We start from the raw sequence: 72089 nt of genomic DNA on the forward strand, positions 1-72089 counted from the left end.
GAGAAAATAGGACACTATGGAATGCATTCAGTGGAAGGACTTCCTTGTTTCTCAGAGTCATTACTGCTAATAAAAATGTCCATTTGTTACTGGAGCCTAAAAGGCTGTCACTTGGCAGATCAGACACTGTGCAGTGTTTGGTGATTTAAATTGTTAATCAGGCAGTAGGGCCATTTTAGACATTTAATGAGAATGCTCAACTTCCTAAAAGTGCTTTCAAGCCTTGATTTAGAGCTTGGTATAAAGTGAAGATGTTTTAATAGAATACTGCAGAATTTGATATGAAAGACCCAATATCAAAGTCAAGGCAATTTGCCACTTGCAGATACTGCAAAGCAAAGATAGTATTCAGCAGGTTCTGACCAGTTCTGGAGAACTGGTAATGGAAATTTTGAGTAGTTCAGAGAACCAGTAAATACTACCTCTGTCTTGCTCCGCCCCATCTATTCTCTGCCTCTTGAGTCCCAGTTGATTGGAGGAAATGGGAATTTTGCAGTAACCTTCCCCTGGAGTGGGGAGGGAATGGAGATTTTACAGTATCCTTCCCCTGCCATGCCCACCAAGCCATGTCATGCTCACCAAGCCACGCCCACAGAACTGGTAGTAAAAAAATGAACCCACCACTGCTGCAAAGCATGTGTTCATTTAATAAGTACAGCATGATAATGTTTTAAAATATTTTAAGTTGTAATCACCCTTATAGAAAGAGTCTAGTTTACAGTTTTGTAGAGGTTTATTAGATTTCAAAAGCATAATATCAAACAGAACTGTACTTCTGGTGTATTTGGGTCCCATTATATTGCAACTCTTTCACAAAGTACACTCATGTACTTTGAGTACTCAGAGTACTCTTGTGTACTCTGAAGATAATATCAGAGTTTGGGTCATGAAAGCAGAGTAGTCCTTACTACATGAAATCTTGTTTTAATGTGGAGTTTTCCTACATGTCTGAAAAGAGAGGGATATTATTTTCTGAGAAAAGAGTCAGTCAATGAGGAAAACTCATGCCAAACTACAGTGCCAAATAACATGAGAAAAACAGTGGGAGTGGGAGTATAATATAATATATACTACAAACATATGAATGTTTACCTGATTGCAGGTATCAAAAGAAGAAGATTGCATTATTCTTCTTTTCAGAAGAACACAAATTTAAATATTCTGTGTCTGAAGATGTAACATTGAAAAGATATATCTAAAAATGTTACTTCAGCAGAATCTCTGTTTCAAAAAGAATATAGCATCCAAGTAAGATATCAGATTGTAAGCATTGCTTGCTTACTGTGTATACTCAATGTCACGTTCTGGCATTCACCAAGGAATACACCCTGAGTAGCAGTTTGTTGTTTGATATGCTTAATCTATCTCCAAGAAGCTGTGATAACCATCACCAAGTGACAAATAATAAATATGCAAAGTCAGTTCTAACATGATCAATCCCTCCACCATATTTATAGCATTTACGCCTCCCACCCGGATCCACCCATGGGCCCCATCCCATTCCTGTCCCCTACTGATGATGCCACCACATAGTTCGAGCACACAAAGGACCAACTACCCAAATGTCTCTATCAGTCCCCACAGACTGGAACCAGGCAGGGAACATCCGAGGAAACAGTCCTTGATCCATGCCTCCACGCCAGCCATCAGGAAATCAGTGGCACTCTAGCTGCAGCCACCTGCCACCTGGAGGATCCTGGGGTGAGATGCTGTTGATGACGTGTCTCCCCTTGAATGTTAAAGATTAGTATAATTTGCTAAGGCAGTGTTTCCCCAAAAGAAACACTTGGCATAAACAATTTGAGAATGTAGTTTTGCTCAGAGAGTCTTTGAATCCCATCACTGAACTAAATAAACTAGAGAAGAAGGGTGGGGTGTGCCTTTTTCTTGGATCCAGCCTTATTTCTATATAGAATCTTCTTTTAATTTCATGCATCAAATTAAATATTCCAAGAAATAATATCAAAACTACCCCATGAGATGCATGTCTTTCAGCGAACATAGCAAGATTAATTTAACAAAACCCTTGAAGAATAGCAATTCTGTTTATTCAGTGTGAAAAGATCATGAACGAACATCAATATTTTGACAGTCTTACTGAAGCTGAACGTCACTACACTTCAGGCTGAGAGAGGAAAAACGAATATATAATAAATAGCCAATGGAATACATGTGATCATATTTTGGCTTTTATTGCTATTAAGTAATTAAAGAAGGGATGGGGTGGCTCAGTGGCTAAGATACTGAGCTTGTCGATCAGAAGATTGGCAGTTCAGTGGTTCAAATCCCTAGCACTGTGTAACCGAGTGAGTTCCCATTATTTGTCCAGCTTTTGCCAACCTAGCAGTTTGAAAGCACGTAAAAAATGCAAGTAGAAAAATAGGGACCACTTTAGTGGGAAGGTAACAGCGCTCCGTGTGCCATCGCCATTTAGTCATGCCAACCACATGACCATGGAGACGTCTTCGGACAACTTTGGCTTAGAAACTGAGATGAGCACCTCCCCTAGAGCTGGAAATGACTAGCACGCATGTGCGGAGGAACATTTATCTTTACCTTTAAGTAACTAAAATGCATCTTAGCAGCAACAACACACTCATGCCTATAAGTCAGCTTCCCTGCTGAAGTCCTGCAGAATAAATTTTCACTCTTGGCTGATGGAACTTTTCTCTCATCCACTTTTTGGTACATGTTTCATTGTCTGGTTGAAATAACAAACAAGCATAGCTGAACTTTGGAAAATACACTTGAAAAGAGATGTCTTTCTATTTGGTTGTCTGACCCCAGGCAGGTTTTCTGCTTTTATAAGTGATTACCTTATTAGGACTTCTGCTTCTCAACAGCCCCATGGAGAAACATTTGTCTAGGGGCACTTACAGTTTGAAACTGCAAAAAATAAATAAATCCTGGCCATCAGCATCTTGCACATCACAAAGAATTATTTGTAAGCAGACAACAAAATGCTGAGGAGTAAGGTTTTGTCCATTCTGTGATATCCAAGATGACTGTGAAAATCAATCAATATTGTTGCTTGTTATATTTAGTTTAGAATTATATTCCTACTTTCCTCTCTGAATTGAAAGCATTCTAGTTTTAGTTTTCTAGTTTTATCCCCACCACAACCCTATGATATTGGTCAGGCTGTAATATTGTGAATGGAATGAAGTTAAGAGAACTTTCCTGGCTGAATGTGAAGTTCGTCATGGATTTGATCTTCCTGAAGTAGTCCAACACCCATAAATTATTCATAAAAGAAACAATACTGTAATCCTATATATACTGTATAAAACTTTTTAAAAAGAGAATGTTAGTTAAGAGTTGCTGCTGAACTTTGGAAAGTTTGATTGACTGCAAAAGTGAGTTAATCATTCCATATGGAATCTGGAGAATATGACAGATTGGGGGGATCCATTTTATGGGCAAAGTTTTCTGGGTGCTTCTAGCCAGCCTGCAGGTGCAGGCATGCCTAACCTTAACTTATCTTCTAGAGACTGAAGGAGGCATAGAATAAGTGAATTCAGTGCTGGAGCAGTACTTACAGTGTTTTACCAAGTTCCAGCAAGATGATTGAGTGGATCTGTTGGTGCTGGCTGAATTCGCACACAACAATCCACAGCATACATCCACACAGATGACTCAATTGCTGACCAACTATGGTTTTTCTCCCATACCTGTTTCTCCTGACCATGTCTGACTCACCTGTGCCAGCAGCTGAGGACTTCCTTCAGGAGCTGCAAGCTTTACATCAGTCTTTAAGAGGATTTACATTACGTCTGGCCCATCAATTCCACCTCCCAATTCCACTTCAGATAGAAACTTAACCAGTGGGGGGACCTGGGGGATTGGTCCTACTGGGGGGGTGGGGAATTGTGTCATGGATGGTCCCGAAGTGGGCTCAGTCAACAAGGAAGAGCCTGATTCAGGAACTTGGGAACAGAGTGTGGCAGAGTATCAAGAAGATGAGGGAAACTCTGAACCAGGAGTGGATTGGCTAGTACAGGTGGAGATGCCAGTAACTTCAAAAGGGCCATAGGAGTGTTTGGATGAACGGCTGGCTGACAATGGAAAGTCAGAAATACAGTGGCAGCCCAGAGGCCAGCCAGAAGGCCAGCCAGAAGAAGAGGGTGGAGAAGGGGCATAGCTACAACTGATGAGCAGGGATGGAACTGCCTTCTCCGCCAGGTCCTAGGACACACAGGGCCAAGAGGAGAGAGGTGCAATGGAAGTCAGTGAAGTTACTCATGAGGAGGCACCTTTTTCTTCCTAATGAGTTGCGCTGGCTGGCAGCTATTCATCCTTGCAAGTGGAGCAGACTGAGAACAACTCATTGTTATGTTGTTGCTTTTAAATCTTTTGTCTGTATTCCCCTCCCTGGTTCGAGTTGTGAGCCGCCCTGAGTCCCCTTTGGGGGAAAAGGGCGGCATATAAATTTAATAAATTGAATTGAATTGAATTGAATTGAATTTTGAATTGTGTGTTTGTTCAACCATATACCATATACCTTGCCTTGAAACTTTGACCTTGATTCTGTTTCTGGACTTTGGATGTTACCTTGTGGACCTTGGAATTCATTTTGGTTTGTAGGATTTGTGCTTTGGATTGTGTATTTGTCTTTCCTGGTTTTGTTTTGTATTTTTCCTGACATGGGAATCTGGACTCATTGGACCTTGCTCTGGTTCCTTAGTGGGAAATCCTGGAAAATATTATTCAGGGCTGGTGAAGCCTCAATAAAGACTTCAAACCCTTGTGGTGTGTGCATATGTTAGTGGGACAGGGAAGACATATTTAAATTTAGTTTGAATTATAGAAAAAAGTATGAAAGAAGAAGATATATTTTAATCTCCATTGTTGCTCTTTGGATATTGTAATTTTGATCTTTTCTGAATTTTGGTCTGGGTCTCCAGAAAAATGAAGCTTTTTATTTCCCACAATTTCCTCAGCTTAATATTTGGGACATTAAATGAAAATAATGACTAGTCCAAATTATCTAGTATTGCTTAGGGGCATATTAATCATTGTCCTAAGAACAGCCAAGATTATTCTCAAAGGCAAGATAGTCAGGATCTAGATTTTGGCCTGTGACATGACAGATTTTTTGTTTATTGTCTGATGTAAAATGTACATTGGGGGGTTGGAAAATGTGGAGTTTTTGCTTAAAGTGCCTGATTTGTGGGACAGAAACATGTAATGCTTCACCTCAAGCTTTGTCTAGCCATGATTCAGTTCTCTTGCTTGTTACATAATGGAGATATATACCTATAGGATATGGCTAAAAAGGTATGAGAATGTTTAGCCAAGGCCCATGAAAGAATAATTCGTTGGATAAACAATTTTCTTCCTATTACTTATTTATAGCAGGTCATTCCATATCCAGTCTTACTGATCCTGTTCACTGCATAACAAATAAGACTGTAACACATTATCACAGGCTTTGCTTCTTTCACTATCATTTCAATTGTATTTGGTAATATGTTACATACAAATATAGGATATATAAATATCCTATTTGTAATATGTAATATGTAAACCTTTTTTACAACTAGGCTTTTAGGCTTTGTTACTAATGTAGTTTCTGGAGTGAGGGTGGATACTAGGGAAGTGGATATTTGTATTAATAAGCAAAGGAAGAATAATCTCTTAATCATCTGAGGCAAAAATTGGATAGGGTAAATTTAATGTTATCCAATATGAACTTTATCAATCCTAAAGGAAAGTATCTTGTTTTTGGGTCATTGATTGCACCACCAAACTGTCACTGAAGTAAACAATTTTTTAACTTAAACAAGTTTGAACACTTTATCTATAATATGCCTATTTATGCTTTCCTGTGCCAAGGAACTGCTTCACAACAATGGTGGTCATTACAATGTTGCTGAAAAATGTCTTAAATCCCTATCTTCCAATCGCATCCTGAAGGTCCAGAGTCATCTGCCCAGTCTTGTCCTTCTGAATAACATCATTATTGTTCAGATTTCTGGTACCAACCTTATGTATTTGCTAAGATATTCCTCAGCCTGAGTTGTTTTCTTATGACTGATTAGAAAAAAGCAGTTTATTTACATACAGATACAAATACATGTGTGCAAAATTCTCTCGGTAACATATCAATTTGTTAATGCAGTTAGCAGTTGAAAAAGTTAGGAAAAAAGTTAGACTGCTGCTTCCATATACTTGCCAAAGAACCTGGTTATTCATTGTATGTCTAAAGAGAAGTGCAGTTAGAACATTGTATCTGGTTTGTTCAGGTTCCTGGTTTAGGCATAAACATTGTATTAAATATCCGTGAGCAAATAATAATTACTATTATTTTTGCAATCTAACATGTTTTACTGGATTCTGTAAGACTACAGAATAATCTTGATGAAGATAGTAATTTTAGGGGGTTCTCTTTTTGATATGAAATATGAGTTGTGAGTTGTGAGACCTATTTGGGACACATCTTGGAAAATTACTAATAATCACATTTTAATAACTTTGCTTTTTTTTTTTTTTTTACCAACAGAGCAATTCAGTTCAATATATTACATTGTAGAAATCATACACAGTGTACACTGCTTAATGTTAAAATAAATGTATATATATTTAAATAGCTGGACAAAAATGAAGCCAAAGTAGACAACATTTGATATTTTTCCTGAATTTGTGGGTATTAATATACTTCTGTACATGCAGAGAGAATCCTTATTTGAGTCAAACATTTTTAAAATATATATATTTATGACAGACAATATATATATATTTATATATATATATATATATAATATACATTAATAAATAATAACTATAACTATTACCCTGTTTAAATAGCAGACTTACAATTATATACTGACACATTTTACTGGATCAAATCAGCACAAAGTGTAGACAGGTAATTGATTATGTTTCTTCCTATGACTTAAAATATTTTAAATGTTAATGATCACTCTGAAATTAAATAACTATAATCCAACTGTTAGACGTATTTGATTAATATATCTCAAGTTTACATTCACTTCAGTCTCTCATAACATTCATAACATAGGAATTACCAGTCTTGTCACTAATGAAACAAAGTAATTTTTAAAGCTTATTTAGAATTACCTGCCTAAGCACAGGAGCTATGTAACAGGAGTTATAACAGGATGTTTCTATCTACTTCTGTTACTATTTCTAAGCAAGCAAAGTCTTGGAACTTCAAGTTTATGCAAAATTATACTACTGCGAGCAGGTACAATGAACTTATTGAGTTTCAAAATGAGCAAATGGCAGCTTAGTTTCATCTCTGATGCTATTTTGATCTGAAGAAGTCTTTTAATGGAATATTTTACCTGCTTGATGCTGCAGTCCTAGATCAAAAATAGCTTTTCACTTTTGCTAGAATTATATTTTAACAGTCACATCAGAATCATGACAAATTTCCATCAATAAATATAGAAATAATGCTAATGAATAAGTTTAAGGGCATGATCCAATGTTATTATGAGTACAAGGCCAACACAGAAGAAGTTCATAAGCTTAGTAGAAACTGTCAGCAACCATGCAGGTTTCTAGTTATTTTGTTTTGCACTGATTGGTCATTCTAGATCAGAGGTGTTGAACTATGATTTTTGGACTTCAACTCCCAGAATTCTGGGAGTGGAAGTCCACAAGTCATAAAAGGGCCATAGTTTCCCACCCTGTTCTAGGTACTGGTGAATGGAGGATGTGTTCTTGCTTCCCAAAAGCCTAATTGTTCCATCATATATTTAAGAGAATGCATCAAATGCTGAAACACATTTGTCTGCTATTTTCCTGTAATAAATTTCAAAAGGGTGCATAAATCCTCTTGCATACATACAAAAGCTTAATAATGGCCTAGCTCAGAGAACAATATACCACATTTATCCAAATTAAAACTGCTCTGGAGAAACATGGATATAATTAGGTGAATGCACGCATGATAGCAAGTTATCAAGGCTTATATTGATACTGACTACAAAAGGTTATTTGAGAAGCCCACATATACACACACAGTGAATCCAGAGTTAGATGTTAAACAAACCTATGATATGAATGCAAGGTCAACGTAGTCTAATCAAGCAGTTAGCTACCTAGCAATTTTCCACAATGGAAAAAAAAACTGAAAATCCAGATGATTCAATGCTGCCAAGGAATATCATTTCAGATGACAAAAGGGATATCAAACGTTTGAATAGTGTTATACATAAAATAAACTCTCTTCACATTTAAAACTAGCATGCTTGGAAGGCATTAACCAGCTGGCTTTTTTAATGACTGTTTTAAAGATAGAAAATGTGAAGAAAGAGAGATGCTTAAACTTTTGTTCTCTTCCCTGGTCACTTTGAGCACCATTTAGGAATTCTGAATATTTTAAAAAGCCCTCAAGGTGTGATTGATATATAACTACTTGAAAACCAGGGTGGTTACATCACAGTTGCTATTTTTTCAAGCTTTATAAAGGGGTAACTGATGAGAGAAAAACCTTAATTTTCATGAAAGAAAAGAATGTTATTAGTAGAATATTTCAATTTACTAATTGTAAGGGGCTGAATCTATAGTTTAAGAGATATAAAATATACATGTTTTTTAAAAACTATTAATTACAGGAGCACGATTTATTGCTGGAGATCATAGAATCTGTAAGTTCCTTTCTTCCTTATTGAATAACTTGCTACCAGATAGGACACACTAGCTGATATCGAATACTTGTTTCTCCATCTATTCTGAAGGCGATGGAACAATCTTTGTTTTTTCCAATCTTGACAATTTTTTTTATGTTGATAAAGAAATCAACATAATTTTTCTTATTAAATGTGACACAAATTAATCATATATTTCAAGGGTTCTTCTATTTAAGAATATTCCATCCAAACTTGGACAGCAGTTGATGATCTCATTTTTTCCAATGACATCACTAAAATAGCAGTACTACATATCGGCTTTGTGTTATTACATTTTATTTAAAATGTGCATATTAAAATGTTAGGATCTTAACACAACATTTGGTTTCTTATTTCTAAAAAACCCAAGAAAGGTTCACTACTAAATTTTTATGCTTGAAGTTAACGTTCAGTGGTGCAGTTTTGGGAATGTTGCTGACTTTCAGCCGCTCAATCTTGCTCCAGGATGTGCAAAATAAAAGCTGTCAGTTAGCAGATGGAGGAGAACTGGGAAAATGGGGATTCTGAATTTGCAAATTACTTCTAGCTGTGCAAATTAGTGATATAAATTTTAAAGAAACCAATGTTTTTTCCTGGATGTTGCATTTTCTCTCCTACTGACATTCAAATACTGTGGTGGAATGAGATATACTATAATTCTACCGAACATGTTTTTGATAATACTGTATAAGAGTTTAATCCAAATTGTTCCTCTTTCAAGACACAAACTAAAAGAGCTACATGGTAGTGGGTGGTTTTTGTTTTTTGTTTTTCTTGTCTCCATCCATTTCTTCTCAAGCTACATTTAATTTCCCATGGCAGCAAACCCGTTGCATTATGGGTGAGGCAAAAGCAGTGTTTCTCTTCATCTGGGCTGTTGTCATTTCTCGTCTGCAGTGGATACCTCTGGACTTGAATCCATATCGCTGAAGGCCTCTTTATTTGTAAAAGTAGAGGTCAGAGTCAAACTGTGTCGAGGGTTCACTGGTGCGAGTTCATTTAAAACTATATTGTCACTTTTCACAAGAGTAGTCTTGTCCATGTTCTCTTTACTATACTTTGCAACAACAGCATCAAGGAAGTCTAGTTTGGGTGGTAAAGTGCCACTTTCAAATAAGTATTTTGCTAGATAGGATACTGCAATGTTTGTAAAGAAAGAAGTAAGCATAGCTAATGTCTTAAAAGGAAATCTCTGAACGTATCCATCCTCATCATGATACCAACCAGGATACAAAATTAAAGGCTTTAAGGATAGATAAGGTTCTCCTCCAGTAATTCGAAGTAGGAGCCCAAATAAGTATCCTACAATGGCACCGTAAGTATTTGTTCCTTTGATAAAAAGAACACATAAAAGTTGGGGAAAGATGATGATGTAAACCAGGTCAGAGCTGAGGTACCAGAGACCATATACGGAATTAGCTAGCAGAGCCATCACTGTTGCTGCAGCTCCAAACATAAAAATGGTAATCCGCATGACCCAAACTATTTCATTGTCTGAAGCCTGTAAAATATAGGAAAAGTTTGATTTTGCTTTCTACTACAGATACTTATATAATACATAGGTATCAACAGAATTATATAAATTCAAAATGATAAAAAATGTTGTTAATTAGAATACTTATGACTCATAAGCAATTTGACATCTATAACATGACCAGCAATGAAAGAATCTTAGACATATAAGATATATCTAACACAAACAATAATTTAATATACTGAATCATGATAATACCCCTCCCTTCACAATTCTGTTCTGTTCTGGCAACCAATTCTGGTTTAAAAGGAATTTTTCCTGAAAGGTAGGAAAATATTATTACAGTATTATGGTTGGTTACAAAGTCATCTGGACTGTGATTAGAATGTATTTGACATTTTTTTATCCATATATCAAGTCCTTCCCAAGGACCTAGGATAGATAGATGTGTATTATTATTGTTGTTATTGTTGTTGATAATAATAATAATAATAATAATAATAATAATAATAATAATAATATAATATATCCTGGAATTACACACACACATAGCAAACTATTCTCTATTTGTCCAACCTGGAACAAGATTATTATATGTAAAATTTTCAGCCTGTAAACTGTTGGAGAAATTATCTGATTGTGAATGTGGCCAGCAGAAAAAAAATCCAGATTACTGGAAACTCCTTTGAATACATGCAGGAGAATTGTTTTCAGTTGCATTCAGGTCAAAAAGGCACTTTTAAAATTTTGTTTTAAATGCTGTTTCTTCATAAATGGTAACATTGCATTTAGCGCAAGTTATACAGCTGTGGAAAAGTTTTCACTTTGCAATTCTTTTTTTGGTCATAATGCCAAAATCCTGTAAATTTTAATTCCAATATTATTCCTTCTATTTAAGGAATTGTTCACATGACTATGTTTCACTTAATTCATAGTTGCCTACTCAGTTACTCATAATTAAGTAAAGTAGGTTTCTATACAAAGGCCACTTATTTGGAGCATATCTGCCTATCTCACAATTTTTAATATGAAATATACAATAAGAGTTCATTGAAAAGATTTGCCTGTATAAACCAGGGGTAGTCAACCTTTTTATACCTACCACCCACTTTTGTGTCTCTGTTAGTAGTAAAATTTTCTAACTGCCCACTGGTTCCACAGTAATGGTGATTTATAAAGTAGGGAAGTAACTTTACTTTATAAAATTTATAAAGTGGAGTTACAGCAAACCCCTACCGCCCACCATGAAAGCTGGAACACCCACTAGTGGGTGGTAGGGACCAGGTTGACTACCACTGGTATAAACCATTAACCATTTTAAGAAATAAGGTTGAATCTCATAAGGTATAGGATTGATTTTTCCCTTTAAAATTTTGAAGATTAAAAGACTTTTGCTTCTAGAACATCCAAAAGTTTGGAATATCAGAAGAAAGTGAGCATAATTCCTTCACCCTTTAATGATTGTCATAGATTGAACACAAAATGGTTCAAGATACTCTTTCCTTCCTATATACATGAAAGTATCAACTGCCAACTACAGCTCTTATAAAATGGTACTGTGTTTATAATATAGTCTTACAGTTTGCCGAAATGAAAGGTGGTATATATTCCGTGCAAACATAGAACTTGCTGATAAAATGGAAGAGTCAGCAGAAGACATTACAGCAGCAGACACAGCCCCAAGGCCAAAGAACGAAATGTACACTGGACAAAGATATTGAAGGACAATTGGTAATATCATGTCGCTTTTATCTTCAGCTTTAGGGTCGTGACCAATATATTCAGTCTGATTCCAATCTGTAACATAAACATACACTAATTACGGTACTTGGGGATAGACCTGTACAGTACCTGAAAAAAGAAATCAATAACTAGAATACTTATGCTCATAAACAATCTGACATCTATAACATGACCAGCAATTAAAGAATCATAAACATATAAGATGCATCTAATGGGAACCTTTATTTAATGTACAGGATCATGATAATGCCCTTCCCTTTACAATTCTGGTATCTGTTCTGGTATCCAATTCTAAAAACAGGTATTTATTTTAAAACAAACAAACAAACAAATAAAAAGCTGGATTTAATTTCTGGATTCTGTGGTCTAGGCCTATATTCACAATCACGTGTTACAAAATATACCTTCACTAGTTTTATATTTATTGTTTAGATGTCAAATTTGGCTAGTATTGTGCCAAATTTGCCATTGTGAAATCTAGTAGACTTTGAAAGGCTTCAGGTTAAGCATTTCATTCATTTTCATAAAGGTCAACTATATCTCATGGGTATAATTAAGATTTAAATAGATCAGTTGCCCAAATGGCCTTTCCAAGCTGAATTCTATTCTTCTATGAAAATGTTTAGGATAGTATATTTGTTTTAATAACATTGGGAACTACACCATAATGATAAAAATAGTACTGATATATTACAAACATTGTAAGGTTGCCACAGCTTTGAGATAACACATCTCTACTCTGGATATTCATTTATTGCTAGATATTCACTTTCAAAATGTGTAAAGACTCATTTCTTGAGCCCCCAGAACCAGTAATTTGTTATTATAATAAATGGTTGATGTACCTGTTGATGCACCAATGGCACCAATAAGCACTGGAGGTATTGCCATTGTAAGACATCCAAACGCTGCCAGAAAAGAGAGCATTTGTGCATACGTAGCTGATGAAGAAGAAAGGACTCGCTGGAAATAGGCTTGCCATGGGATTCCTCCTAACATCTGCAAACAATCATAAATATTGCAGTCATTCATTCCTGGCAAATAGAAACTCACATGAATCCAAGCAAAAACACATTTAGCCAACATGCTCCTTTATCAAACCTAATTTGCCTAACAGCCAATCCTACACCTCAGCAGTAAAACAGTGCTTTAAACCTTGTAGGCATTTTCTTCAAAGTATGGAATATGACTTTTAAGCTGACCCAGAAAGAAGGTTGTCCCTTTAAGCTAGATTTCCCCCCCCAAATCTCATTATTCTTTGGGTTACTTAACAAGAAAGCAGCAGGAGAGAAGATTTTTTCATGATTCTTTCATTCTTGGCTTGTCTCTAATTCAGTGCTTCTAAACTTCAGCAACTTTAAGATGTGTGGACTTCTAGTCCTAGAATTCTGGGAATTGAAGTTGAGACATCTTAAAGTTATCAAGGTTGAGAAACACTCTCTAGTTCCTTTTCTTCTGGACAGAAAATAGTTCCAGGAAGGGATCTTCAGTGATAGGATTGGCAAATCTCAAGAAATAACTGTGTGTAGAAGCTGTTATGTTAAGCTGTTTATGCACATAGAAGCTGGTTTGGCTTTAAATATTCACTGGGTTAAAAACCAATTAGTAATGCATCATTTTTCTGTTAATTTTGCACAAAGAGTTCAGACATGTTACAGAAATTGTATTGGAAATGTTATATATTAAATCCATTTCATACTGCTCCCTCACACATTTCTGTCCTGCTCTGTAACCCAGAAATACTGTATATCTTCCTACTTCAAGATTTTAAGTGTTTTTTTTCTAAATACGTTTATCCAATCTTTCAAATATGCATCTATCCAATCACTCTTCTATTGCAGATCTACTGAATAGAATAGAATAGAATAGAATAGAATAGAATTCTTTATTGGCCAAGTGTGATTGGACACACAAGGAATTTGTCTTTGGTGCATATGCTCTCAGTGTACATAAAAAGACAAGATACATTAGTCAAGAATCATAAGGTACAGCACTTAATGATAGTCATGGGTACAAATAAGCAATCAGTAAACAATCAATATCAATATAAATTGTAAGGATACAAGCAACAAAGTTACAGTCCTGCAGTCATAAGGGGGAGGAGGTGGATGATAGAAACAATGGAAGACTAATAGTAATAGTAATGTAGCCTTAGTGAATGGTTTGACAGTGGTGAGGGAATCCTACCATATGAATCCTATCATACTCACTATTAGAAGAGTACCTAAGATACTTGCAACAGTCTTTCTGCGTTTTCACACAAAGACTGTTGCAAGAAAGTCATAAAACTGTAATTACTTATCTTCAGCATACAACGACCAAAAAGATCACACATATTGGGCCTCCTCCAGGTGCCGTCGGCCGGTCAATGTTGGTTGACGGGTCCCCGGGGAAGGGCCTTCTCTGTTGCTGCTCTGGCCCTATGGAACGATCTCCCCGTAGAGATCCGGACCTTCACCACTCTTCTGGCCTTCCGTAAAGCCACGAAGACCTGGCTGTTCCGGCAGGCCTGGGGCTGTTGATTAGTATCCAGTCCCACTCCAACTGTATGCATGTTGTTGATTTTTAACTTTGTATTTTATCTTATTTATTTTTAATAATATGTTTGCTTTTTGCCTGTAAGCCACCCATAGTCCCAATGGGAGTGGGCGGCATACAAATGCCAATAAATTGGAAATTGGAATTAGAGTTAAATTTAAAAAGTTATTTGTGCAGTTGTTCAAAGTTATTTTGCTAGGACACATAATTGTACAGTTCAATCATTTTGGATTATAACCAACACAAGTCCTTGTTGGTTGGAGCTGATAGGAGCTGATCTCCAAAACATCTGGAGGGATATAGGCTGTCTCTCCCAGCATTAGACAATTTGTAGTTTAAGAGTTTGGAAAAGAAACCTTAAGTGGTTTGTGGTCTTTCACTAAAATCTCACCAGTAAGAAGAAATTGTCAATCCATCTGTATGCGTCATGGGATTTAATGCTTCCAAGCCAGGGTTTTTGATATACTTCATGCACAGCTGTGTACCCAATGTCTGTTACTGCAGGATGGTTCAGGGCAAATGGGATGCTGATCCACTGAAAAAAAATGAAGCAGACAGTAAAAGAATGGCATAAACATGTCTGTTTTATCTTTTTCATTCTTCATTTTTAGTTGCAAAACATTTTTGCAGGCAAGAAAATACCAAAATGGTTTTATTTACATTTCTTCTCATCTTTCTACCAAACCTAACAGAAAAAAATTGGTAACAATACTGTAAAATGGAAATATGATCATTCAAAGATTAAAATATGCCAATTAAAAATGCATGGAAAGAAACACATCCAGAGAAAATAAACACTTTGTACCTGCTGGCTGCAACTTTCTCTTTCACACAGATTAGATTACGTATCAGAGTCATATTTTATTATTTTTTTTAAAAAAAACCAAGGTCTTTGATATTGAAAGACAGCAAGCATGGAACTAAAGTGATTTTCTTTGGCAGGAAGTTTCAAAATTGGTAGTATCCCTTCTCTGATTCTACTATGTGTGTCTCTGACAGTGAGAAAATACGACCTAAAACCTAAACAAATCTTTTCTGTTTAACTGGCTTTCCTTTAATCCCTTGGGAAAAATGGTAGGCAACTGAAATTATTTTCCTGAAAACATATTGCTCACATTATCTTCTTGTGAAAGAAAGGAGAATTCTATTTTGAATTCACATTCTACTTCTAGAATGAATTGGATCAGAGAATGAAAATTGCTGTTTTAGGAACAAAAGATATGAAACTATAGACTCTTACTTAAAAAGGGAACACACAATACTAGGATTACAGAACAAATTCAATGGCCCTACCTATTTTTTGGGACTGGGAATTCCTGGCTGTGTTTATTAGGTAATAAGCATCAGTGAATGCAGCTCAACCTACTTAAGCAGAGGACTGAGAGCTCCAGTTTTATAATGGTATTCAGTTCTCTCTATGTGTGTGTATACAGGCATGTTGGAACTGTAGAATGAAAAGGAAGCAGTATGTGAAGAGAATAGAGGCATCTGTCCACATTTGCTCTCTTGCACACACACTCCTGATACAAAGTCTCCATTGCATTGCATTGCATTGCACTGCACTTATTGATGTGACTGGGCAAGTCTTTTTAAGAACACAATAAGTAAATGTTTGCAACGACACATCTTTATCAAGTCTTTGGTGCTCTTTGAGCTTGGTTGTTTGCTTGCAGACGTTTTATCACTCAACTAGGTAACATCATCAGTGCTAGTGGGCTTTGTTCCCTGTTATTAGATACAGCTTGCACTATCATTGTTGGTGGTGTGTGGTTTTTTTCCCCTTGGCAGTTTCTTGATTAGAGTTGTTTGGTTTTTTTTTCTTAATTGTTTGCCTAGCGTTAATCCCAGTTTATTGGGTATAGACTGCTATAGAGGATCCTTCTTAGCTTTTTTAATTGTCTTTTTTGAATGGAGTGTAAATGTGATTTATCTCTTGTTCTATTGATTTATCTCTGTGTGTCTATTGATGACTGATTTGTTTGAATGACAAATGGATTCCTTAGTGTTTTTGAATTTAGATTGGTCTAGGATGTTCCCAGTTTCCCAGTTGAAACTATGGTTGAATCTATCCATGTGTTGTGAAATTAAGGAATTTTCATTGTGTCTTCTGCTTGCTAATTGGTGTTCTTGAATGTGCTCAGCCAGTCTTCTGCCGGTCTGTCCTATATATTGGCTGTTACAGTCCTTACACTTTATGTTGTAGATGAATCCTTTTTAAAAAAATATCTGGACTACTGGAACTTTAGGTTTAAGATGTTTTGGTTTTTTTTAGTTAGTTTGTGTACCACCATAAAGCCACCTGGTTGTAATACTTTGTTCTTTCTGAGATGTTTTTGATGTATGGTTTTTAATGTACCCTTTTCATTTAATATAAATCACAATTATGGTTGGTGCTGATTTATTCTAAAACAGTAGTTAAGACAAGAATAATATAGACTCTTAATATTACCTTTCTTCCACCCATTAATCAGCATGTTCTTGTAATCTGTATTGACATGAAGCATCTATTTCCTGTGCTTGATGTAAAATACAATTACCTTGGTATTACATATGGAAAAGTAAATAAAAAACTCACCAGTCCTAAGAAAATGCAAAACAGTTGGACCACATCAGTGTAAGCAACCGAATAAAGTCCTCCCACTAAGGTATATAGGGTTGCAATGGAGGCAGAAATAATAATTGAAATGGTGTTGTTGATGTCAATTATCACACTTATGGTGGCACCTGTAATAAGGCAGATAAATAAATTAAATGTCTGCAAACAATTTGTGTACTTTTCAAATAGTTTCAGTGTGACTGAGAAGTTCATTTTTGTACCTGTTTTTCTGTTTCAAAAACAAGATTATAGTTTTATGAAGAAAGAAAAGGATTGGCAATATTTGCAGAAGACTCATGTAGTCTGATGTGTATACTATCTTCTCAAGGATATAACGAAGCTCATAACTTTCTAAATTAAATGCCAGTGAAAAGATCTCTAAATGGAGACAGGGAGGGTGGGAGAGGGAGGGAGGGAGAGGGAGAGGGGGAGAATAAGAAAGGAAAAATGCAGTGACTCCAGAGAAAAGAAACAGGGAAAAAATCGGGAGTGTTGAATGAAATTCTGTAGCAACAAACTGGAGGAATATAATTGTTATGCTGGTAGAATCTGTTTACAGTGAAATATATTACTCTAGCCATTGTTTCTAAACCAAAAGTTAAATATGAGAATTGTAGGGATTGCTCAGTACATTTGAAGTGAACATGTGGTATCCAGGATATACTCTTGATAATGTTACTTAACCATTCAAATGATCCTGTTAATATTCAAAGTTTCATGGACAAAGCATAGTACTTTAATGTGCTTGAATGTGTTGCTGTCCTTGGTCCTGACTCAATGTGGGTGTAAGTGGCAATCATTCCTCAGCATCTAAAGCAGTTCTTAATTATAAGTTGTCTTTTTGTGAGCATAATAGGCTTTTAAAATATTTGCTTCCACAATGTGAAACATAACAGAAAGCTTTCACGTACAGTAACTTGTATTAAAAGAGAACTTGCATTTTAAATTTCCTGAAAATTGTTTAAGCCACACAGTTTCCATCACCTCAGCATGCAGTTTATTCTTGGTTTCTTGAGCTCTTGCAACAGAATTATAGTTAAAAACCTCCCTGTTGCTTTCCAGATAATCAAAACACAGTTGGAAGTAAGGCTGATTATTTTATTTATTTTAAAGCATTTCACTGGCAACCCACTCTATGTACATTCCAGTAATTATTGGTTGTTGGATGAGAAAAGTTGCAAAAGAAAGTTCAAAGATTTATCAGAAGGATTCCCTGCACAATTACTTGATTTATTTATTATGTAGTTTTGTATATTGCCCCAATTCAAGCTATACAACAGGAAAATAAAGACCAATTATTATATTTAATTGAGTTGATAAAGTGAGTTTGGGAAGAGGGCACAGGAATCTGTGGTAGCAATCACAGTAATGGTGGGAATAGTAGATATTCTACTATTGGTATTGGAAATTGTTAAGTCGTTATTAGGAAAAAGATATTAGAACTATAAGGGCTATTTTGTCTTCTGATAGCCATATCAGTTTTAGAAAGTTTCCAGCCCTCCAAAGAACTTGGTCTTCCTTCAATGAAATATGAAGGAAAATAAAAATAAAATAAACAAAATAAAACAAATCATCCACCATAGATGAGGGGCTTAAGAAGGCAGGTGAGCTTTTGAGGGTTTAGTTTCTTCCTGCAGCATCCCACTAGAGGTCAAGTGGGAAGGGACATGAAGCAGTTGTCATTATAAAAATTTACCTTCCTTACCCAGATGTTTCAGAGCAGTGATAAATATTAAGTGTATGTACCTCAAACTTTTGACAATTTGGATGCCACCTTGCAAACAGCTAACCTTGATGATATTTAATCACTTCTCTCGCATTATTAGAACATATTTGCTTCAGTTTGTGATATTTTGTATTGTCAGTTGTAACTGGAAGGATATAACATAGGCCTTAGTTATGATAAATAGCCCCCTGAGGCTATTTTCTTTCTGAGGCTTGTTTCTTTGTTTAAAGAATGCAATTCTTAAACCTCGTTTGAAAAGCCCATTCCAGATACCTTGGAGATAAGGAATTATAGGCAAAATTTAACTCTTCTTATTTAAGATGACCAAGACAATGGTGGCAGCTTCTTACTTGCAGGCAATCCTGCAGGAAAGATTTTCTTGACACATTTCAGGTTGACCTATGGGGTTGAGATGACCTTAAGTTGGCTTGAAGAATGATTTTTGTTTGGAGACTGACAGAGGGTGCATGACTTTCTTGATACTCCTGGACTTGCTTAGTGGTTTTCAGTACTATTGTACATGGTAACTATGGGACAGATTTCTCATGCTGATCCCGCTAAAAAGGAATAATGGCTACTAAAATAAAGAACAGGTACAGATTGCCTCACATTTTACAGAAAAGGCAAGTCTTATTCCTTTTATGAAACCTGCATTAAAAAAAGCTTGAAGAAGAGGGTAAGAGTTTCACTACCATAGGCTGTTGATATAGTATCTGTTTTTTTAAAAAGTCATCACTAGAATTCTTGTGCTATGACCTTAATCTACTGCCTAATAAATAAGCTAATTGGAGTTCTTAGATTCTTGTGCTATGAATTAACTGATTTTAGTCTGGATTATTAGGAGAGGAATTTGAAGGAATTCTTCTCGATCACTAGAAAGATTTGGAAAGAGAAGGCATGGTTGTACAGGTTTTCCATTTCTATCTTTCAGTTATATTTCAGATAATATCATTTGTAGATATTTGTTCCTTGAAACAAGAACCATTATATCAGTTTGTTCAGGACTCCATTCTGTCTCCAGTGTTTTTCAATGCCTACTTGAAAACATTGGGGAAGATTATCTGATTTTGTTTTGTTAGGCAGTATCAGTATGCTGATGTATTGAAAAACCCAAATGAAATCTCTCTGTGACATTTTAGGAAAGTGAATACTTTCCTTCAATGTCTGCCTGAAGTCAGTAATGAACTGGAAGAGGGATAATACATTGAAATAAAATCCAGACAGGATGGAGGTGCTCATTGTGAGTGTCCAGACTTCCAAAGTTATGGTAAATGTCTATATTCAGAATGGGATTATGTTCTCCTAAAAAGAGCACATCATAGTTTAAAAGCAAGCTTCTGGAGCAAACCTTTCTTGATCTTCACAGATTGAGGAAATAGCCCGGAGTGCCTTTTATCAGCTTTTGTTGATATGCCAACTGAGTCCATTTCTGAAAGATAATGGCCTTAAAAATGTGGTCTTTTTATTATATGGGGCAGCCTTTCAGAAAGAGGTTTATACAGTTCCTTTTAAAATTCTATAGGAAGCAGCTCAGGATTGAGCCTTTGCATATTTTTGGATTGTATTTCCTGTAGAATGGAGGTGTCTTACATCTTTGTTAGCTATTTAAAAATCCTTTACAGCAATTATTTTTCTTGTAAGCTTTTAATAATATAAATACTCAGTACTATCAGTCATTAATGTCTCTTGCTTGCTGAAATAGCATTTTAACTGCCTTTAGCTTCTCAATTTTACATTTATTCATTTATTTTGAATTACAAAATTGGCATTAGTAGTCAGCAGTATACCTGTTAAATAAATAAGTAAATAAATATCAGGGAAAAGAATCTGCCATCTGGGGATTTCAAATTGCTCACTCTAGGTAGGAAATGGCTTTCTTTAGAGCAGTGGTTCTCAACCTTCCCAATGCTGCGACCCTTTAATACAGTTCCTCATGTTGTGGTGACCCCCAACCATAAAATTGGTGTCTCGGTTCCTAAGACCATCGAAAATATGTGTTTTCTGATGGTCTTAGGCGACCCCCGTGAAAGGGTCATTCGACCCCCAAAGGGGTCCCGACCCACAGGTTGAGAACCACTGCTTTAGAGCTTCTTGTTGGGGTTTGCCTTTAAAGCCATACATAGCCATTTTAGATGTCTGATGAAGAACCTAATTGATGGGCATTAAGATCTTTTGATGGGTCTGGAAGTTGAGACATGGCAACTGGACTTAAGTTCAGTTGCTGTCAACTTGTAAAGCGTTTCCATGACTATTATCAAGTTGACACGGGAGGGAGAATTCCATGCATATCTTCGACCAGAGTTGGATCTCATACTCATGACTCAACAGACAACTCTACCTGGATAACTGAAAATCTTCATCAACATCTTTAGATAGGTTTTTCTGAAAATGATCTTGCAATCAGGAGTTTATTTATCTAGCATATGGGTAAAGTCCTTCTCTATATGACTTTTGGGTGGTGGAATGTCTTCCCTTGAAGTCTCCCTTTTCTTTCAGAAGAACAGTTTAAAGACAGGGCAGGCACCTTGCCAGGCTGTAGGTCATACATTTAAATTTATATTGGTTTTAATAAATATTCAAAGGCATATATTATAAGTTGCCAATCTGAGTGAAAAAAATAAAGTGATATAATATCAGGGTAGTAGATGAACCATTGTGCTATGAAAGGGTTTTGTAATACCCAGATTTGTCTTTAAATTGATCGTATTTTGTACTGTATTTATTTTTTTGACTTTTATTGTGTTTTATTTTTACTGGTATAGTTCACCCAGAATCATAAATTGTGAGTGGAATGATTTTATATAATCTAAATGGATAAATAAGTAAAATTATTCAATTTTATGTCTTCAGTGGGGCTCAGACTAGTTATTCCTTGGGTACACATTTAAATGGCTATACAAGTTTGCAGAGATAAAATTTCAGCCTGCACAATCCTGTATGTTGTAAATAGCATATATATGTATGATATATGCACAAGTAGACTATATAAACTTTAGATATTAAAGTATTAGCTACATAGGCCAAATGTTTTAAATGTTTAAAAATACATTTTGAATTGTGCCTTCCCCACTCCAAATCTCTCTAAATCCAATTGTACAGCTAAATCCTTATGATTACTCTCCTCAAATATTACTATAAAAAGAGAACACCTGGCTTTTCTACACAGTATTTTACTATCAGTGTTCTGATTAGTACTACTACCACACCATAGTTATCTTTTAGATTTGGGAAGCCTTGTTCAATTTTTAAGCTTTTTTAAAAAAGAACATTTTTATCAATTTGCATATTTTATCCTTATTCAGACTGATTGTATACAATTGTTTGCAGAATTTCTTACCTAGCGCTGAAAAGATGGCTGCTGCCCAGAACATTTCTCCCATCAAGGCAGGTATGAAGATAAGCCCTCCCATCCGTTTTCCATAAGTTTGCTGAAATGGATCCAACATTGTCACATACCCTTTGGAACGCATGGGCTTTGCAAAAAACAAGCCACCTAAAAGATTCATTAAAAAAATGGATTCAAATTATTTTTCTGGATCAAGTAGCCAGCTGTAAAAATGGAGGAGGTTTGGATTAATAGATGTAATATCAGTCTGCTTATGAGAGACATAACTGATATCTAAAGAATTTTCCATAATATAACAATCTAATAAGTCTTCCCCAGGATTGTTGAAGTGGCTACATAGTAATGGAATTGAGGTTCTTATAGTTGTTACTATTACTGATCGATAATGCAATGACAAGTGGAATATTATAATCAGTACTAGGTCTTTTAGTAAAAGAATAGAAATTATTACTTGGACACAGACTTAAAGTGTGCAACTCCTTTAGTTAGTCTTATGTAGAGCAGTCATCCCAGCTGAGGAAAAAAAAATCTGTAGTGAAAAGTAATTTGTTACAAAACTGGGTTGGCTTTATTAAAGCAAAGGTTGTATTCCCATTTGCTTAATTGCTTTAATTGGTACTCCTGGCCTGAACAAGAAGTTGGACAATGGCCTAAACTATCCCAAGCTTTTGATTCTATGATTCAGAAAAACGAACAGGACTTAATTTCCATCACTTTTCACTTGTTTAGTAAATAGTTTAATTTAAAAGTGACTAAAAGTTTAATCTAAAAGTGATTAATTTTTGATGCCACTCAATATGGAGAGGAAAATAAGAGAAGGATCTTCCTCTAAGTTTCCCATAAATTTTAAAAAATACTGGCCACAACAAAAACACTAAATACCAGGCTTTGATAAGAATTTTGTACTTAATATCTTGTTACAAGATAGTAGTGAACATACGGTAGTTTTGCAGATACCATCTCTATTGTTGGCTCCATTCAACATCCCAAAATTCATTTACAATGAAAGAGAAACACAGGAACAAATATTATATTGACTTCAACTTTATCTTTGTCATTTTAACAAGATATGTTTCTTCTGCTTTGTTTCCATCTTTAGCTTACCTAAAATTAGGCTAAGCGAATACCCAATGGGTGCCTGGGCCCAGGCAAGTCCAAACTCTGGAACATACACTGCTTCAGCTGTTCCATTTATATAACCGCCTCCAACCCAGGTTGCTGTGGAAGAAGTGAACGACATCCATTACACAATGGATGGAGAAAGCAAAACTAAATAATCGATTTGTGTGGCAAAAATAATATAATGAAGAGTATTGCACAAAATCACATCTCATCTAAAGACCTATTTGCACCTATGTAATTTGCAAATTTACATTATACACTAAAAATTAGTATGTTTAGTCTATTTAAATAAGTAATGGGAAAGAGAGAGAAAAATAAAAGTAAAATTTAACTGGCATACATACATACCTCTAAATACTAGCCTAAATGTTCTTGTTTCTTTGCTTTTGCTTAGACTCTTTTTTAATTTCTTAGGCTCTGTATTTCTACAAACGTCTCATCTTCACTCACAGAACAAATGGCAGTGAAGTACTGTTAAGTAGCTGTTTTCTGAGTACCTAGTTAACTGACTCTCAGTAGCATCACTATCATACTGAGCACTTTAGCACAGCTCACAAAGATATGTATCATTAGTCAGGCTGGGAGAATGTTCAGATATTTAGTGAAATACTTCATTAAAATGGCAGTGATTATGTCTCCTACAGGTTGCCCTTCAAAAATATTTTAAGAACTAAGAAATACATCATGGATCTACACTAATTCATAAGTAATGGCCATCATTGGTTCTGTCATTTTCTGAAGAGACATTCAAGATTATCAATAGTATAAAGTTGCTGAATAATAGGGTCTTCTATTTTTGGACTGAAATTGTTGGTTGGACACAAGGAGAATGCAGACTGGTATCATCATGTACAGGGCGGGGCATAACCTTTTCCTAGGGGGTCACAGCAAGATCGACAGCAGTTTACAACTTCCGCGACACCTCATTTTAAAGCCCATAAAAAACTGAATTGAATGAGCTATTAAATGTTAAATTTGCTTTAAGAATGGCTGAAAAATTCGATTCGGAAGAACAAAGGATCATTGACAGAATAAAATGCATTGCCTTTCGAGAGGCTCGCGATGCTGGAGCGACGTTTATCAATCGAAAATGGATTGCAAACAAATTGAAACGTCATCCGGATTGGGTTACTGATAATTGGAACAAAACAGCCCAAGAATGTTTCACAAAATTTGGAGAAGGGCGTCCTCTGCAACTGTCCCAAGAAAGCAAAGCCATCATTGCAACTGGCAGTCGCAAACAACGAAAAGGAAACCGAAAAGTGGCCCAAGAAATCCTTCAAATTCGTGGAAAACGAGTTGATCAAAGGACAATCGGCCGATATCGAGAACGAGAAGGTTTGAAGCCATTCCACGTCATTTGCAAACCATTGAAAACTCAAACACACGTTCAAGATCGGCTTTGGTTGTGCGATTGGTTGTCTGAATGGACCGAGGAAGATTTTCTTCATTTGGCGCCATCTGACGAATTCTTCGTTTATGCCATTCGAAAACCAAATTTCCAGAACGATCGAATTTGGGCTAAAGACGTCGACGACATCGCCAAACATGAACGATATCGACAAATCGTTCGCAATCCGACTTGCATCGGGATTTTCGTCATTTTCACAGCCAAGAAACTGCATTGGGTTTTGAAGGATAAAGGGGAATCCTGGGATGGCAGTTATTTCCGTGAGAAAATTTTATTGGAGAATGTCATTCCATTTCTCAGTGATCCAGACAATGTCTTGGTGGTTGGTGAGGCTGTCTTTCTTCATGACAAAGCTCCTTGCATGCGTGCAAATGCGACTCAGCAATTGTTAAAGGAAAACAATGTCGAATTTTGGGGCAATGACGTCTGGCCGGGAAATTCGCCAGATCTCAATCCGGCAGAGAACATTGGGGCCATAATTAAGGATGAAGTGGAAGCTCTGATGATTCAGGAGCAAGGTCAAAATCGATATTCGGTTGAAACTTTGAGAATGAATTTGGAAACTGTGTTGAAAAATCTGGAAAATCGAACGGAACTGTTTGAAGATTTGTTGTGTTCTTATCCACCTCGTTTGAATGCTGTTCGAAGGGCTAATGGTGGTCATACTGACTATTAAATCGTGTCAATAAACTCAGTTTTTGATGGGCTTTCGAATGGTGTATGAATTATTTGTGTTGTTATTACAAGTGTTGCTGTGACCCCCTAGGAAAAGGTTATGCCCCGCCCTGTAATTCTTAGGGCTCCATTGCGTAGCCTTAGCCTTTTCTTGATGATCCCTGGAAGAACTGACCCCCAGTTGTACCAAAGGGTATTTCACACAGAAACTCAAATTAAAATCTGATTAAATTTCCTTAATCTGGTCCAGGTCATTTTTTCTATGTCCACATTTGCTATCTGATACAAGTGGCATATTTTTCAGAGTAGGCTGCTTTAATGTTTAATAAATGTGCCTCAATAAGCCCAATAATTCTGAAGCTGAATGGTACTACGTTGGGGGATTTTTAACAACTTAATATAGATTTAAAAAGAAGAAAAACCCCTCCCCATTGGGATAAAGGTAAAAGTAAAGATTCCCCTCTCACATATGTGCTAGTCATTCCTAACTCTAGGGGGCAGTGCTCATCTCTGTTTCAAAGCCGAAGAGCCAGCGCTGTCCGAAGATGTCTCTGTGGTCATGTTGTCAGCATGACTAAATGCTGAAGGTGCATAGAATGCTATTACCTTCTCACCAAAGATGGTCCCTGTTTTTCTATTTGCATTTTTACATGATTTTGAACTGCTAGATTGGCAGAAGCTGGGACAAGTAACAGGAGCTCACTCAGTTATGTGGCACTAGGGATTTGAACAGCCAAACTGCCGGCCTTTCTGATTGACAACCTCAGCGTCTTAGCCACTGAGCCACCACGTCATTTTTCCCCATTGGGATAGCAAGCAATAAATCTCTAAAATCTCAATAAAATAATTGAAAATAGTACAAACTGTGCTATTTATTGGAATGACTTCCTAGGGTCATAGTGGAGATTAATCTATTGTCCAAATATAAAACATTACCTAATTCCTATGCCTAAGGATGAATAATACCCCTATACATATAATAGGGGGATATTATAAAGCACTCTGGCCTATGTATAAGTAGCAGAAATGGGGAAAAAATATATAGATATTATTCTGATATTCCTTCTTACCAAAGAAATAGGATATTGTAAAATCAGTGGAATGTAATCAGTGTGCAAATTTTAATACTTTACTTCTAGTCAAAGATGAGAATATAAATACTAACAATAATATTAATTTATATCCCTCCTATTTTTCTGGAGGCTTTCCAGCCAGATTTATAAAACAACAGCACACAACAATTTAACCAACAATTCAGATAACAAATAATTTAACTCACTGTTAACTAATTCAAAGGGAAAGGCTTGGTTAAAGAGAATCCCCCCCCAAGAAATAGAAGTAAAAGCAAAATATATTAGGAAACTATGACTATTGAATGAAAACAAAGTCCTATTGTTTATTCTCCTTGTGTTGATGCCACATAATAGAGTGAAAAGAACATGTAATGGAATGGCTCTGAAAAGCCAATGAAAACTAACAGAATTTTAACTGCATGATGGCAGACAATTGATATAACAACAAACATGGATAGGTTTGGCACATTCAGACGGCATTGCTGGCTTTTGTAGCAAATATTACATTATCCATATTGCAGTCCTATTCTAGCCAAAGTAGCACTTTCCACACACAAACCAAGAATAATACAGCGGGGGGGGGGGGGAGGGTTGAAACCCTATAGATATTGTCCTCAAATTATGAACATTTATTCAACGACCATTCAAAGTTATGGCAGTAGTATACAAATGCTATTTACACCCAGTCTCCTAAGTTGTGGCCATTGCAATGCCCATGAAATCTTGTGATCAAAATACAGGTGTTTGGAAGCCTGCCCACACTTACAACCAAAGGGTTGCTTTAGCTCTCCCCATCTCTCTATTCCTCCCCAATCTCTGGACCTTTGCAGCCCAGCATTGTAGCACTCCTTAGTGACAGTAGTTACACTAGGACTGAAGTAGAGCCCTGGGGCCATCAGCAGTCTTAGCGCTTGAAGTGCTTGAAGCCCTGCAGGGCAGTTAGGGCCAGTAAGCACAGGACAGCAAAGGTGACAGAATGCGAGGTAACTGAAAGGACAGAGTTCTTGGGCAGGGGAAGATAGTTGGATTACTTCTGTGATGAAAGTATTTTCCAGTGACATCACTGATGCCTGGAGGACACCCAGTTGGGGGCTCCTTTTGTGTCCCCGTGAAGTTGTCTGCTGAACTGGTACCCATTAATCTGCTTGTGGTCACTGCTTTCAAATTGCTGTGTCAGCAAGAGGTGGCGCATGTGATGGAAGCTCACCTTGCCCTGTGGCAACAGTGGGTCTTGAATGCAAGCTGCTGATCATCAGCCCAGTATTTTAAAGCTCGTGAACTACCACGCTCCAGATAAGTGGATGAGGACAATTGAAGAAGAGGCAGTCCCTTGCCTTAGCAAGGCTCAAGGCTGGGAAGAACCAATTCAGAAGTGATTTGGATTGGGGAAGGTCCTAGTCTAATGATTGGTCATATTTAGTTACTGATAGCAATGGCCACCACTGGATTTCCATTACTAAGTGATACGGTCACATGTGGGTTTCCGATCACATTGCTTACTGATAGTCCCAATTACCAGTCTAACCTGAGGACTACCAGTAGTGCTATTATACTGGTAATTTAGCACACTGAGGTGGAATTTCATGGGTAGGATAGGAAAGTTTGTAGAAAAATGATATAGAAAAACCCTGCAAAAGAACATAATTGACATCACTGAAGAAAAGAATTCTATACTCCAATCCTATACTCCTTTCGGTATAGATTTATTTTAAAAAGAACATCAAACAGAACATTTTTACATCACTGTTCAGCTGAACTAATAGAACTATTTCTTTTTCTAAATATTATTATTAAAATATTTTTTTCTGGAGTCTATTCTCTTTCAATAAATTACAGATGACTTATTTATTATGTTTTCAAATTCTCCATTACCAACATCTGGGCAAAGAATAAATAGCGAAATCCAAGATATCAACACCATAAAAACAAGTCCTCATTTAAAATAAAAATAAATAACAATGAAATAGCACATCATGTAGCAATAAAAAGTTATTTTAGTCATTCATGTCCTTGTTTTAAATCCATCACCCCAATCTTATACCCCACTCCTTTACAACTCAATACACTACAGGGTATTTATATTAGGGAGAGCCTGTTTTCTATTCAGTGCTATTATAATTGTTTCATTCATACATTAATGTTATATCTCATATAATTATTTCAGTTATATGTACATTAACAAACTGTGCATGTCATATTAGCTCCCCTCCTTTGGACCTTGGTGGATGGAATATTTTCCATAAGCTTATGGTAGAAAAGGTAGCAAAAAGTCTTTTTCCACTCTTTTAAGATTAGTTTTAGTTGTGATTAGCAGAGAGTTTTGATTTTAGTTTCAGTAAATTATTATTAACAGTTCTTTTTTTTAATTGAAAGTTATTTTGAAATAAAATTTTAAAATACAGGCAAAACATGAATAGCATACGTAATAGTAGAGCTAAAAGGGAAAACGAAGAAAAATTAAGGGAAAAATTAAACTTATCAGTTATATTAATTTTATTGCTTAATATAGGTTATAGATTTAATTGTCCCAATTTCAGGACAATTAGAGAACAACTATTTAAAGAAAAGTTGAAGGCACAGAATAAAACCAGATGTGTAATTTTCATATCAATATAATTACATAATATTCGAATGAAATTAAATATTAACATACATGCATAGACACACACACACACACACACACACACACACACACACACACAGCTATAAAAATAGGGAAATGGAAATAGGTTGTCACTTATTTTATTTTCATTTTATTGCTCAATGCTTCTAACTTGGTCCCTGTAATATCTTGTTAACTGTCTTTTGTGAACTGATACATTTATTTTTTTAAAAACCCTCATTTTTAACATTAATTGGTTGAAGAATTTATTTTCCTATTATAAATATTAATGTAGGTACTTTTAGACAGTTGACAGTCTTCTGCGCAAAACAGGCTGCAAAATTCTGATTGTTCTCAGGACTGGTATTCAGTTTATTGACAAAATTAAGTACAATTTTATCATTAAATAGTTATCTTGCATATTGTAATATCTATAAGTCAAAAATCATTGTGGAGTTACAGTATGTGGCAAAAAATACTTTTGGGACTGATAATCTACCAAATAATTTTCCTTAGTCCATATAGCTTCAGAATCCAGTGATGGCAGTTGTGTCTCTGAATGACTAGAAAATAGCAATCCAGTAGATGAAAGCAATTGCTCGTAGTGCATATTTATGTATTTATCATAACAGAACTATAGATTCTTGCAACAAAATTTGATGTTGTAAAAAGCACAGGATTTTACTTAATTTTCCTTATTATAAATTTGTACTCTTGCCTGCAACCAGAATGTCATCAAAATTACAAATACTAATAATATAATATTGAAATTAATCCTTCAATTAAAAACAAAGCCCAAATAATGTGCTTTTGAAAACTGAAGGCAAAGCATTAAAAAGTCAAAGATAAATAAAAAATAATATAAAATTGGGGACTCGGGTGAATTTTCTTCAGAAAACAGTAAGCACTTAAAAGACAAATCCTTTTGTTTGATTGGTGTCATTTCATATCTCATTGAATTTTATACAATTCTTACGTGACAGTTTGTAAGCCTGCCACAGTCTTTTTATATATTTTAGTGCGTTTAGTGGAACTGTGACTCATTGTTTGACATGATGGAGTCCAAATATTTTGAAAAAATAGAGACTTCATGGTCCATCATTTCTGATATTTGTGAAAATAACATCAAGGGGCACTCTTATGGAGACAATCAGGCCAATTCTACTTAGGCAAAATCCATTACATAGAATAATAATTTTGTTGAAACATTTTTAGGATTCTTATCCATTTCTACTTATGGTGGCTTAACTAAAAATATTTAATTTGGGAATCACCCTGTTCAAAATGATCTGGCTAAATCACGATGAAGAAGTTTAAGTACATTTCTCATCTAATTGTGTTGAAATGAATAGAGGTGTCTGGCTGGAACTAAAGTGTATTAATGCATTCTCTTTTAATCTTTCCCTGTTGTGCTCCTTATGCAAATAGATATGACTTTTTTGTTTACATTATTATTTTTTGATTTTACCAAAAGTGATACAAAAACGGGAAATGTAATGCATTCACTAGATAGCTTTGTAATAAATAATAAGAGCATGTACAGAAGAAATGGCTCTATGTTTATACTGTTCATGTTGCATTATTAAGCAAAATTCAGTGAAAATTGTAATTTTCAAAGACAGATATACAAATCACCATTTGCAGTACAAATACTTGGTAGGAACCTGTTGAAGCCTCTCGGAACTATTCAGATCTTCTAGTTTAAGTGAAAACTAATAAGCACTTTCTCTGATTACAAAGTTTCATATTTGGAAAGGGTACATATTTGGAAAGAATACCTTATAAATGACATACTTGAATAATAGGTAAAAAGCGTGAAACATACCAGTCATGGTAAATCCACCAACTAGCAAGCCAATATCTCTTCCACCAACTATAATAGCTTCACTACGATCTCCATCACTCCCACTGTTTTTCGTCTTCCAAGCAGCCCATATTCCAACAAATAGGATGGCCAAGTAGAACACAATGATAGCTATCAACCCTTCCACGTGAAAAACCATTTTGAAGTCACAACAGGTTTCTGGATTGCTATTTCATAATATGGAAACTATAAAAAACAATCAAATATTATGTACTTGCTGAACCTCAATTGTATATACATAGCAAATCACATCTTATAATATCAAAATTCAATCTTATGTACTTGCTGAACCTCAATTGTACATACATAGCAAAACACACCTTATAATATCTGAATTCAATCTACAATTATTTATGGTATTATTTTTTATTTTAAACATAATCTTATCAATGTTCCAGACAATCAGTGTCATATTAATATGTTATTAACTATTAATATATTATTTCCAAGTTTTAATCTCAAGGTTAAAATGATGACTTTGTTCTAATTTAAGCAAAAGAAACTGATTAGAAATCTTTAAAAAGTATGTAAAACCAACTTTACTCTTTTACAATGAGAAACCTTTCTTTACTGTCCTTTTGGTAAATTATTTTTTTTAAACACATTATGCCAATTGAAAAACTATAAAAAGTAAAGAACAAAATGTGAAAAGTAATATTTTCTATTTTTAAACCAGTAATCTTTGTTGACAAAAATGATATTTCTATCCCCACACAACTGTTTCAAGTTTTCTATTATCATGATAAAGTCAGCTTCAGCATAAGAACACTTATAAAATAAATACAATGCAGTACAAGCAAGAACCTGAAGAAATAAACAATGAAAGTGTAGAACTATTGTGAATATATGATGTACTTTTTATTTAATTTTTTGCTATTCACTTAAATTTACAATTAGTTTAAGCCATATTGTTTTTTATCAGAAGAGGAAAAATGTGTTTTTCAATCAAAGCAACAGTGTATATGAGGCTTCTATGTATTATAAATATTTATATTTCCATAATAATGAAAAGAAAACCCAAACAACTACTACAGCACTGGGATTCAGCTGTAGAACAGGAATTTCTCTTCCCAGCCAATCTTTACTGACAATTCTCTTAGAAATTCAGTTTTTGAAGTTGAGGCAAAAAAGGTGGCTGAGAATGCTATTTGAGTTTACACAGACAATTCTTAACTCCCAGAGTAGTTTCAATAACAAGTTAGATTAATTTTATTATCCCTCACCCGCCATGAAAACACAATTATTCTTCCTATGACTATTAAATAAAAGCTCTCACCTCCCCCCAGGCCCTGTTGCCTTTATTTCACTTATCTTCATTTCTGCCCCAATTCACCTCTTTCTTTTTTCCAGCAGGTTTTCCCTTCTTCCTCCTTCCACTGGATCGTCTTTACTCTCTCTCTCTCTCAAGCAGCTCAATCTCAGCACCTTGTGTTCACCCACAGAGGCAGAATGTGAGAAGCAGCGTTCCCTTTCTTTAAAGGGACAGGCACATTTACAAAGCACTTTTGACTCAAAAGACCCCTGAGCAGGTTAGTTTAGGCTCATGTAGGGTCTGGTACAGCACTGAAAGGAAGCTGGATATCTGGCTTTTCTCTGGGGTCTTGAGAACTGTTGCCTTTCTTGCCATTTTACCAGATTCTCAACTTCTCTTTGAGACTGTGACTATCACTATCCAGGGAGGCAGGCATCAGTGAACTAGCCATCCATCCAGGCATCACCACTGGAAAAGAAAAATTGAGAGAAAAATTGCCTTAGGGAGGATAATCTGTAAATCAGAAGTACTTTGGCCTGAATGCCCTATTTTCCTCTAAGTCCACTGTGGTGTAAACTTATTCTTCTTCCTCCTCCTCCTCCTTCCTTTCTCCGGTTATTGTGCTGATTCTCATATTGGGGCCTACGGTTATGACTGGTTTCAAAAAGGAGATTCCATTATAAAGGCATTGGATGACATGACTATGCCCGTCAGAAGAGGGAGAAGTACGTCAGAGGGGGTAAAGGTGACTCAACAGATGCTGATCAATTATGGGGGAAAGATTGGGGGTGGGAGAGAAGCAAAGAAGTGACAGGGAGAATTAAATGTAGAGATAAAACACTGAGCAGCTTCTTGTCAGTTAGTCATGGAGATCAAGATTCTAAGCGAAATGCAGCATTGGTTCCATTTGGAATATTGTGCTTTAACATTCAAAATTAATTAACTGAAATTCATAATGGTTTTGTAGAATTTGCTTATAGAATATTCTAAATTGCCTGGATAACTGAGTCCTCTTGATTTCTCAACAAATTCACGCCAAACTGATTTTCTGCCATTCTCCTTATGTCAAATTCATCTAGCAAGATAACTTATTCGAGACATACAATGTTTACTCACCAAGCTATTTCTTTTCTGTTAGCTCTGATGTATTGATAAACAGATCTATAGAGTAGCAGTTATATATATATAAGTTATATATATATATATAGACCTGTGTGTGTGTGTGTGTGTGTGTGTGTGTGTGTGTGTGTATGGATGGTGGTTTACAAATAGGCATAGGGAGACAGTTGAATGAAATTTGCTCTTGGTCTTCTAAAAAGGAAGTCAGACACATTGCTCTGGATAAATTAGTTCTGAATATCTTATGATAAAAGAGGCAGTGAAAAAGCTTATTTGCTCTAAAACTTTGCTTGAACAAATAATATAATATATTCAAATCTTTCAATCATTATTGCTATTTTTCTCATAATCTTTGTAACTTTCCTCAATATTTTTCCAAATCTTTAATGCTTGAGATGGGCAGAGGTGTGTGATTTTATTTGTATATAGCATATATATATAGCAATTTTATTTAATAAGTAATAACTAAATAATTTTTGTGGCAATTCTATTTATTATAAAGATCCCAATTCTAGTCTGCAATGATAATTATGTTTTATCTAGAGAATTTAAGCATAACTGGTTAAATAATCTTAATCACAAGAATTGCATTAAGCTTTCAGCCACTGCAGCTCCGTGATACACCTTAGAGCTTTTGCACATGTTCATTTAAATAGGCATAGGAGTAGCTTTACAGATCTGAAGTGATAAGGATGTTAAAGGCTATCACAAAAATAGTCACATGATAATTACAGTTGCTATTTATATGGTGGGGCTCCTTTTCTTTTGTATTTTATCCAAAACAGAAACATTTAATGTATTCTAGCTTAGAAATCTTTGATGGCTTCACAAATAAATATTGCAATGCTTGAATAAATGTCATTTGTCCTTATCTTTAACATCCCTATGATTGTAAATGGATTCTTGCAGGTTAAATATTTGGCATATGTGACATAATATAACTCTTTGAAGAAAATGATGCCTGCCTGCCTGCCTGCCTGCCTGCCTGCCTGCCTGCCTGCCTGCCTGCCTACCTACCTACCTACCTACCTACCTACCTACCTACCTACCTACCTATCATAAAAATCCTCATTCTTCATAGCTCAGGTTGCTGTCTTTCTGTACACCATTCAGGAGATGTAGGTCAACATTATTATATCCATACTGCATTTTTTAAAAACAGTGATGCAACATGGCATATGGTGTATGTTATAAAATGGCAGATGGCAAAATTTTTGTCCAGGTGTTTTTAATTGCTTATTTAAATTTCTGTTTAAATGAAGTGCTATAGTGTGATTTCACATGAAGTATAAAGTCATTATCTAAATGATAAAAACAAAGCAGCTCTCATCTGCTCTTTTTGAGTTTATGACCAAAAACATCATCAGTGTGATATATAGATGTTCTGGGACCTCAGCACTGGAGTAATGCAACTGTAGCGGCATTTTTTTTCTCTTCAGATTAATTCGCAATTGCTGATTTGCTTGTGATATATTTGCATATCTGCATTCCCCTGCTCCCAATTCTAAATAGGCAGGGATTTTGTAAGCAGTGACTGAATAATGTCTGTGGTGATGCCACTTATAGTATATATCCTAGGAATTGCAATTCTAGTCTGCAATGACAACTTTCTTTTTATCTTCAGAATGTAATTATAACATTAAAAAAGTACCCAAAGAAGAAAATATTTATAGCAGAATTTAAATTTGATTAGATGAGAAAATACCAGGAAAAGTCTTTTTTAAAGACTTGATTAGATAATCTAAGACCATTGGCTACTTTTATATTTGTTTATTTACTCTACAGGAAATATTTTTTTGTAACTATGTGTGGAAAATTTAAGATACTGCATGCCATACTGGTATAAGTGAGTCAATTTTTAGCTTTCATAATTCAAGTCCCTCCGATGGAAGGATTTAGGAAGGATCATGAAACTGCTGAAAGAAAGTTCCACGCCCATTTGCACTGTTCAGGTGTCTCTGAGGGCACAGATAAACCTCCAAGTGATCTCAGTGACTCTGAGAAAGAAGGCTAATGACCAGATAAGTGCAAGGAATACAAATCCTTCCATCCTCCACCTTTGAGTCAGAACTGAAGAAGCTTCTTGAATAAGAAGTAAAACGTCTTCAAGGAAAAACAAGGTCCAGTTGCCTTTTGAAAAAGCACCTTTGGGAAACCGGGACCTGGATGACTGAGAATCTCTAGAGACAAACCTGTGTGTTCAAAATAGGTTTATATGATGAATGAGTATGTGAATTTGCATTGTAATTCAGCATTCTCTCCCTTGGTAACCGAGACATCCATTACTCATACTCCATATAGAATTTTTGTCCTTATTAATTCAGGCTTTAGGATTTGTACAGAAGTAGCCTTGTGTACCATCTCTTTATAGATAGACGTGCCTAAAAAAAAGTGAAGAATTAATTCTACAGCTGCTAGAACTAATACTATCTATTAAATTCTGTAGCTGCAAATCTGTGGTTTCAAGTTTTGTTTTCAAATATCATAAAACACATTATATTATAAACTTCCTTTCTTCTCCTTGTAAACTTTTCACAAAAAAATGGTTTAAAAATGGTTCAGAAATAATAAGGTATACACCTGAGCTAAATAAACTAGCAATCTTCATAGCTGTTATAGTTAATAAAAAGTTATTAAAGCACCAAATACCTTTTACAACTAGCATAAAACACCTACAAGAATTTGATATGCATTCAGCTAAAACTCATCTATAAAATATATTCACAAAGCTTCTTTAGTCTATTTATCAAGAAAATTTTCATATGGTGATATGTTTTTATTTAAAATGTTATAGAGCTGCAAAAAATTCTGTGCAAGAAAATTCTACAATAAAATTTGGCTTCTATTTTTAGTTCAGAATAAAAAAAAATTGAAAAGATGAAATAAAATAGTCCAAATCATATATGGTATCAAGAAAATAATCACACTCTACATCCTTAGAAGGGATTATGTAATGAAGCTGAATGATTGAGGATTTCAACTAAAAGAAGAAAATACTTTCATTCAACCTTTAATTAAATTCAGGAATTCACTATCAGAGGACAAAGGGATAAATATAATCTTGGATGCTTTTAAAGGAAATTAGATCATTTCACAAAGAACGATCATGTTGTGATAAGTATGAATTACCTCCAGGACAAGAGATACATAAAGTTTTGGGAACATAGTAGGAAAATCCTATTGTTTGCTGCCAACACCTGATCGACTGTTGAGGGAATGAATAGTTGAACTGGTAAGCTTTCATTTTAATCAGCATACCTTTTCTTCTATTTTTTAATTGCTTCAACTAAAGTCTGGCAAGGCAGCTTTAATTTGTGGGATTTTATTTTATTTCTTTATAAGACACCCAACTAAAGCTTATTCTGGGCAATAGAGAACTAGAATAGTCATCTAGCATATCATGTTCTTCTTTATCATCATCTTCATCATATCATTAAAAATAATCCAAAATCTAACATGAGAAGTTGAACAAAATGTTGAGTTTCCCAGAAGTTGCTTCAACTTGGTCTCACTAGTACTCTTCCACTTTTATTTAAAAACAAAATGATAGTACTAATGGTCAGTATTAAAAACTTTGTATATGTTTTCTGATGCTTATTTTAGTTTTCCATAAACTGTTTTTTAAAAAAAATATTTTTATCCGTCATAAAAAAAACCCAATGCATGTGGCCAAGATAACTGTTTGATATGCAATTGATGGCCTTCTTTTGGCAACTGATCCTTTCAGGAAGTGAATGCCATAAACAATGCCTGAAGTGCTGGTGGAGGAAAATGAACAGTGGATTAGACTGAGCACAGGTATACACATCCTCATTTAGGTTTGCACATGGTAAGATGGTAGGTAAAATGTGCTCATTTTACACTTATTGTGTTGGTGAACTATTTTTCATTGACTTTATTTAAATAACCAACCTTCTTCTTCAAGGAGCAACATGAAAATGTTCTATCTGGCATCTGTGACTGATTTGCACAGCATGTCACTGATAAAGTTGCTCAGATTCCTTCAGGCTTCGCACCCCGTGGGAAGACTCCTTAATGATGATTTAGACACCATCTTATAATGTTACACAGGTTCTTTCCATCTGTGGTTGTTAATTGGTGGGAAGGGGAATTTGTGGCAGCCTTGAGGTAAGCTGTGGTGCAGTTCCATTGAAATATAGGATTTTGGACAGGGAGCTTCCAAAACTTTCCTTTTTTAGGGAAAATTGTTGAGACAGTAATAGTGGATTAGTATTGCAGTCAGAAACAGGATTGATCTATTTGCTTGATGACCTTTGATGGTACGTAGATAGGAGTAATTTACACGTCATCTGATTTGGAATTTTGGATTGCCTTACCTCATGGTATCTTACTGGATTGCCTACAACAGGGCTGTCAAACTTCCGGCCCGTGGGCCAGATATGTCACGTGCTGGCCACACCCACACCTGGTTTAGCAAAGGAGAAAAAAGTCCTGATACATCATGTGATGCCGCTGTGATGATGTGAATTTGATGATGTGACCCCCCTGGCCTACAGGGACTGGGAATTGCAGATTATATTTTGCAGTAATTTTGCTCTTTCCCTAGAGGTGTTTCAGTCAGTCATGATGAGACATGGAGAGGATCTTAGAGATTGTCTCTCCTATATGAAACCACTGGTTGTTAATGATAAATGTTTGTTAAATAAGGATCATGGTAATAAATTTTATAATGCATCAGCTTTGGCAAAATGAAAGCATAAGCCTTTTAATAAAATTTGCACTCTGACAAATCAGTCATCAATAGACACATAGACATTAACAACATCTATAGCGTTTGCAAAAGAAACAATCAACCAGTCCAAAAGAGAAAAGACTCCAGCATCTCTCCACCAGTAATCAGCAACCAGATCAGCATAGTTTATCTCTAAGATTAACTTTAGACAGACAAGTAAGTAAACAATATCCCAATCAAGAAACTGCCAAAGAACTACCAGTAAACAGCCTAACCAAAAATATCTAAGACCACCCACACAGAGAAGCAAATCACCAGAATATAAACTGACAGCAAACAGTCCTCCTTAATAGCACTGATGATGTTACCTAGTTAGGGTAATGAAATGTCTGCAGGAAAACAAGCAAGCTCAGAAAGCACCAAGGACCCCTAATAACATTTGTTAGTTAGAAAATGTACTACCGATATAACATGCCTAATTAACATAGCTCCCCTCCTACAATATTTTTGACGTTTTGTTTAGAATACAATGAATTTCTACTAATATTCTTTGATAGCAGGCTAAACACATACTCAAAAATCCCAAACAACTATACTAAACTATTTAGTTTTGAACGTCACATTCTGCTATTTAATTGCTCATTATCTTGCAAGCTCAATATCTTGAAGCACCCTGCTAATGTTCTAGAGCACATCCTCTAACAAGGGCTCCTGCTGAAATTACATCTCCAGCAATCAAATGGAAATGTCTCTGCAGAGTTCTCCTGCTAGCAGCTGCAAATATGAGGACTCAGAGAGCAAGCTCTCTCATATTATTATTAGTTTGGATTAATTCAATTCTGGGGGACATAATTTTTTAACTTGCAAAATTAAGAATTAGATTCTATTGATCCCAGATGTTTTCTTGGCAATGTATTTATCTCAGACATTTGTTTTTTGCTTCTAATGGGATTGGTGGTGAAAGGTTTTGCAGGAATAAACAGTGACCTCCAAACCAGCCATTATTGTAGGTAAAAGAAGAGAGTCGGAAAGCCAGTTTGGCATTGTGATTAAGGCATCATGCTAGAAACTGGGAGACTGTGAGTTCTAATCTTACCTTAGGCCAGTGGTTCCCAAACTTGGCAACTTTAAGACTTGTGGACTTCAACTCCCAGAATTCTCCAGCCAGCAGAGTTGAATTCTGGGAGTTGAAGTCCACAAGTCTTAAAGTTGCCAAGTTTGGGAACCACTGCCTTAGGCACAGAGCCAGTTGGGTGACTTTGAACCATTCTCTCTCTCTCTTAGTCCTAGGAAGAATTAGGCAATGGCAAATCAATTCTGAAATTTTGCAAAGGAAACTGCAAAGACACAAGGAAACAGTCTTCCTATACTATACAACATCTCCCAAAACCATGAAATAAGCACCTGACTATTCCACCTACTACATCAAAAATATGCAAAGCTATGAAAAGGAAAACAGGTACCATACTTCAAAAGCATCTCAGAAACAACCAACACTTTCAATTATATATCATTACTGTAGCACACAAATGAACTAAAGCCCTTCAAAACATGACTTAAGTAAAATGAGTCATCCCCAACAGTGTAACAGCCAATAAGTAGGACAGACAGGCAGAAGCCTAGTAGAACAAATCCATGAACACCAACAAGCAATCAGAAGACACATTAAAATTAATTTTGTAAAACATGGAAAGAGTCAACCATAGTTTCAACCGAGAAACTGTGAGAATCCTAAACTAAGCAAAATCCAAAAATACTATTCTTGGAAGGTTGACATTCAGACAAATTAGCCATCAATAAACACAAATAAATAAACCATACTTACACATTGTTCAAAAGAGACAATAAAAAGCTAAGAAGAAAACAAAAAGACTAGAACATACCTTCTCCAGCAGCCAATACTCAGATAAGCAGGGATTAATTCCAATCAAACAAGAGGAAAACAGTACAAGGAACTACCAAGGAGAAAAACATAGCTCTACCAAAACTGGAAGGGCAAGCTACTATACAAAAACAGGGAACAAAACCCATGCTGAATCACATTGATGTTATCTTGGGTAATGGAACATCTGTAAGAAAATAGCCAAGCTCAATGAGCACCAAGGACTCCATAGTTCAACCCTGAGAAACATACATTTTCTTCAATTGAAAATAAATATTCAGCATTCAAAAGAGATCCTAATTTTCTAAAATAGATTACCAATATGCACTGTTTGTCAATATTTGAATAGGTTATGCCTTTGGTTTTGACAAAGGGGCAAGGAAAAGCTTTGACCAACATAGTTTTCTTTAAAATACATTTTTTCCACATCTTTCCCTCTTTACTATTGCAATTATCAATGATAATAGTGTTAAATTATTGGTATTGTGTGTTATAGATATGTTTACTCTGTGTATCAGTTTGATGTAATATTTTTCTTTCAAAAAGAGGACAGCTAGGGAAGTTATTCTAGTTATTTGCATTGGGTGGATCAAAGCCTCAAATCATCTGCACTGATATCCTCATTCCATTAAGAAAAAAAAAGAGGGAAGGGTTTTCCTGTACCTTGTGGTGGATCTGGCTATTTGAGAGACCGCCTTCTGCCGATTACCTCCCTCTGTCCCATCAGATCGCATAGAGTAGGCCTCCTCCGAATTCCATCCGCCAGTCAGTGCCGACTGGCGACTACGCGGAGGAGAGCCTTCTCAGTTGCAGCTCCGACGCTATGGAACAATCTCCCCGTGGAGATCCGCACCCTCACCACCGTCCAGGCCTTCCGCACAGCCCTCAAGATCTGGCTATCCCGTCAGGCCTGGGGATAAGACTTTACTCTCGCCCCTCCCGAATGTTGAATGAATGTTGGGTTTTTACTGCTAATTATTTTTATTCACATTTTCTTTTTGTGTTTTGTCCTGCACTCCCCCCCCTATTATTGTAAGCCGCCCTGAGTCCCCTCAGGGAAAAGGGCGGCCTATAAATGCTTAATAAAAAACAAAAACCTTTTGCCCTGGCTGGAAGAACTGCCTCATCACCCCCCTGATGGCAATTATAATTACTCTGCTCATTAAGTTGCACTTTATTCCTACTGAAATAAAAAAAACCCTCAAGTCATTGCTAATTTTACATGTTGCTTTCAGAGGGACCTAAGTGCAATTAGCTTAATTGGAACCAGCTTATTCAATGCATTAAAATGTGACTAATACAAATACACAGACAGTAAATTCTAGCCAACTCTTTAATAAAAACGAATGCATCCTTTAGTCAAACATACAGCTAAGGACACATTTTTCAGAAGAATTTGTGCAAGATATTGTTATGCCTAGGAATTGTATGCTACAACATGGGATATAAAGTGGCTTGTTGAGAATAGTTGAAGAGATAGCCACGAGGGACTTATTTAGATGTGGCTATATAGTATTCCTGACTGGAATCGTTCCAACAATTCCCTTGTTCTACTTCTGTTCACTTTAATGACAGTTCTCTGTGCTGACTTGGAATTGTAGTCCTAACAGCTGTAGGGCTATGAGATAGGGAAGGCTACTATAGACTGTCATTGATTGGCCATTGATTACCAACTCCTTGGTAATTTTTATTCTTCATGAGAGTTCAGGAATAAAAGTTCCTGGTTAGCACCAGGATTTTTCCAGGTGTGATTGTTACAAATGTTATATGTCAAGACAAAGTTGCAAGCTTCCATGAATATATACACACTAATATGACAGTAAGAATGGGTTCAGCGAGTTTTTATTAGTGGGATTCTAAGCACTATGTTGGTGCAAATTTTATAAATGTCTGGACCTTTAATCCAGATGATATCTTGATTGCATCCCAAGATATTTGTGCCATCTAAGAGCCGTGGTAGTGCAGTGGTTAGAATGCAGTAATCTCCGTGGTCATGTGGCCGGCATGTCTAAACGCTGAAGGTGCATGGAACGCTGTTACCTTCCCACCCAATACTTGCATTTTTACATGTTTTTGAGCTGTTAGGTTGGCAGAAGCTTGGACAAGTAATAGGAGCTCACTCCATCACACGGCACTAGGGATTCGAACCGCTGAACTGCCGACCTTTCTGATTGACATGCTCAGCGTCTTAGCCACTGAGCCACCACGTCCCACTAGAATGCAGTCTTGCAGGCTAATTCTGCTGACTGCCAACTCCCAGCAGTTTGGCAGTTTGATTCTCACCAGCCCAAGATTGACTCAGCCTGCCATCCTTCTAGGTCAGTAAAATGAGGACCCAGATTGTTGGGGCAACATGTTGACTCTGTAAACTGCGCAGAAAGAGCTGTAAAGCACTGTGAAGCAGTATGTAAGTCTAAGTGCTATTGCTATCTTTCAAAACTTTTAATATTAAACATATAGAAGTTACTTAAAATAAAGCTTATTTGTCCTTGCATGTTTTGTAGTGCTACAGATGCTCTGTTGATATCAGAATGTAATACATCCTACATGTTATTTCTAATAAAGATTCTTTGGAAATTTCATCTAGAGCAGAATTCAGATACATAATTGATGAGGGAAGAATATGGTTCCTATATGTACGTGAAAGAGTGGCTGTAGTTTTGTATCTCCAATTTAAAATGCTATTTGTAACCTTCAAAATCTTAAATAGTTTGGAAAAAAAATCTTGTTTTAGATGACCACCTTATCAATAGCAATGTATCAAGCACATTTGGTAATTTCAAGACTTTGAAGTTCATTCTGCTCTTGGACACTATGCAGTTAGCCTTTAAATGGTACTCTATACTAAAGAGGAAAAAAAACAGGCACATCTAGGAGCAAAACATTAAAAACTTTTAAATTCTTTAAAAATTAAAAATCTTAAAATGACAAACTCAAGAAAAAGAAAAAGAGAAAGCATTGCGGTCTGAAAACAGCATAGACCTTAAAATTGCATTGTCAAATTCTTCAATAAATGGTGGAGAGGTCTCTGATTCACGGATATATAAGCATAATAAATCCTCTACCATCCAGAACTACACAATGGCATCAAGTGAACAGAGCAAGATAAATTCACCCAAGTATGATAAAGAGTAACTGATCACATGCAGCCAATAATGTTCCTTAGCTCATAGACGTAATAAGATTTTTTTAAAGAATTTCAAATGGAACAATGATTTCCCAGATCAACAGAGGATAATCCCCCCTTTTAAATTAAAAATCAATCAAATATTCCCTGGTTGTCATCTTCTAGTGGCACCTAGGGGAAATTTTTATTAAGCTAATAGAAAAAACATTAAATGAATGCCTGGCTTCTGAAGATCCCAGATACCTCTTCAATACAGACAAACAAACAAACAAACAAACAAATAAATAAATAAAAGAATCGAAGTGGGAGTGAAAACAGAATAAAGAGCTTGCTCACAGTTTGGATACATTAATTTATTCTAATCAATGATGACTTTCCAGCATTTATTTATTTTTATATTTTTATTTTACCTTCATTATTTTTATATACAATGTAAGACAACAGGTAGAAAGGTATATTCCTTTTTGCATCTTGGAGCGAAGGGAAAGGACGCGACAAGCGGGTATGCAACAGCAACCTTTATTGAGGTCAGAGTAACTACGATTCAACGTGGCGTGGTTCGCGCCAAACATTTATACCCCCGGGTTTGAACGAGGAGCCAATGGGGCGTCGAGTAGCTCGACCTATCAGGGCGAGGATTGAACCGGCTCCGCCCGGGAACCAATCAGAAAGGGAGTTCTTATTCCCGCGCTTGTATTTCCCGCGCTAGTATTCAACACCCCTCCCCCCCTAGTCAAAGAGTTCCTTAGGAAGGGCAAACATAGTCTTTCAAGTAGGCGGGACGGTGACGTTCTCGTCCCGACCTTCGTGGCTCCCCGGCGGTTGTCGTCGGGGGGGAAACCGCCGGCGGAGGTGTGTCCGTGGTGGGGCGGTGAATCTGCAACGCGGTCCCAAGAGATGGCGCTGGCCCCGGGCCCGGTGTCCGATGTCCGTTTGCCCGGGGTGGCGTCTCCGTGGCAACAGGAGCGTCCGACAGTGGCCCCGTGCAGTCTGGTTGGGGTGTAGGTTCAGAGTCTCGATAAGGGCTTCGAGGAAGGGAGTAGCCGGGTGAGGCGCGTCTGTCCGAAAAGTTCGTATCAGCTTGTTCCCTGTTCCCCGGGTGGAGGCGGTCCGTTGGGGGGAAGGTCATCGAGGGTGGCTCATGCTGAGAGCGGGTGTCTGAGAGATTCGGGCTGTCTGTTTCCGCGGGGAGGCGTCGCCTTAACTGGTCCACGTGGCGCCTCCATTGTGTTCCGTCGGCCAGGTCGACCCTGAAGGAACAGGGGCCAGTCAGGGCTGTGATGGTTGCGGGAACCCACCGTGGATCCCCAGAAAAGGAGCGGGCCCATACAGGATCCCCTAGCTTAAATGCGTGGGAAGGAAGGGCCCCCAGGTTGCTCGGCAGATCCCCTGCGTAAAGTGGATGGAGCCTGTCTAGGGGGGTTCGCAATCTCCTACCCATCAAGAGCTCCGCGGGACTTTTATTAGTCGTTGGGCAGGGTATGGAGTGCTGGCTCAAGAGGTAAGCCGCCACTCTTTCTTGCCAGTCGCCCTGGTCCATGCGGCCCAAGGCTTCTTTGGCTGAGCGAACCGCGCGCTCCGCCCGGCCGTTGCTAGCTGGGTGATAAGGGGCTGTGGCTGCGTGTCTGATTCCTTGTTCGGCCAGGAATTCTTGGAACGTGGTGGAGGTAAACTGGGGCCCGTTGTTGGAGACTATCACATCCGGTAACCCATGTGTGGCGAACATCTTGTGAAGGGCCCTCACTGTACTCTCTGCTGTGGTGGAGGTCATGATTACCAGCTCCACCCACTTGGAGTAAGCATCGACTACTATCATGAAGTTTCGGCCGTGGAAAGGGCCGGCAAAGTCAATGTGTAAACGGGACCATGGGCCTCTAGGGATTTCCCACTCACGAGGGGCGGCTGTGGGGGGATTCGGCCTAGAGTTTTGGCAGATCCTGCATCGGCCTACGTAGTCAGCAATTTCCGAATCTAGCAAGGGCCACCACACATAGCTACGGGCTAAGGCTTTCATTCGCGCTATGCCTGGGTGGTTTTTGTGGAGTGCGGGCAGGATTCGTGCCCGCAGGGCTGTGGGGATTACTACCCTATCCCCCCAGACAAGACAACCCCCGTGAAGGGCGAGTTCGGCTTGTCGTACTTTAAATGGCCGGAATTCTTCCGCTACCTTCTCCGCGGGCCACCCCCTCAAAACCCATGAAGCTACTTGGGATAGGACGGGGTCAGCCTTTGTGCAGGCTGCGACGTCCGCGGCAGAGACGGGGAGGTCGGATTCGGCGATGGACAGAATAGAGAGCGCGGGCACGTGGGCTGTGTCCGTCTCTGGCAAAGGGCAACGGCTCAGGGCGTCTGCGTGCCCTAGCTGCTTACCTGGACGGTATAACAGCGTATACGAATACGCCGTTAGGAACTCCGTCCAGCGTGTCATGCGGGGAGACAAAATGGGGGGGGGTTGGCTTGTCGCCTGCCAGTAGCCCCAGGAGGGGCTTGTGATCCGTGACAAGGATGAAATTCCTACCATAGAGGTAGTCATGGAACCGCTTAATGCCGGACACTGCAGCCAGGGCTTCTTTATCGATTTGGCTGTAGTTCCGCTCCGTGGAGGAGAGTGTCCGGGAATAGAAAGCTATGGGGGCCTCTGAGCCGTTCGGGAGGGCATGGCTCAGGACCGCCCCTATGCCATAGGGAGAGGCGTCGCAAGTCAGAACTAGGGGCATCCTATCGCTATATTGAATTAGGACTGCCGACGAGGTTAAAATGTCTTTTATAGCCGCGAACGCGTGCGCTTCACGGCTACCCCATTGCCAGGCCGCTGACCGGTCAAGCAGTCGGTGTAGCGGCTCAGCTAGCGACGCCTTGTGGGGGATAAAAGGGGCGTAGAAGTTTAAAAGCCCCAGGAACGCCTGCAATTCCGCCCTAGAGGTGGGTGCGGGTGCGTTTTTGATGGCGGCGACTTTGGAAGGAGTGGGGTGGATGCCTTGGGCATCAATGAGGAACCCCAAGAATTCTACTTTGGGAACAGCAATTTCGCATTTGCTGCGCTTTAGTTTCAGTCCTGCTTCCCTAAAACGTGTGAGAACCTCCCGCAGTGTTTTCAGGAGTTCCGAATGGCTGGGGGCTGCGACCAGGACGTCGTCGAAGTAGGGAACGACGCCTGGGAGCCCATGGAGCAACCGCTCCATGAGGCTCTGAAAAATCCCCGGGGCAACCGAAACGCCGAATTGGAGGCGGCGGCAACGGAAGGCTCCGCGGTGGGTGACGATGGTCTGGGCTGTAGCCGCATCGTCGTCTACGGGAAGCTGCTGGTAGGCCTGTGCCATATCTAGCTTGGCGAAAATGCGGCCCTGCCCTAAGGAGTGGAGTAGGTGTTGCACTACGGGAACCGGATATGGATTTGCCTGCAGGGCCAAATTGATGGTCGACTTATAGTCGGCACATATCCTCACCGATCCGTCGGGTTTGATCGGGAGGACTATGGGGGTTTCCCAACGGGCGTGATCTACGGGCTCGATTACCCCCTGCTCTATAAGCTTATCGAGTTCAGCGTCTACCTTTGCTCTCAATGCGAAGGGGACCCTGCGTGCCTTCAGCCTAATGGGAGCGACCTGGGGATCAAGGCAGAGGGAAATGGGGGTGCCCTTATAACAGCCCAATTTCCCATCGAACACATCTGCGAACTCATCTAGAACGCTATCTACGGTGAGGGGGACTACCCTGTGTACCCCTTCTATGGTGAGGCCCAAAGCGGGAAACCAATCCAACCCAAGGAGAGCGGGCAGATCGTTTCTGACGATTAGAACTGGGAGTTTCCCCTTAAAATCCCCGTATTCCACCTGGATGTGGAATATTCCTGCCGTGGGAATCCCATTTCCCTGGTAGTCTAGGAGGGAGACCCCGACGGGGCGCAATTTGCTCTGGGGAACCCCGGGACAAAGGCGGGAAAACAAGGCCCAAGATAGGAGAGAACGGGAAGACCCGGAGTCCACCTCCATTCGACAAAGCTGACCTTCGAGTCGGACGGCGGTGCTGATTTTGCGATCGCCGGCGGGAACGTGGGACGCCTGGTAGACCACGCAGTCGGCGCTGGAGGGCTGGTAGGTTGAGTGGCAGTCCTCAGCTCGCCTCGCAGGACGTGGCTGTTGGCGGCGTTGCGGTGCCTGGCGCTGGTCGCTGGGCTGCATAAACGATGGGGCTGGCAGGAGAGCCCGGCAGACCCTGGCGAGGTGTCCTTCTCCTCGGCAGCGGCGGCAGACGGCAGAACGGAACGGGCAGGATGCGCGGCTGTGGCGGCCGCCGCATCCGCGGCAAGGTGCGTTTGAGGCTGGCTGAGCGGGCGTCGGTGGTTGCTGGGGTGGCCTCCGCTTCGGCTGCGTCCTCATTTGTCCGACGGTTTCCTCCTCCTCCTCCTCCTCGTCTTCAGCAGGAGAGAGGTCGTCGACGAGGTTCGTCTGGGTGGAAGGCCCCGCGGCGGTTTGCGCGGGGTTTTTTAGCTGGAGGCGTTCGATGTCGGCCGTGGATTGTTCGGAGAGCTCCGCTGCTCGCGCGGTCTCCACGGCTTGCATCAAGGTAATTTTGTGGTTCCGGAGCATGCGGCTGCGCAAATGCACGTCGCGGACCCCGCATACAAACTGCTCCACGAGGTTCTCCTCCAGGTCTGCAAAATCGCACTGGGCGGCCACTGTGCGCAAAGCCTCTAGAAACTGGCTGATGGATTCGTTGGGCTTTTGCACTCGGCGGTGGAAGGTGAAGCGGCGCGCGATCAGAGAGGGTGAGGGCGCGTAGTGGTTCCTCAGCCTGGACATCAGCTCGTCCCACCCAAGTTTGTAGGCTGGCCTCGGGGTGGCCAGGGCTCTCGCAGAGGCGAACATGGAAGGTTCACAGCAGGACAAGAAGAAGCTGCATTTCTCCTCGTCGGTCTGTGCCTGGTTCTTCGAGGCGATTAAGTAGCACTCGAAACGCTCCATGAAGCCGTCCCATGATTCTCCGGCGGCTCCGAATGGCGCGAAAGGAGGAAGCGATGATGCCATCGTGGTGTGGAGCCAGAGAGGGGGAGGAAGAGAGCGGAGAAAATTTTGCGTTTGCTGCCGGAGTTCTCAGCCTGAGGATAGCGTTCGTGCTGGTTCAGACGTGGTGGCAGCTGGCTTGTTCTTCTCCGTGGTCGCGGGAATCGGAATCCCACCTTCGTCGCCAGTTTTGCATCTTGGAGCGAAGGGAAAGGACGCGACAAGCGGGTATGCAACAGCAACCTTTATTGAGGTCAGAGTAACTACGATTCAACGTGGCGTGGTTCGCGCCAAACATTTATACCCCCGGGTTTGAACGAGGAGCCAATGGGGCGTCGAGTAGCTCGACCTATCAGGGCGAGGATTGAACCGGCTCCGCCCGGGAACCAATCAGAAAGGGAGTTCTTATTCCCGCGCTTGTATTTCCCGCGCTAGTATTCAACATTCCTAATGCACCTTCCTCTACTTATTTTTCCTACAACAACAATTCTGTGAGGTGGGTTAAGCTGAGGGAAAGTGACTGGCCCAAAGCAACCCAACCGGCTTTCATGGCTAAGACAGGATTAGAACTCACAGCCTTCTAGTTTCTAGACCAAACTGCCATACTGGCACTGGCACTCCTGCTAAATGGGTATTAAGGTTGCTTAACTAAAGTTGTCAGGAAATTGAACCTTTTGCCTTAATCTATATAGAGAAATAAATTTCTATTTTCCTAGTTTGGGGCTTCTCCCAGGAGCTCCCAGAACTCTATAATTCACATAAAAAATAAGAAATTGCCTTTAAATTAGAATGTCTGGCATATCTAAGATTTTTTTAATCCAATGTTGTTTTTATTCCATATTATAGTGAAACAGGCACAGACACCTATGCATCCATATTAAACAAACATAACATTCATATCCAGCTTCACTAATTAAGTTTATCCTCATTGCCCAACACCAATTATTGATTATGAAATTATATGTACAGTTACAAGATACCAAGTTGTAGGAAACTCAGATGAAATCTATTTCTGGGTAAATAAATGCAGACATTGCTGTTGACTCCTTAATTCTTCCAGGCTCTGGTCTACTTTTATTGATTATGAAATTATATGTACAGTTACAAGATACCAAGTTGTAGGAAACTCAGATGAAATCTATTTCTGGGTAAATAAATGCAGACATTGCTGTTGACTCCTTAATTCTTCCAGGCTCTGGTCTACTTTGACTGAAGCATCAGGTAAGGTATGTCTGTATATGTTTTCTGAATTGCTGGCTGAATTTGCCATTTTGTTCTCTATTTTTTTTATCTTGTTCTCTATCTTCTTTCCTAACTAATGACTTTATTTCTTATACTGAAAGCTGCTCAGAGTTGTTCTGCATTTGGTGGCATCTAAAATAATAAATGAAACATTAAATTAAATCCTGTACTCACTTTCTTATACTATAGTCAGCATTTTTGTAATATCGGAACAAGATTATTCATTTCATTTCATTTCATTTTATTATATTTATATGCCGCCCTTTTCCCCCGAAAGGGACTCAGGGCGGCTAACGAATCAAATCAGGGAAGGGGGGGTACAGACAAAAAATAAAAAACGAAACATAACAATACATAATTTAAAAACACACAACAGTCATACCATTCGAAACGGGGGCAACAGTTCTTTAGCCCCAGGCCTGTTGGAACAGCCAGGTTTTAACAGCTTTGCGGAAGGCCTGGAGGGTGGCGAGGGTTCGAATCTCCACGGGGAGTTCGTTCCAAAGGGTCGGAGCAGCCACAGAGAAGGCTCTCCTCCGGGTAGTCGCCAATCGACACTGGCCGGCGGATGGAATTTGGAGGAGGCCTAATCTGTGGGATCTAATCGGTCTAGTGGAGGTAATTAGTAAGCCTGTGGTCTGGCAACCTTTTCCTAGCTGATGATCATGCTTTAAAGAATTGGTTTGTTCTGGTTTTCCTAAATGGATGCCCTCCAGGGTAATTTGATTATTATTCTTACTAATAATTCCCTGGGAGTTATAATCTCACATCTCTATACTGTAGGTTATCAGATTGGAAAGGTCTATATCTGTGTTTCTTAACGTTGGCAATTTGAAGATGTGTTGACTTCAACAGCAGCCTGGCAGCATAGAAATGATCATAACTTTCCTAAATTTCAATCCCACTGAACTCATTGGTCATTGATGTTGGATGTATTCTGTAATTAGCCTATTCGAGGATCTTAGTTCAAAGATTGTTGTCCTATGATGTACCATTTTGCCCTGTTAGAGGTTGTAAGACATAATACTTTTAGCCCATCATTTATTTATATTTATATTCATTCAGGAGTTTATTTGTATGCCGCCCTTTTCCCTGGGGGGACTCAGGGCGGCTCACATCCGAAAGGGAAAAGGGGAAACAGACTTTTACATAAACGATAACACATAATTAAAAGAAAACACAGCATTCATACCATTCGGGAGGGTACAATCTTAGCCCCAGGCCTGGCGGGCTAGCCAGGTTCTGATGGCTGTGCGGAAGGTCTGGAGAGTGGTGAGGGTACAGATCTCCATGGAGAGATCGTTCCATAGGGTCGGAGCTGCCACCGAGAAGGCCCTCCTCCGCGTGGTCGCCAGTCGGCATTGACCCGCAGATGGAACCCGGAGGAGGTCCAATCGGTGAGATCTAATAGGTCGTGTGGAGGTAATTGGCAGTAGGCGGTCTCTTAAGTACCCAGATCCACTACCATGGAGGGCTTTATGAGTGACAAGTAGCACCTTGAAGCGTGTCCGGAGATCGACAGGTAGCCAGTGCAGCTCGCGGAGGATAGGTGTTATGTGGGTGAAACGAGGTGCACCCACAATCGCTCGCGCGGCTGCATTCTGGACTAGCTGAAGTCGCCGACTCCTCAAGGGCAGCCCCATGTAGAGCACGTTGCAGTATTCCAGTCTAGAGGTCACAAGGGCACGAGTGACTGTTGTGAGAGCCTCCCGGTTCAGGTAGGGGCGCAACTGGTGCACCAGGCGAACCTGGGCAAATGCCCCCCTGGTCACAGCTGATAAATGGTGTTCAAAAGTCAGCTGTGGGTCCAGGAGGACTCCCAAGTTGCGGACCCTGTCTGAGGGGTGTAATGTTTGACCCCCCAGCCTGAGAGATGGAATACTTGCCAAATTGGCGGGAGGGAAACACAACAGCCACCCGGTCTTATCTGGGTTGAGCACGAGTTTGTTGACCCTCATCCGGTCCCTACCGGCTTCTAGTCCCTGGTTCATCACGTCCACCGCTTCATTGAGTTGGCACGGGGCGGACAGATACAACTGAGTATCGTCCGCGTATTGATGGTATTTTATCCCGTGCCGCCGAATGATCTCACCCAGCGGTTTCATGTAGATGTTGAAAAGTAGGGGGGACAAGACCAAACCCTGTGGCACCCCATATGTTAGGGGCCTAGGGGTCGATCTCTGCCCTCCAACTAACACTGACTGCGACCTGTCCAAGAGGTAAGAGGAGAACCACCGCAAAACGGTGCCTCCCACCCCCACCTCCCGCAGTCGTCGCAGAAGGATACCATGGTCGATGGTATCGAAAGCCGCTGAGAGGTCAAGGCGAACCAGAATGGAGGCGTAGCCTCCGTCCCTGACTCTCCAGAGATCATCGGTCAATGCGACCAAAGCGGTTTCTGTGCTGTAGCCAGGCCTGAAGCCAGACTGGAATCGGTCAAGGTAGCTAGCTTCCTCCAAGGACCGCTGGAGCTGAAAGGCCACCACCTTCTCAACAACCTTCCCCACAAAGGGGAGGTTGGAGACTGGACGATAATTGTTAAGAACGGCTGGATCCAGAGATGGTTTCTTCAGGAGGGGCCTCACCACTGCCACTTTGAGTGCGGGGGGGAAGACCCCCTCCCGAAGCGAGGCGGTAACAATCGCCTGGATCCAGCCCCGTGTCACCTCCCTGCTGTTGGCAACCAGCCAGGAGGGGCACGGGTCCAGTACACATGTGGAGGCACTCACAGCTCTCATGGCCTTGTCCACGTCCCCCGGGGCAACATCCTGAAACTCAACCCAGCGATGGTCAACCAGATTATCCCCCTGTGCCTTGACTGGATCTGCAGAATCGGAGTCCAACTCTGACCGAAACCGAGCAACTTTGTCCGCTAGGAACTGGACGTACTCCTCAGCCCTACCCTGCAGGGGGTCCCCCGTATCCCTCCTATTTAGGAGGGAACGGGTTATCCTAAACAGGGCGGCTGGGCGGGACTCAGCGGAGGCGATCAAGGTGGCAATGTAAGATCTTTTTGCCGTCCTAATTGCCCTGATGTAATCCTTGATGCACGATGTTAAAAGTGCTCGGTTCGATTCGGATCTGTTGGATCTCCACAAGTGCTCTAGGCGTCTCTTCCGGTGCTTCCTCTCCCGGAGTTCCTCGGTGAACCAAGGGGGCCTCCTCGATCCACTGCCTCGGAGTGGCCATAGTGGCGCAATCCGGTCAAGAGACTCCGCCACTGCCGAGTTCCAGGCAGCAACCAGAGTCTCCACCGGACTGTGGGCGAGAGTATCAGGAATAACCCCAAGCTCCGTCTGGAACCTCAAGGGGTCCATAAGTCGCTTGGGGCGGAACCACCTGGTCGGTTCCTCCTCCCTACAGTGGAGGTTTGGCCTCCGAAAGTCAAGCCTCAGTAGGCAATGGTCTGACCATGACAGGGGTATGATCTCACTACCCCTCAGACCAAGATCACAAGTCCACTGCTCCGAGAGGAATATGAGGTCGAGTGTGTGACCCGCTGAATGAGTTGGGCCCTGAATTACTTGGGTCAAGCCCATGGCTGTCATGGAAGCCATGAACTCCTGTGCTCCATCAGAGTGTTCACCGAGCGAAGGCAAATTGAAGTCCCCCAGAACCATAAGCCTGGGGAACTCAACTGCCAGCTCGGCTACTGACTCGAGGAGCGAGGGGAGGGCTGCTGCAACGCTGTAATATTCATATTATAGCTTTCCTCCAGGCAGCTCAAGGAAGTGTACTTTTACATCTTGGAGTGAAGGGAAAGGACGCGACAAGCGGGTGTGCAACAGCAACCTTTATTCAGAACATGGTAACTGCGATTCAACGTGGCGTGGTTCGCGCCAAACATTTATACCCCCGGGTTTGAACGAGGAGCCAATCGGGCGTCGAGTAGCTCGACCTATCAGGGCGAGGATTTAACCGGCTCCGCCCGGGAACCAATCAGAAAGGGAGTTCTTCCCGCGCTGGTATTTCCCGCGCTAGTATTCAACACCCCTCCCCCCCTAGTCAAAGAGTTCTTATGAAGGGCAAACATAGTCTTTCAAGTAGGTGGGACGGTGACGTTCTCGTCCCGACCTTCGTGGCTCCCCGGCGGTTGTCGTCAGAGGGGGAACCGCCGGCGGAGGTGTGTCCGTGGTGGGGCGGTGAATCGGCGACGCGGTTCCAAGAGATGGCGCTGGCCCCGGGCCCGGTGCCCGATGTCCGTTTGTCCGGGTTGGCGTCTCCGTGGCAACAGGAGCGTCCGACAGTGGCCCCGTGCAGTCTGATTGGGGTGTAGGTTCAGAGTCTCGATAAGGGCTTCGAGGAAAGGAGTAGCCGGGTGAGGCGCGTCTGTCCGCAAAGTTCGTATCGGCTTGTCCCCTGTTCCCCGGGTGGAGGCGGTCCGTTGGGGGAAAAGTCATCGAGGGTGGCTCCTGCTGAGAGCGGGTGTCTGGGAGGTTCGGGCCGTCTGTTTCCGCAGGGAGGCGTCGCCTTAACTGGTCCACGTGGCGCCTCCATTGTGTCCCGTCGGCCAGGCCGACCCTGAAGGAACAGGGGCCAGTCAGGGCAGTGATGGTTGCGGGAACCCACCGTGGATCCCCAGAAAAGGAGCGGGCCCAAACAGGATCTCCTAGCTTAAATGCGTGGGAAGGAAGGGCCCCCAGGTTGCTCAGCAGATCCCCTGCGTAAAGTGGATGGAGCCTGTCTAGGGGGGTTCGCAATCTCCTACCCATCAAGAGCTCCGCGGGACTTTTATTAGTCGTTGGGCAGGGTATGGAGTGCTGGCTCAAGAGGTAAGCCGCCACTCTTTCTTGCCAGTCGCCCTGGTCCATGCGGCCCAAAGCTTCTTTGGCTGAGCGAACTGCGCGCTCCGCCCGGCCGTTGCTAGCTGGGTGATAAGGGGCTGTGGCTGCGTGCCTGATTCCTTGTTCGGCCAGGAATTCTTGGAACGTGGTGGAGGTAAACTGGGGCCCGTTGTCGGAGACTATCACATCCGGTAACCCATGTGTGGCGAACATCTTACGAAGGGCCCTCACCGTACTCTCTGCTGTGGTGGAGGTCATGATTACCAGCTCCACCCACTTGGAGTAAGCATCGACTACTATCATGAAGTTTCGGCCGTGGAAAGGGCCGGCAAAGTCAATGTGTAAGCGGGACCATGGGCCTCTAGGGATCTCCCACTCACGAGGGGCGGCTGTGGGGGGATTCGGCCTAGAGTTTTGGCAGATCCTGCATCGGCCTACGTAGTCTGCAATTTCCGAATCTAGCAAGGGCCACCACACATAGCTACGGGCTAAGGCTTTCATTCGCGCTATGCCTGGATGGTTTTTGTGGAGTGCGGGCAGGATTCGTGCCCGCAGGGCTGTGGGGATTATTACCCTATCCCCCCAGACAAGACAACCCCCGTGAAGGGCGAGTTCGGCTTGTCGTACTTTAAAGGGTCGGAATTCTTCCGCTACCTTTTCCGCGGGCCAACCCCTCAAAACCCATGAAGCTACTTGGGATAGGACGGGGTCAGCCTTTGTGCAGGCTGCGACGTCCGCGGCAGAAACGGGGAGGTCGGATTCGGCGATGGACAGAATGGAGAGCGCGGGCACGTGGGCTGTGTCCGTCTCTGGCAAGGGGCAACGGCTCAGGGCGTCTGCGTGCCCTAGCTGCTTACCCGGGCGGTATAACAGCGTATACGAATACGCCGTTAGGAACTCCGTCCAGCGTGTCATGCGGGGAGACAAAATGGGGGGGGGTTGGCTTGTCGCCTGCCAGTATCCCCAGGAGGGGCTTGTGATCCGTGACAAGGGTGAAGTTCCTACCATAGAGGTAGTCATGGAACCGCTTAATGCCGGACACTGCAGCCAGGGCTTCTTTATCGATTTGGCTGTAGTTCCGCTCCGTGGAGGAGAGTGTCCGGGAATAGAAAGCTATGGGGGCCTCTGAGCCGTTCGGGAGGACATGGCTCAGGACCGCCCCTATGCCATAGGGAGAGGCGTCGCAAGTCAGAACTAGGGGCATCCTATCGCTATATTGGATTAGGACTGCCGACGAGGTTAAAATGTCTTTTATAGCCGCGAACGCGTGCGCTTCACGGCTACCCCATTGCCAGGCCGCTGACCGGTCAAGTAGTCGGTGTAGCGGCTCAGCTAGCGACGCCTTGTGGGGGATAAAAGGGGCGTAGAAGTTTAAAAGCCCCAGGAACGCCTGCAATTCCGCCCTAGAGGTGGGTGCGGGTGCGTTTTTGATGGCGGCGACTTTGGAAGGAGTGGGGTGGATGCCTTGGGCATCAATGAGGAACCCCAAGAATTCTACTTTGGGAACAGCAATTTCGCATTTGCTGCGCTTTAGTTTCAGTCCTGCCTCCCTAAAACGTGTGAGAACCTCCCGCAGTGTTTTCAGGAGTTCCGAGTGGCTGGGGGCTGCGACCAGGACGTCGTCGAAGTAGGGAACAACGCCTGGGAGCCCGTGGAGCAACCGCTCCATGAGGCTCTGAAAAATCCCCGGGGCAACCGAAACGCCGAACTGGAGGCGGCGGCAACGGAAGGCCCCGCGGTGGGTGACGATGGTCTGGGCTGTAGCCGCATCGTCGTCTACGGGAAGCTGCTGGTAGGCCTGTGCCATATCTAGCTTGGCGAAGATGCGGCCCTGCCCTAAGGAGTGGAGTAGGTGTTGCACTACGGGAACCGGATACGGGTTTGCCTGCAGGGCCAAATTGATGGTCGACTTATAGTCGGCACATATCCTCACCGATCCATCGGGTTTGACCGGGAGGACTATGGGGGTTTCCCAACGGGCGTGATCTACGGGCTCGATTACCCCTTGCTCTATTAGCTTATCAAGTTCAGCGTCTACCTTTGCTCTCAATGCGAAGGGGACCCTGCGTGCCTTCAGCCTAATGGGAGCGACCTGGGGATCAAGGCAGAGGGAAATGGGGGTGCCCTTATAACAGCCCAATTTCCCATCGAACACATCTGCGAACTCGTCTAGAACGCTATCTACGGTGAGGGGAACTACCCTGTGCACCCCTTCTATGGTGAGGCCCAAGGCGGGGAACCAATCCAACCCAAGGAGAGCGGGCAGATCGTTCCTGACGATTAGAACTGGGAGTTTCCCCTTAAAATCCCCGTATTCCACCTGGATGTGGAATATTCCAGCCGTGGGAATCCCATTTCCCTGGTAGTCTATGAGGGAGACCCCTACGGGGCGCAATTTGCTCTGGGGAACCCCGGGACAAAGGCGGGAGAACAAAGCCCAAGATAGGAGAGAACGGGAAGACCCGGAATCCACCTCCATTCGACAAAGCTGACCTTCGAGTCGGACGGCGGTGCTTATTTTGCGATCGCCGGCGGGAACGTGGGACGCCTGGTAGACCACGCAGTCGGCGCTGGAGGGCTGGTAGGTTGAGTGGCAGTCCTCCGCTCGCCTCGCAGGACGTGGCTGTTGGCGGCGTTGCGGTGCCTGGCGCTGGTCGCTGGGCTGCATAAACGATGGGGCTGGCAGGAGAGCCCGGCAGACCCTGGCGAGGTGTCCTTCTCCTCGGCAGCGGCGGCAGACGGCAGAACGGAACGGGCAGGATGCACGGCTGTGGCGGCCGCCGCATCCGCGGCAAGGTGCGTTTGAGGCTGGCTGAGCGGGCGTCGGTGGTTGCTGGGGTGGCCTCCGCTTCGGCTGCGCCCTCATTTGTCCGACGGTTTCCTCCTCCTCCTCCTCCTCCTCGTCTTCAGCAGGAGAGAGGTCGTCGACGAGGTTCGTCTGTGTGGAAGGCCCCGCGGCGGTTTGCGCGGGGGGTTTCAGCTGGAGGTGTTCGATGTCGGCCGTGGATTGTTCGGAGAGCTCCGCTGCTCGCGCGGTCTCCACAGCTTGCATCAACGTAATTTTGTGATTCCGGAGCATGCGGCTGCGCAAATGCACGTCGCGGACCCCGCATACAAACTGCTCCACGAGGTTCTCCTCCAGGTCTGCAAAATCGCACTGGGCGGCCACTGTGTGCAAAGCCTCTAGAAACTGGCTGATGGATTCGTTGGGCTTTTGCACTCGGCGGCGGAAGGTGAAACGGCGCGCGATCAGAGAGGGTGAGGGAGCGTAGTGGTTCCTCAGTCTGGACATCAGCTCGTCCCACCCAAGTTTGTAGGCTGGCCTCGGGGTGGCCAGGGCTCTCGCAGAGGCGAACATGGAAGGCTCACAGCAGGATAAGAAGAAGCTGCATTTCTCCTCGTCGGTCTGTGCCTGGTTCTTCGAGGCGATTAAGTAGCACTCGAAACGCTCCATGAAGCCGTCCCATGATTCTCCGGCGGCTCCGAATGGCGCGAAAGGAGGAAGCGATGATGCCATCGTGGTGTGGAGCCAGAGAGAGAGAGAGAGGAAGAGGGCGGAGAAAATTTTGCGTTCGCTGCCGGAGTTCTCAGCCTGAGGGTAGCGTTCGTGCTGGTTCAGACGCGGTGGCAGCTGGCTTGTTCTTCTCCGTGGTCGCGGGAATCGGGATCCCACCCTCGTCGCCAGTTTTACATCTTGGAGCGAAGGGAAAGGACGCGACAAGCGGGTGTGCAACAGCAACCTTTATTCAGAACATGGTAACTGCGATTCAACGTGGCGTGGTTCGCGCCAAACATTTATACCCCCGGGTTTGAACGAGGAGCCAATCGGGCGTCGAGTAGCTCGACCTATCAGGGCGAGGATTTAACCGGCTCCGCCCGGGAACCAATCAGAAAGGGAGTTCTTCCCGCGCTGGTATTTCCCGCGCTAGTATTCAACATGTACATTCCTCATTTTAGCATCACAACCACAGTCCTCAGAAAAAGAAATTGTCCCAGTAAGTTCCATATCTGAATTAGGTAGAGTCTCAGTCTCCTTGGTTCCAGTCTGACAATTTAATCACTACCACACCATTATTTCCCACCATGTGAAAAAGTCTTATCATCACCAGTGTTTTCATGAGTGTCACAATCAAAGCCCTTTCCCTTTTATACGTGCACTGACATTGTGCACATGTACAGTACAAAGGGACAGGCTTCAGTAATCCTGTCACAATGACTGTCATGACTGTTTTAAACTTTTCACACACAGGTCACTGCTGATTAATTCAATTCCTTGAATATTTGCAACATTTGTGTTTTTGCTTTAAATAGTTTACAGGTACATCAATGTACCTTAAGCAACTCGTCTTTCTTACACATGATAACTAAATAGCATATTGGAGAACCAAAAGAAGTATATCTAAAATAATTACATTTATAATGCCAATATCTTGGGAAAAATGAGCTATGTAAGTGAACTTAGCTAGTAATTGCCATTACGTTTTTCATAGTTCAATCCCTCTATGCACATACATACACAAAGTGTACACAAAAACTTGTATAGTCAAGTATGTTAAATGATCTGAGGAAACATGGGCAGAAGAACAAGATGACTTCACAGTTTATGACAAGACAAAAGACCAATAACTGGAAACCAATTGAACAAGCCCAACTATTAAGAAGAACAAAGTAGGATGAAAAGAAGCATAGTTGGAGTTAACCATGTAAATTTATCTAGTTGATATTCATTAGGGCAGCTGTTCTATCAGATTATCACATTTATAAACTTACATGTGCTGTTAACCACAATACAATTGTCTGACATGCTTGTAAATGCCATTTTGTATTTTTTTTCAATGCTTTCAAATCATCCTCATACTTTATACGTTTATACAGAGATATGCTCACAGACATATTAAACACACAATTAATGTTCATGTAGATGCACATCTGGATGCAGATCAATTGTGCAATGGACTCCTGCAAAAGCAGATGTTTCCCCAAGCTCATGCTGTGTAATATCTCAATTTTGGTAGGGTCATATAACTGTATGCATTGCTGCCTGTTAAAGTGTTGAAATTCTGTCTTCTACCGCTATTCAATCTGTCTAGGTTTTCTGTTTGTTTTGACAAAGGGAAAATATATTGTTTGTGCGTGTGTGTGTGTATGCTGTCTAATGTAATGTTGACTGTGATATTAAAACCATCAGTCTATCTTCCTTTTTACAGCAAAGAAGTGGTACATTCTCTGCTGTTTACTTTAATGCAATTCCCATCAATGTACAGTCAATAAACTGACTGTGTTAGAGGAAATAATTTTGCTTTGTGCAAACATTTAGTCATCAAGTCTATGACTGTCTGTCTGCCTGCCTGCCTGCCTGTCTGTCTGTCTGTCTGTCTCTCATCCACTGAATCTTAAAAATATGCCTGCTTGGCTGTTTAAATGCCTAGATTTCTTGACATGTCTGCAGTAATTCTTTCAGAATGTCTGATGACAATTTGAATTAAGGTCTTGTGTATTATTCTTGTTTGATTTGAGTTTGAGGGATGAAAATGAATATTTTAATTTAAATGGACCCAGAGAGCACAGTTTGTTTGTTTCTAAACCATAATTTGATGTTCTGAATGTTAGACTATGAAAAATTATGCATAATTGGTTGGTAAATCTTTAAGTTACTACAAGAGTCTTTGTTACTTTTGCAGAAGCCATTTACTTGGCTTCTGGGTGTCAAAAAAGCAATACAATTATTCAATGAGGCAAATTTCCAAGTTCCAAGAATACACTTGGGGTTGTCTTATATACAGTTCCCAAAGAGGCAGTAGTATTAGTTCAGCATTAATCACATGAAAATTGATGTCCCTTTAAGAGGGAATCCATTCACTACAGCATTACATTTTGTGGGCTCAACAGTAACTGTTGAGTTTCTATGTTTTAACTTAAAGCTGAAGTGTAGAAATGATGAAGTATCACTTTCCTATGGCAGTGAGGCTTCATTGATTTTATTTAGCTTTTCTGTCCCAGCTTTCTATGACAAGCACTCTCAGGGAAGCTGACATGCAAACATACACCGTAAATCATACACCTAGTTAAAATGCAAGCAGGCCTTTGGTTGATAGACTTTTGCACTTGTTTGCACACCCCAACTGAAAGAACCTTCTGTTTCATTCTTACATGCTGGTCATGCAGTTTATGGACAAGAGATAAGGGAGAATGCCATGCTTTATATTAGTCTTGTCATCTTCAGATTTGAAAAATGCTATAATCCTGCCCGTCCTCTAATGAATGGAGAGTGTCACACATTGTTTGTTTTGTCAAAACAGATCTCTGTGTCTTGCTCCTCTAATGGCTAATATTCATTGACTCTCCATCCCATGCAAGAGTTTATTAAGAAATTTTCAGGGAATTGTCCATCAAATTGTCTAATTGGATGCGAAAATAAATTACTCTTTCTGCAGAAAAAAATCTAGAATCTTTTTCATGACTGCTTGCAGATACATGTAGATTTAAGATCCAAACAAAGATCATAAAATATTCCCAGCTTTCATATGAGAAAATATAAATGGAAACAAAGCAACTGGAAGTGCAACAGTGTGTTACAATATAGAGTTTCCCCCAGTTCAGAATTACAGATAGTCTTTGAACTTATATCCATAATAGAACCTGGCAACTAGAATTGTAAGATGTGACTGTTGTAATGTGAGTCACCATGTGACTAATCGGATTTTACTACCTTTTTTGAAATGATTGCTAAGCAAATTCCACAGTTGGGTGAGCCAAATGTTTGCCTTTTTTTGCCATAAACTGGAAGCAAATGCTGATTTCTGGCAAAAACCTTGTAAATCAGCAAATGGCCATAAATATGGGCTGATTGTCAAATGCCCAAAATGCAATCACATGATTGCGGGAGACAGGGTTGGCCATTGGAACTTCAGAACCAGATTGCAAATAGATTTGGGGGGTTCCATTGTAGCTTCAAATGATCATAATCAACTGGTCATAAATTGAAAACTACCTGTATAAGCACTTAAGTTTCCTTTTCCAATCTTAGCATTTGATTTTTATTCAAATTCAACTACCAGTTGGCATATTGCAATAACTGATTAGATTCACTCATTATTGAGCTATACCAGGAAGTGAGTATTGGACCTCTCTTATTTTTCTATGCGAATAGTAATATTTTGTCTACATAAGCATGGAAATCAGAATATTCAGAGTTGCTATGATAGTACAGGTTGACCTTTTCCTGTATTAAAGTTTTAACTTTAAGCCAGAAGAATGTTTTTAAGTAAAACATTTCCTAATCCTTAGCTATAAGTATCTGTATTACTTAAATATTTCATTGAATGAATAATAACAAATCAAAACAAGAAGCGAAAGTATAATTGTCTAAAGAAATGTTGCTCAAACGTTGCTTCAGTAATAGCAGGAGGACTTTTAAGTGAAACCTTTGCATGGTTTCCCAAAGTGACATTTGAAGCCCTATTCGCATGCAAATCATCCCAACAGGAACATCTGCACACTTACTAGATGCCATCAGTTCAATGAGCTGATGATTCCCAAGTTGGCATGAGAACACAGGAGGGGAGGAAAGAAAATAGAATAGAGAGCTTGGATATTTGTCTTGAGAAGGTTGGAAGGCAGGGATTGCACAAGTGTAGTCAGAGTTGACTGAGTGGAGGTACACTGAAGCTTTGTAGAGGAAACCATAGCAAATTGGCAAGGAAATGGAATGTCAATGCAAAAATGATAGGGTGACAAATGACACTCTAGAATGGAATGGACAATTAATTTTCTCAAGTGTCCACATGAAAATAACACTTGCAAATAGCACTAGCAATAGCTCTTAGACTTATATACTGTTTTACAGTGCTTTGCATCCCTTTCTAAGCCGTTTATAGAGTCAGCATATTACCCCCAACAATCTGGATCCTCATTTTACTGACCTCAGAAGGATAGAAATCTAAGTCAATCTTAAACCAGTCAGGACTGAATCACTGACAGTTGGCAGAATTAGCCTGCAATACTGCATTCTAACCACAGCGCCATCACGGAGAAACTGGGACTGTTATGGGAGGTTGAACCAAGAGTTGTGAAGATGTGCAGACACTAATATGCATAAATTGAAAAAAAATATAGCAGTTGCCTTCAAAATAAAAACAATCCATATGAGCTGGATAGGGACAGCTAAAGGGCACAATCTATTTTACCTGGGCCATAAAAGGCTGAGATCTGCTGTAGAGTCACCATGTCAATATTAAATCAATTATTTTGTGTCCCGTGTCCACCATAATGTCTGTAGATATAATTCTTAGCTTTTGTAATTTTTCAAGTTCTACTTTGAAAAAGCCACAAATGGCCTCTAGGACCATGTTCAGTTGTATTCCAGCAAACCTAGATATTTAAGTATATATGGGATAGAAACTAGAATGAAGAACAAGATCTCTGCTATTCTTTGATCAGACCTAGAACCATTTTAAAGAATGCCTTTGGTATTTTTATTTGAAAAGAATATACTTAGCTCAGGATTAAATTATGCAGTTTGCTTGCAGGCATTTCCACGCTTTTTAGTTTTTAAATATGTGAAGCTATGTCTGCTAATTTCATTCCGCTGTGAATATGATCTCATTTGATAGCGTGAGCAAGAGCTGCCTAGTAATAAGATCACTTCATGCCAGAGACCTTAGGTCCTTGTCATCTCACAAAACCGACAGTCTAAAGCCCTAAAGTGGCATTACATTAAAGAGAAATAAAACAGTCAACAATCAGGCTTAGTGTATGCTAGAATCTTATGTTCAAACAACAAACAGAAAGATAACTCATTCAAACCAAGAATCACATAGTTCAGAATGATATTATTAATTTTGAATGTGCTTTATATTGGGTATTTTTATTATTGTTGTTATTTATATAACAATTTGAAATCACAGCTGCCACTTCTTTAGCTGATATTGGCCTCCATGTGCTCAAATTCTTCCTAAGAGCTAGGATGTCATAATACATCGGCATAGCATATATGTGAATCTAAGCAATGTGGCCTTTAGTAATTTGTGGAAATTTCGTCAATGAACAGATTTTTCTAAGTGCTGTCCAAGACTTTTACATACACCATCCAGTATGCTGATAATTTTGAGGACTACCAATGGATGATTTATGCCCTAATCTTCCAAGTTTGATTTTCAGATCCTGATACTTTGTGATCTTTTCCAATTCTTTATCTTCTATTCTACTATCCCCTGATATTGCTACCTCAATTAACCATCCTTTCTCATCAACCACAGTTAAATCTACTGTGTTATATGCCAAGACTTTATTGGTTTAGAAATCTCTCAATATTCTAACCTGCTTATTTTCAATTACTTTTCAACTATACGTTCTTACTAATTTTTCATTACCGATAATGAAATTACATCACATGATCATTTTTACAGATGTTCCAGTGAATTATTTTGGCAACTGTGTTGTATTTTAGTTTGTTATTAGTTTGTGTAATCTTCTTGCACAAGCAGAGTGTATGCTCTACTATTTCATCTGCTTCTTTGCCCAATCTATACTTTGAATCATATTATGGTTTGTTTTTTTTAGTTCTGGCCTCAATTGCATTAATTTGAATAGTTTGTTTTTGAGCATCCAAAATCAAGTCTCCAGTTGTGAGTCATTGACAAGGTAATGCTATTCCTTGCCAGTATTCTGTTCATGTTTTTATTGCAGCATTTCAATATTCATGTTTTGCTTTATGTACAGTCCGTAAGTAACAATTTTGAACTTGCATCAATATCTGTTCTAGGCTGCCTTTAACTTTGTTCTTTAACAATTTCTTAGACTTAAAGCTCTGCCTCTATTTCTGCAGGGCAGGAATAATCTATCAAGATGACTGTGGGGGATGTAATACATAGTGAATAATCATCAATGTTCTTGTTTTTCAATCAGAACTGTCCAGTTTAGTTTCTGTCCAGGTAATAATTCTGGTGGTAGATCATATCACAGGTATGGTCCAGATACTGATAGTCTTGAAGTTTCCACAGTTTTGTTTTGTTTTTAGCAATCTTTCACCCTTTAGATGTATTCTTTACTAACTATAATTTTAACTTGTCCATACTTAAAATATTTAGGTATGGCATTAGCGGGCTAAAGTGTCTATTGCCAGCTGATATACATATCATATTTCTGATACGTATATCCTCCTACAACTCCAATCATTTCAGAGTGGCTCAAAAATAGGAAAAAAATAGGAAAATATTTCTTGGATACACCCCCCGTGATTTGATAAATGAAAATTATTTTTGATTTTGCTTAATAGAAACAATTTATAACAGAATAACAGAGTTGGAAGGGACCTTGGAGGTCTTTTAGTCCAACCCCCTGCTCAGGCAGGAAATCCTTTACCATTTCAGTTTCTTCTTAAAAAATTGGAATATCAACAACTCCTGGAAGCAAGTTGTTCCACTGATTAATTGTTCCGTCAGGAAATTTCTCCTTAGTTCTAGGTTGGTTCTCTCCTTGATTAGTTTCCATCCATTGCTTCTTGTCCTGCCTTCAGGTCCTTTGGATATTAGGTCTCTCTTCTTTGTGGCAACTCCTTACATATTGGAACACTGCTATCGTATCACCCTTAGTCCTTCTTTTAATTAAACTAGACATACCCAGTTCCAGCAACCATTCTTCATATGTTTTAGCCTCCAGTTCCCTAATAATCTTTGTTGCTCTTCTCTGCACTCTTTCTAGCGTCTTAACTGTGGATATGTAAATACGTAGCTCAGATTTGAATTGTAGAATCCTTAGTACTCTCTGACTTGATTGTTTGCTTGCTGACATTTCATTACCCAACTGGGAGAAGCATCAGTGTAAATGATGTGGGGTTTGTTTCCTGTTGAGAAACAGTAGCTTGCCCTGTCAGTTTTGGTGGGAGCTTTGTTTTCTCTTTAGAAGTTCCTTGATTAGGACATTGTTTTCTGCTTGATTATTTTTCTGATGCTAATCCCTGCTTATCTGGGAGTTGGCTGTTGGAGAGGATGTGTTCTGTTCTTTTTGTTTCTTTTTCTTAGCTTTTGTTATTGTTTCCTGAGTAGTGAGTGGTGAGTAAATATAGGTAGTAATTTTGAACAGTTTGTTCAAAATTAGAATGTTACAATGGCAATGAAAAAAAGTGTTTTATGACCGATTTTCACACTTATGACTGTTGTAGCAACCTTATGGTCACATGATCAAAATTCAGATACTTGGCAAGCTTGATTCATATTTATGACGGTTGAGGTGTCTTGGGCTTATGTGATCAACTTTTCCAATTTTCTGACAAGCAAAATCAATGGGCACACCAGATTCACTTAACAAACATGTCACAAACTTAAACAACTGCACTGATTTACTTAACAACTGGTCATAAAATGGGGCAAAACTCACTTACCAATGTCTCAGAAACATAAATTTTGGGCTCCATTGTGGTCGTAAGTTGAGGACTACCCGTATGGTTTATTTCTATGAGTCTGTTGGTGGCTGATTTGTTTGAATTCCAAGCTTCATTTTGGAATTCTGTAGTGGTTTTAGATTTAGCTTATTCTAGGAGACTCATAATTTCCCCTATGATATAAGGACTTCACAGAACTTTTCTTAACTCTGACCTTTTAGGTGGGATCTGAATATAGCGTAATTCATCTCCCAGCAGCTCTGTTTTTTACTAGATATTTGGCAATTCTTGGTGGATAAACTAGTAAAAAGAAAAGTATATCTGTCAACAGGAATATATTTCTGTTGATGGAAATGATTGTTCTTCATCCTAATCCTCTTCAGGTACTGAGTCAGGATTAGATACCTCATCTGCTGTGTTTGTGGTATGTGCCAAGCACATCATTGTGGAGATTATGGCTTTGATTATTTATATTAATATCAGTACTGGAACTTTTTTTTAATTGAGCCAGCTTTTGTCTTATCTCTATCTAGTTCTATTGTTTGTTTGTTTGTTTGTTTATTGCCCATCTCACTAACCAAAGTGATTCTGGCATCTTTGCCCCCGCTCTCTATCTCTCCATAAGTTTGAGATATTAAAAGCTACTTGCCTATAATGTAGTGTAATCCATGAAGCCCTCTAAAGTTGCAATTTATTTATAGAATAATATTTGTGCATGTTATGCCAGTGATAAATTATATGACTTATAAAAGGAATTTATATAACTTGTATAGTGCAGTCATATTACTGTAGGACAATAATTCCAACAGGTTTTATATTTTTAAAATTAATTTCTCTGATTATGTTATTTCAGTATAGGTTTTTATTTCTGAGGTCAGAGCAAATTATAGAATTGAAAAAAATCTGCCAAGTGTTTATGGATGGCATAAAATGTTGCCAAAAGACAAAATGCAAAATATGAAAAACTGATCCTTATACAAATATTGTGACTGTTATATATACTGTATTAGTGAAACAGGTAGCATAGCATCCTCTGCTGGTCACATAGATAAGAAACAAATCCTGTATCCAAACAGAAGATATAAAATAAATTCTCTCCCTCTCTCCCTCCCTCCCCCCCTCTCTTTGTGTGTGTGTATGCATGCAGTTTATATAGTATATGTTGTTACTTAGAAATATAGATCAACATATGAAACAGGTTAAAGGAGTGAGCATGAAAATATAGTTTTGAATAGTTCTACTATTATAGTATTATAGAATTATAGTTCTACTGAAAGAGCAGAAGAATAATAGCTTTTGTGAAACCACTTTACAGTACAGAACTATGAGGATAGTATTGGTGTCTTCCTTCATAGATTCCCTGGTGGGACAATGCATATTAAGCTCTACATAGATTCCAAGTATTCATACATACTTATGTCCTTCGTTTGTTTTATTTTCTCTTCTATTATACTTTCTAATTTAATGGGTGTTTATTTTAAAACTAGCCAATAGCCCGGCATTACCAGGGTATTTATTAATCCAAATTCTGTATTAGGTTGGAGCCCCCTTGTGAAGTACTGTGAAGCTGTTAACATGGCAACTCTACTGTGTTGTATAGTAGGCACCATCTTAAGGCACAACAGGCTGTATCCTGATGCTATCACACTAATGCATACTATCACTATAAAAAGTACTGTGATTTAACACTATAGATATAATTCATTCCTTTTCATTTCAGTGGCATTCCAGAGTTATGCTGGAACACAACCATGCACCCACACCCACACCCACACACCGAGGGGTGTTAGGGGTGTCTTACCACCACCGTATTTGTTTCCAGAGGGTAAGCCATCTGTATACCAAGTTTGATTGAAATTGCTTGAGGTGTTCCAGAGTTATGTTGGATATACACAGATACAGACACACACATACACATATACACACAGTGCACCATTTTTATATATGTAGATAGCAGAACCAAGGGTCTAAATCTAATTTTAAGCTTCTTGCAAGCATAAAAAAAGAATCAAATAGAATTCAAAATCCAAAAGGATATGAGAAGACAGAGAAAAAGAAGGGGAAGTTCATGAATTGAGATGATATTTAGCAAAAGTTACAACACATAATTAGTTTCTATATATACTTGCCAACTGCTAGTAAGCAGGAGCTCTATTATGTTTTTCTGAAGGTTGTCTCTCTATCTTCCTATAGAATATTTGGAGCAGAATTTCCTCTCTGATCAAGTCATCGTTTGACTGACTAAGAATCATAATATAGTTTGCCTATCTCATTACTTGTAGCTACATGTAACATTTTGCTTTGGATTTTGCTGTTTTTAATTAAGAGAGGAAGGATGTTTCCTACGAAGGAAAACAAAATGTATACCTAACACAGAATATATATTACAGAATACTGTGCACACAAAGCGATTCCAAATTAATTTCATCTGGGTTCTTTGAGTTTACCATACATTGATCAATTACTGTTGATCTTCTTGTAGCTAGTTGTGCACATCAGATTTGAAAGACCACCAAATTCATTACTAATTTGGTGAATTCAGGAAATTCCTATGAGGCTGTCCTTTTTTTATTGGTTATACATTTTTTTTAAAGAATAAGACATACAAATACAAATACAACTTTAAACATACAACACCCCCCCCCCCCAGTGACAGTCATTCACAGCCCAACTTCTTTTTTTCTTCCTCATTGTTTAGTCTCTAACCAGCATCTTCTCGTTACAAAGTTCAGGGATCTATTACAATACCCATGTTCAATTTTAGTTCCCATTGTTAACGACTGCTATTTAACTTTCCCCGTTTTAAGTCTCTGCTGTTCTCCTTGTCGCCCACATATACCATAGGTTCCAGCTAAGATAATGTTCCGTTTCTCCTTTGTCCCTCAGCCAACCCATCATTCTGTCCATTTCTGCACATTCATAAATCTTTTTAATTATGGCAACTTCCAATGGTATGGTAGTAGATTTCCAAAATTGCGCATAGGTTATTCTTCCGGCCACAATTATATGTAGGCTCAAATGCCATATAGATTTACTCATGTTTTCTGGTTTTATGCTTAGTAAAAAATTCTCGGGTTTCCATTCCATGCTTGCTCCGGTAACCTCTTTTAGCCAGTTTTGAATCCTTCTCCAGTATTTCGTGGCCTCAGTACAAGACCACCAAATATGGTAGAATGTGCCATCCCTTCTTCCACATTTTCAACACAGTGGAGATAACCCAGGAAACATTTTGGCTAACATCGTTGGGGGGAAGTGTAATCTATAAACCTTGTATATGTTTTCTTTAAATGCTGTAGATATTGTAAGTTTAATAGTCTTACTCCATAGATCCCACCATTTGCCCATTTCAATCTCATAGTCAAAATTTCTCTCCCATGTTATTAGAAGGCTTTTATCCATCTCTTCTTTAGCATCTTGACAGGTCAAAAATTGATAAATCTTCGACATTTTCTTCTCTCTGCCAAACAAAATCTTATCTAACCCCTGAGGGTTTGGGTAGATCCCAAACCATACCTTATCGCTCTTAAACCTATTTCTAATCTGTAAATATTCCCACCATTCCAGGTTCCTGCACACAAAGCGATTTCAAATTAATTTCATCTGGGTTCTTTGAGTTTACCATACATAGATCAATTACCGTTGATCTTCTTGTAGCTAGTTGTGCGCATCAGATTTGAAAGACCACCAAATTCATTACTAATTTGGTGAATTCAGGAAATTCCCATGAGGCTGTCCTTTTAAGAATGGACAGAATCAAAATCTTTTTGGAATAAAATCTTTTATTTTGCTAGTAATTCTTGAGAATTCTGGACATAATATATTTACAAATCCATTTCCACATAATTTTTCATATGAGAAAAATATCTGAAAATAGGAGGATACAATTTTGCTAAGCAGGCTTTTTCTCTCACTTTTCTCTGTTGTTACCCTGTTTTCCCCAAAATAAGCCCTCCCTGGATAATAAGCCCAATTGGGCTTTTGAGCGCATGTGCTAAAATAAGCCCTCCCTGAAAATATTGCAACACAGCAGCAGCCATGAGGTGACCACAGTTGCCACCTCCTGCACCTCAAAAATAATAAGACCTCCCCAAAAATAAGCCAAGTGCTTAAGCCAAGTGTCAAAAGAAAATAAGACCATATCTTATTTTTGGAGATAATTGGTATTATAAAGTTCAACTAAATGGATTTTTGTAATCAGATATAGTAGCCCTAACACATGGATATTTCCCCCCCCCCCTGAATTTCCCCAATTTATGTATTAGGCTAATTATGAGAAAGACTGCATTGATTTGAATTAAGCTGCTTCACAAAACATGGGAATATAATTATTTGAAAATGGGCAAGCTCAACAAATACACACACACACACACACACACACACACACACACACACACACACACTTTTATTTATCAGGCATTAAAAACACAACCACATTTTTGGAATTTGTTGGACTTCAGCCCTTCATGAGGGACAAATTTAGAAACTTCATCTTGTTCTTTGATCAGAAGAACTTTGGTGTGTACTAATGCTGCAGTCTGAAAGATTTGGATTCACACTCTGATTAAACAAATTTCCCTGAATCCAAACCAAATCAAGTTGGATGAATTATTTAAATAGGAGAAAGAAAAAAAGAAAGGTGGGCTGGATTACCTAGCTTCAGAATCTGTTATTCAGAATCAACATACTGATCTATCATTCAGTAATAGATCTGAATATTACATTTGCAAAAGATCAAGGATTTCATCCATCAGAACCATTGATTCAGTGAACCTAAACTGGAAATTGTTTGGTGATATGGTTCCCCAGGAAATAGTGTGTTGCATGTCTTAAACAATACTGCAGAGTGTAATTCTCAGAGACATTAACTAACATGTGTGTTTTATTATCTGAGGGTTGAGGTATTTTTCATGTCAGTACTAACAATATCTAAATGACATCATACAATATGTGTTCTTGGCCTTAGATCAGTAAGCCTGTGATGGGTTTTTAAAGGTTCTGCAGTTTAAATGTACATTTTACAGGAAAAGCCTCATGACTCACTTACTGTAAATTTCTGTTTCCCTGCATGCCTTTGTACAGGAGATCTTTGTCAGCCACTGGAAAGAGCTAACTTGGCTGCTGGCCTATATTGTTTCTTCCTGGACCTTAAATTAATTGAGATGCAGCCGATGTTGAAGCCAAAACCAAGGGCTACTCCATTAGCCTTTTGAAATGAAATAATAGCACACCATTTAGACATCATTCCCAATTACCTCTGAGCTAACATATTTTCCTATATTTTCCTCTCCCCCTCCCTCCCTCCCTCCCTCCCTCCCTCTCTAAATGTATTATGGGTGTCATTCCTGCAATGAGACTTAAGAGGACTACATTTCCCAAGGGCCCATTTCCCAAGGGCTGTTTTCCTGGTACCTGGGAGGCCTTTGAATTGAACAAAGAGCCAAAAGGGGCTTTCTGAGGGTCATCTGTAAACACATTTCCAGTCAATTTACTGCAATTACACAATTTAGTTGTTATAACCTATCTCAATATATTGTTGTTCTGATCTTCCTGGGTAGCCAGTTTCCTGGCCTGGTCTACACAAAAGGCTGACACCATTCTCACAAGCCTGATTATGCTTTTCCTTCCTTCCCTCTTCTACCCCAGTGAGTCAATGAGAATCATTCTGTTTTTCTTCTTAATACTAACTCCTATCCAGAATTGGTAGAATGTTCCGGTCTCTTTCGTAATAAAATAAAATAATTAAATTAATAAAACATAATTGTCTCTGGATATTTGCTTCAAAGCCATCTTAGAGACACAGGCTGAATCCAGAGAATTCTGAGGATCCAATGATTTGGCATATCATACCTCAATTGCAATCCTCCAGATGATCACTAGCTGGTAGCAAAGAGAATGTTTCAAACTCTTGGCTACCTTTTCATAGTTGATTGTCAGATGTGGTGGGTGTTGCCTTGCAGGGGGGGCAGGTGTGGAAAAATTGGGGGTATCTCAAGGGTGAGATATAGCAGGTTCTGACAGGTTCTGGAGAACCGGTAGTGGAAATTTTGGGGAGTTCAGAGAACCAGAAAATACCACCTCTGGCTGGTCTCAGAGTGGAGTGGGAATGGAGATTTTGCAATATCCTTCCCCCAGGAGTGGGGGGGGGGAATGGGGATTTTGTAGTATTCTTCCCCTGCCACGCCCACCAAGCCACACCCACAGAACCAGTAGTAAAAAAAAATGAATTTCACCACTGGGGTGTCGGTAACAATGACTACAAAAGGATGGAACCCTAGAATGGCTGAGGGTACTTTACGCCTGCTATATCAAAGAAGAATCTTTACAGTGAGGTAGAGCTTAGTATCTGCAGAATTTGGAGAGGTTTGAGTCAAAAAAGATAAAGTGCCAACCACAACCATGTAATTGAAGCCTGGGCCTTTTTACCCATGTCACGATGCTGAGAGATTATGAATGTCATAAAATGTTTCCATAAGACAAAATGCAAAATAAGAGACATGGTTATGTCTCTCATATTGATTCTTTTATACTATTCTGCAGACACGCATGACTGCATATGCCCAGGGCTGTGTCTGTGTTTGTATTTTTCTTCCTTTTATGCTTGGAGCACAAGACATTATTGTATGTGTGTACCAGGACCATGAAACATGGCATGGATTACCCTACCTCAAGAAGGAAGTCAAGGAATAGTTGAAAGACATTATGTTTTTCTGCTTTTGTCTATTGTTCTTATTTTGATTTATTATGAACATTTTTTCCTGTGAATACACAGTGGCCTAGAGCAAAAAAAAAAAGACTCTG

At 39.8% G+C, this 72089-nt stretch overlaps 1 protein-coding gene across 1 annotated transcript; it reads right to left on the bottom strand.

Annotated features, from left to right (window-relative positions):
* Positions 1 to 9404: 9404 nt before the first annotated feature.
* On the bottom strand, positions 9405 to 30984 carry SLC5A7 (solute carrier family 5 member 7). Its single transcript, XM_087726897.1, has 8 exons — positions 30771 to 30984; positions 23167 to 23280; positions 22054 to 22209; positions 16970 to 17118; positions 14786 to 14929; positions 12702 to 12855; positions 11693 to 11910; positions 9405 to 10140 (listed from the first exon to the last, which is right to left on the bottom strand). Exons 1-8 carry the CDS (start codon positions 30946 to 30948, stop codon positions 9520 to 9522), a joined length of 1734 nt encoding a protein of 577 aa, XP_087583023.1. The 5' UTR covers positions 30949 to 30984; the 3' UTR covers positions 9405 to 9519.
* Positions 30985 to 72089: the final 41105 nt, after the last annotated feature.

The sequence above is a fragment of the Thamnophis sirtalis genome, unplaced genomic scaffold (genome assembly GCF_051295495.1).
Source record: "Thamnophis sirtalis isolate CommonGarterSnake01/CBP01778 unplaced genomic scaffold, rThaSir2_p1.2 scaffold_12, whole genome shotgun sequence".
Classification (NCBI taxonomy): domain Eukaryota; kingdom Metazoa; phylum Chordata; class Lepidosauria; order Squamata; family Natricidae; genus Thamnophis; species Thamnophis sirtalis.

Coding starts and splice junctions, on each gene's coding strand:
- SLC5A7 (XM_087726897.1), bottom strand. CDS start 30,948: ATGGTTTTTCACGTGGAAGGGTTGATAGCTATCATTGTGTTCTACTTG. Junction 22,210..23,166: donor TTCGCTTAGCCTAATTTTAG/GTAAGCTAAAGA, acceptor TGAATCTTTTAG/GTGGCTTGTTTTTTGCAAAG. Junction 10,141..11,692: donor ACCTTTCATTTCGGCAAACT/GTAAGACTATAT, acceptor TATATTTTACAG/GCTTCAGACAATGAAATAGT.